At 33.7% G+C, this 67,475-nt stretch overlaps 7 protein-coding genes across 9 annotated transcripts; all 7 read right to left on the bottom strand.

Moving 5' to 3' along the window:
* Positions 1 to 12,432: 12,432 nt before the first annotated feature.
* Positions 12,433 to 13,792, bottom strand: LOC136040180 (poly [ADP-ribose] polymerase tankyrase-1-like). Its single transcript, XM_065724327.1, has one exon. The coding sequence runs from the start codon at positions 13,752 to 13,754 to the stop codon at positions 12,651 to 12,653; it is 1,104 nt and encodes a 367-aa protein (XP_065580399.1). The 5' UTR covers positions 13,755 to 13,792; the 3' UTR covers positions 12,433 to 12,650.
* Positions 13,793 to 18,621: 4,829 nt separating this feature from the next.
* On the bottom strand, positions 18,622 to 29,294 carry LOC136040316 (putative ankyrin repeat protein RF_0381). Its single transcript, XM_065724558.1, has 2 exons — positions 28,787 to 29,294; positions 18,622 to 19,316 (listed from the first exon to the last, which is right to left on the bottom strand). The coding sequence occupies exons 1-2, from the start codon at positions 29,292 to 29,294 to the stop codon at positions 18,622 to 18,624; spliced, it is 1,203 nt and encodes a 400-aa protein (XP_065580630.1).
* LOC136040246 (ankyrin-3-like) lies at positions 28,169 to 34,914 on the bottom strand. The gene has a single exon (XM_065724457.1). It carries the CDS (start codon positions 32,275 to 32,277, stop codon positions 29,320 to 29,322), a length of 2,958 nt encoding a protein of 985 aa, XP_065580529.1. The 5' UTR covers positions 32,278 to 34,914; the 3' UTR covers positions 28,169 to 29,319.
* On the bottom strand, positions 32,539 to 32,910 carry LOC136040315 (CARD- and ANK-domain containing inflammasome adapter protein-like). The gene has a single exon (XM_065724557.1). The coding sequence runs from the start codon at positions 32,908 to 32,910 to the stop codon at positions 32,539 to 32,541; it is 372 nt and encodes a 123-aa protein (XP_065580629.1).
* Positions 34,915 to 35,014: 100 nt separating the features above from the next.
* LOC136040313 (26S proteasome non-ATPase regulatory subunit 10-like) lies at positions 35,015 to 36,908 on the bottom strand. Its single transcript, XM_065724556.1, has 2 exons — positions 36,890 to 36,908; positions 35,015 to 36,632 (listed from the first exon to the last, which is right to left on the bottom strand). The coding sequence occupies exons 1-2, from the start codon at positions 36,906 to 36,908 to the stop codon at positions 35,800 to 35,802; spliced, it is 852 nt and encodes a 283-aa protein (XP_065580628.1). The 3' UTR covers positions 35,015 to 35,799.
* An 86-nt stretch (positions 36,909 to 36,994) lies between these two features.
* LOC136040312 (ankyrin-1-like) lies at positions 36,995 to 38,122 on the bottom strand. Its single transcript, XM_065724554.1, has one exon. It carries the CDS (start codon positions 38,120 to 38,122, stop codon positions 36,995 to 36,997), a length of 1,128 nt encoding a protein of 375 aa, XP_065580626.1.
* A 567-nt stretch (positions 38,123 to 38,689) lies between these two features.
* Positions 38,690 to 58,530, bottom strand: LOC136040243 (uncharacterized). 3 transcript variants are annotated; one of them, XM_065724449.1, is made up of 3 exons: positions 58,430 to 58,530; positions 44,371 to 44,623; positions 38,690 to 43,117 (listed from the first exon to the last, which is right to left on the bottom strand). In XM_065724449.1, the coding sequence occupies exon 3, from the start codon at positions 43,031 to 43,033 to the stop codon at positions 38,690 to 38,692; it is 4,344 nt and encodes a 1,447-aa protein (XP_065580521.1). In that variant the 5' UTR covers positions 43,034 to 43,117; positions 44,371 to 44,623; positions 58,430 to 58,530. The 3 variants fall into 3 exon arrangements, with proteins under 3 accessions (XP_065580521.1, XP_065580523.1, XP_065580524.1); XM_065724451.1 differs by having other exon boundaries at positions 44,032 to 44,623; positions 58,430 to 58,524; XM_065724452.1 differs by having other exon boundaries at positions 44,448 to 44,623; positions 58,430 to 58,524.
* Positions 58,531 to 67,475: the final 8,945 nt, after the last annotated feature.

Below are 67,475 nucleotides of genomic sequence, written 5' to 3'. Positions count from 1 at the left end.
ATAAATTGACTAATTCAGACTAATAAAATGACTAATTTATTGACTAATAAAATGGCAAACAGTGTGCTTAGTGGCAATCCAGCTAGGGTTAAGCGAAAACATAACATGCTCAAATGGGACAGAAGGAGTTTAACAAAAGGTAGTGGGATTCCACTGGAGGAAAAAAATGTTGATACCTCGAGCGGAATTTGGTGGAAGAGAAGTGGGCGGTAGATTCAGTGAGCTATGGAGCCTGAGCAGTGGAAGCAACAGGTCGCGGGACATTATCTCGTCTTATATCCTTTTTAATAGGGTTTTCAATGCTAATGTCTTTCAAAGAACTCGAACAATTTACAGCAATTGTTGCAATTCACACTTAAAGATTTAGCTTATTGAATCTTTTACAATTTAAAATAGTCTACATCCATATACATATCATGATCTATAAAATATAACAACCTATAGTATTAAAATAAATTGCATATAGCATATAATTTTCCTATAGCCAAATATATAGATTGTATAAGTTTGGTATGGAGACTCACTTGATTGGAAAATTAAAATATTAATTATTTTACCCCTATTAATATGGTACCCCTTTTAAGGGTCAAAAGAGATCGGAGGGCAATCGCCCCTCCTCTCATATCATTTTTTACCCCAAGACATTCCCTTAACCACTACTGGCATCGACTCAAAATTTCGTGAAAGCTCTTACACAGACAATAATCAAGCGGTCCAGAAAAACATCTCAAGGGACATATAGCCCCAGGGATGGGAGTCCTAGCTCATACGGTTGGCCTATCTTTCCAACGTATATTTAATAGAAAATCGGGATAAGTTGCACCTTTATAAAACAAGAATCACGTAAGAAATTTAAAATTTATGATTGGACATGCAAATCAGGGCCATGGTCCCTCCAGACCCTCCACCCCCTAAACTGCCAACATCTACAAATCCTAATTCAATTGAACCTAGTTAAAAAATTGAGTTTCAACATCGGTTTTTCATTTGGAACAATACTCCACTAGAGTACATCCAATAGAATAGCAACAAATAGTCATAAAAATAGGCGCTGTAATAAAAAAAAAGTCTTTACAGAAGCAAAGAGTTAATTACAACAAAGTTCAGTTGGTATGGAGTACATACAAAACAAACAAGCGATTGCTTACAGATAAGGGCTTAGTATATGAGCAAGTCCACTTGTCTTTTCCCAGCTTTCAATCTTTTATTCGAAGTGGGTTCCCAAGAATAAATATATCCTTTGGTAATATGTTTTCTCCAGGGGAACAAAATGTGTTGACAAATGGAATACTAGCATTATCTGTAATAGATGATGCAAAAAATCACAAAAACTTGAATTAAAAGCTTTCTGAAAGGTTAACCTATTGAGTCAATTGATTTATTCAGATGTCGATCTAACTGTGTCAATTTTGTCCGTTGGTTTTTTTGAGTCACAAAATTTGTTGGTTTAACGTTGTACGTTTACAAGAATACTCTTAAAACAAGAGTCAATAGATCATATGGCACTTGTGAAGAAGTCGGAACCTAAAGTTAGACTCGGTATTAGAGTTATCTACTTTGCTGTTCGCTTAGAAGCACTGAACTCGCCAAAGCACAGGAAATCTCCCCACCAACTCCCCCAAAGAGATCGAATCCGTTCTGGTTATGTCAATCACGTATTTAGAACTTGTACTTATTCTTCCCATCAAGTTTCATCCCAATCTCTCCACATGTTTTCCAAGACTTCGTGTTTCCAAGATTTCCACTTCCCCCCTCCACCCTCAATGTCCCCGAATTGAAAATGGAGCATCTGAGACAGGAGATCTTTCTAAATATCAAATTTCATGAAGATCCGATCACCCATTCGAAAGTTAAAAACACCTCATTTTTTTTAAAATTTTTCCGAATTATCCGTCCCTTCACTCCCCCCAGATGGTCGAATCAGGGATAGGTCGAATCAATGTCCCCGAATTGAAAATGGAGCATCTGTGACAGGAGATCTTTCTAAATATCAAATTTCATGAAGATCCGATCACCCATTCAAAAGTTAAAAACACCTCATTTTTTTTAAAATTTTTCCGAATTAACCGTCCCTTCACTCCCCCCAGATGGTCGAATCAGGGATAGGTCGAATCAATGTCCCCGAATTGAAAATGGAGCATCTGTGACAGGAGATCTTTCTAAATATCAAATTTCATGAAGATCCGATCACCCATTCGAAAGTTAAAAACACCTCATTTTTTTTAAATTTTTCCGAATTAACCGTCCCTTCACTCCCCCCAGATGGTCGAATCAGAGATAGGACTATTTCTTATTTAATCTGGTCCGGTCCCTGATACTCCTGCCAACTTTTAGCGACTGCTATATCGATCACGTATCTAGTTTCAGATCTTCTTCATGTAAAAATAGAAATTGTCTAAGATTTGAACCCAGAATCTCATCTCACTCAAAGCAAGAATCATACCGCTAGACCAACCAGACACACATAAGAATAAGAATCATTTTTTTTCCGAAAATAAAAATTCTTCTCAACCATCTCGTTTGCTTGCCCCCCCCAAATGGTCGAATCTGGCAAGCGATTATTTCTAATTTAACCTGGTCTGGTCCCTGATATGCCTGCCAGCTTTCATCGTCCTGGTTTATCTGGAAGTGCCCTAACTAGCAAAACCGGGACCGAAAGAAAGACAGACAGACAGACCGACGGACAGATATTGCAATCGATATATGTCACTTGGTAAATACCAAGTGCCATAAAAATAATAATTAATACCAAATCAGTCACTGATTTTGGTCAATCAACGTAATATTAATCAGTCACTCAGCTTATTATACTAAAAATATTATAGAATAAATGCAATCAGACTATTTAACACCCTAAAACCTAGCCAGTTTTAAATACAATTAAGAAGCACATAAGCAAACATATTGGTTTGGTTCTAGGCGATACTGGACAAGTGGTTTTAGTTTCTTTTTGTTTTGTATTTTTGAAGTGTAATCCCGTATCGATCGAAATGCAGGGTAATTGAATATTTTTTCCTTTTCCTTTTCTTTTCTTTTTCTTCTTTGTTTTCCTTTTCTTTTCTTTTTTCTTTTTGTCCTCTCCTTTTTCGATTTGTTGTTATTTGTATATGTATTAGGTTAGTTAGCCCAAACAAGTTTTGCTTCGGGCTATTTACTTGTTTTGTTGTGTTTATTTATATTAATAAGCCCATCTTTCTCTCTCTAGAACCCAGCTTCTTTTAAAATACACTTACGAAGCACAAAAGGGAACATGAAGAAAATCTAGACGTTTTTTCCACCCTTTGATTATGCACTAAACTGAAAATAATCATGATCAAACGAACTTCTTTTATTTAGTTTCCTAATTGATTTCTTTTGTAAACTAAGTAAGGGTTACCTATGATTGCTTCATTTTAAGGCTTGGCTTAGACACTTTTTAAGAGCAAGTAAAGGTTGAGTGTCAACAGATATTTTTCAGTATATGCAATGTCGACTGTTATTGAAAATGAATAAAAAAAAGTTGGGGTTCTTAAGCAAAAGCATATTGCAATATTCAAACTTAAGATGAAATCAACTCATAAATGAAATAAATTTTAAATGGGCAAAATTGCCATTAATGGACTAATCGAACCGTAAACGAACAGAATTTATAGTGAATCAATAAGCCAAACTTGAAAGCTCGAAAGCTTTACTGTCCCGTGGTGCAGTATATACTGCTGCTACTGACAGCGGCATAACTCCGACAGAGTTCTTTGTCAATGAAGATATAACTAGGCAAATTTTGCCTATTCAATTTAATAAGCGAATCATTTAAAAAAGTAAAGGATTGTGATATTAAAGTTATTCATGAACTAAACCAGACAAAGGATATTGATACAATAAAAGCAATTATGAATGCTCGTAATAGAGGGAACCAAACGTTAGTATTTGCTGCAATGGAAAGTAACTTTCCCGAAGTCCAACAGTTAAAGGAAATATTCCAAGAAGAAGTATCTGCTCAGAATGACAAAGCCTTGAGGCTTGTTTTACAAGGAAGCTACCAAAAAGCTTTATGCATTTTTAAAAGTATATTTGAAAAGAGAAAAGAAATTCTAGGGCCAGACAATCCTGGCACATTAGATATACAGTCAGAAATAACCGAAATGTTATGTAAACAAGGAGTGTACCAAGAAGCTTTTAATATGCTTGAAGATGTTGTTCAGATGCAAGGTGTAATGCTCGGCTCGGATAATAAGGATACTTTAAATACAAGAAGCTTCGTCACCTTGTTGCTGCATAAACAGGGAGAAAGCGAAAAGGCTTTGGATATTTGTCAGGAAGTGTATAAAAAACAAGAAGAAGCACTAGGGTTAAATCACTCATACACCTTAGCAACTATGTTTTATATGGCTTTAGCATTGATTAGTCTGGGAAAATATGAGGAAGCGTTAAATATCAACATTGCAGTTTTTGAAAAGTGGACAGATACACTAGGTGAAGATAGTCCTCTTATTGTTAGTGCCAAAAATAATATAGCAAGTGTACTATCTAACCGAGGTAGATTAGAAGAGTCCTTAAAAATCTATAAAGAGGCTTATGAAACGAATAAAATAATTTTCGGTGTTAATTAACCCGATAACTTGAGAACACTGAATAGCATTGCTGGAGTACTCTTCAAACAAAATAAGCAGCATCAAGCCTTGAGTATTTATCAAGAGGTTTTGAGCATCCAAAAACAAGTTTTACAACAGAATGATCCAGAAGTTTTAAATACTCTGCACAGTATCAGAAACATTTTATTTGCTCAAGGTAAGTGGATCGGAGCATAAAGAGCGAAGTATTTAGGAGGAATAAATACCTCGCTCTTTATGCTAAAGTATTTTTAGTAATTTCGACTATTTATTCTACGGCCTTTCTGATTCAAGGGTCATTCTTAAAGAATTGGGACAAAACTTAAGATTTAGTGTAAAGAGCCAGGTATTAACGAGGGGGCAAACCCCCTCATATACATAATAAAAATATAAGAATGTAAAACTTTGTTACGTACGTTAATTCTTAAGTTACGTATATTTTTTACTAACAAAATCACTCATTAAAAATTAAAAGTTCTAGTTGCCTTTTTAAGTAACCGAAAAATTTGAGGGCAACTACACCTCCTTCCCACCCCTTTTTACTCAAAATCGTCTGATCAAAACTGAGAGAAAGCCATACAGCCAAAAAAAGAATTAATGTGCAAATTTCATTTTAATAATTTATGTGCGGAGAGCCAAAATCAAACATGCCTTATTTCAAAAACGTCCAGAAATTAAATAAAAAACTAAAAAATTAAAACTAAAAAAATAAAACTAAAAAAATTAAACTAAAAAAATTAAAAAAATTAAAGAAATTAAATAAATTTTTTTTAACTGAAAGTAAGGAGCGACATTAAAACTTAAAACGAAGAGAAATTACTCCGTATATGAAATGGGTTGTCACCTCCGCAATCCCTCGCTCATAACGCTAAAGTTTGACTCTTTGCCACAATTCTAATTTTTTAAACAATTAAAAACTTCAGCGTAAAGAGCGAGGGATTGGAATATTTACTATGGGGAAAAGATCATAAGCGACCATCAAATTAAAAAAATTAAAATTTGCTCCATTCAATGTAAGCAGATCAAAGTTGAAATCACCCATACAAATAAAATCTAAACCTGTCCGAGACACCGCACGTGCAAGTTGATCAAACCCACGTTCAAATTCTTCCCAGCTAGCACTTGGTGGTTTATACACAACACTAATCAAAAATTTACTTCCCATATCTAAATCCAGACTAAAACTTTCGAATTTACCCTCTATCCAAACATCAATATCATTTCTAACATGGTATGTCAACGACTTAGAAATCAAACACGCAATTCCCCCACTATAAAGTGACGTCCGGTTTTTAATCTCCAAATTATAATCTGGAAACGAATACAATGAGACAGAGTGTTCCTGACTCAAAAAACTTTCACATATACCAATAAAACAAACTTTACCTTGAGAATCAGAGAGAAATTGCAACACATCCTCATAACACGGGGTTAGGTGGCAATTCCAGGCACATAAACTTGCAAACATTGAACATAAACACTGTTTCTCAACTGTTTAAATCTAACTTGGTTCATACAAAGCTCAATATCAGTTGCTATTTGCGCCGACAAAACCTGTTCAAATGTGCCAAAAAGTCTTTTGGTCCCAATCAGCAAGAAAATGTGCCAAAAAGTCTTTTGGTCCAACCAGGGAAAATGTTTCGAGGGGAAAATATTCAAAGCAGATTGTTTTATGACATCCATGTAAAAATTTGCCATAAAAGGAGAAAAAACAGTGCCCATGGGTAGGCCCTTGATCTGAACAAAAAAAAAATCTTCGGAACATAAAATACAAAGAAAACCTGTTGCAAAGTCGGACAAGCGTCATTATTATGTCAATTTCCAAGGTTTTATAATCTGACCAAGCAAAATTTTCCTCTAATTTTCTTTGTAAGGCCTGTTGACATTTATGGACATCGCATGAACTGTACATGGAAACTGCATCAAAAGTAGATAAGATTGTTTTTTCTGTTATACTTTGATTTTTTAACTTGTCAACAAGATCTATAGAATTTCTTATTTAAGATTTTTGTGTGATCAGAAGAGGCTTGAAAATTGTGGCTTAGAACTTTTCTACACCAGTAGCTGGAGAATCACAAAATGCTACCATAGGACATAACGGAGTATCCATCTTATGGACTTTAGGTAGATCATAAAATTTCGGGGCTGAACAAACTGTGGAATAGAATTTTCTGTACATTTGGGGGGCGATTGGTCTATTGTCTTTTAAAATTTCTAATTATTTTATCAACTGCTGTGTTTGTTTATCTACGGGATAAGTTTTATATCTTTTTAGGTCTTCTTATTCATTAAAAGCGTATTTATTTTATTTTGATAATCTGCAGAATCCATAGTCACAATTTGGTTTCCTTTGTCTGCTCTTGTTATTACTGTATTTTATCTCTTTTCAAATCTTAGAGGATTTTCGTTTCTTCCTTTGATTGAGTTGAAAGCGATAATAATGACTTATAATCAAGAATACTCTTTACTATTTCTCCTCTGAGTAGGTCTTGATTTTCAACCTCACCTTGAGAGCTAAAAATACCACACCCGTAATACTTTCTGGTATATTTATGTGTATCTGAGCCATTGTAAATTTAGGACCTTTTGATAGAATACTTAGCTCCTTGAGTTTAATAACCTTGGAGGATAGATTTTCCAAGGGAGGGTAAGGAAAAAATTTAGGAAGGAAAATCCGTGTTTGTTGAAAATATTGAAATTCGAGTTTTGAAAATTTTTCTGCTAAGCCAGTAGGCTATTCGTTAAATGGAAAACGTGTCGGAAAGACCTTTGTGAGATATTTAAAATTTGGTGAAAATCTGGTGAATATTTTGGGCTGCATAAAAATATGTGGTACAGATTGTGTCCTTTCAGTACCTCAAAGTACTAAAGATTTGCTTGTTTTTTAACACAATTTAAAAAATAAAAACAATATTGGTCGAATGCTCCCCGTAAGCTTGACGTAAATACGATATAAGACCAAACTGGCTATACATGACGCATCCCACGATGACCTCCCATGATGGGAGGATCCTCCCATGATGGTGCTCTGTGTCACCATTCAATTTAACCCATTACATGGAAAGGGTTTGTAATTTATGGCATGTGTGAGCACCTCGGTAGGCCCTGTTGAGTGTACATTTGAGTGGCCAACTTCCTCCTCCACCTATATTTGTGGCCCCGGGCAGGGGTACCCCCGTTTCTATTATGAACCCCCCAGGGAAAAGTTCCCCCCTTGGTTCGTACCTTCTATGGAGGCACCCTACATATCTGTAGAGCATTCCCCCATCACCACCTGGGGACACGCTGAGTGGTCTGGAGGACGCCCCTAAAGAGCAGTAGACTCATTAATCTTTTTTCTTTTTTTTTAGTAGAACATGTTTTTAGGAACTTCGCGCTACTTGTTTCACAAGAAGGTATTTTAGCTAAATTAAAATCTAACTCAAAACAGAGTTCGTGGACATATATTTTTTAAGTAGATATGCGGGCATACTACATTTTTCTGAAAGCATAGTCATACAAGGATTAACTAAAGAGCTAAGGAAAAAGAAACGAAACCTAACTGTTTAGAATTGGCTAAGTGGAAAGTTAAACAGCCAAGGCCGTATCCAGGAGAATAGTTAGGGGGCTCTGACCCCCCCCCACTCCAACTCATAAAATTGTAACAAAAAAAAATAAGTGAATTTTTGATGCATTAAAAAAATATAATCCCCTTCTGAATAAAACCTGGATACGGCCTTGTGCAAAACCATATGTATTTAAAGTGTTTTGAAAATTTTCTTTATTTTTTTTCGCAAGAAAAAAATCGAAAGAAAAAACTAAATTTCATCCCCTTCGTTTTGGAACGTCTTCGAGACTTTTTCTTATGGGGCTTATAAGGTTAAAAGGGAAGAAGCACAAAAAAAGTAAAAAAAAACTAGGGCCTAGAAACCTTACATAAATATGTTTTCATGATAGAATGCAAGAGGTAATAAATAACCGTGAAGTAGCTACGTAAACATTTCAAAACAGATCATTATTATGTCTTATGACGGTGAGGAAATACAGAGTTTATACAGAAAAAGAGCTTTATTAACACTATGCTACGCTTGCGCAACCACCGTGGTGAATGCATCGCTTTACATTTAAAATAAATTCAAACTAAATAATGGTTGAAGAAAAAAACATTTAGTTCGAAACAAATTTAAAAATATTGGGGACATGATATATATATATATATATATATATATCTATATATATAAAAATAAGTTGTCTGTCTGTCTGTGGATCAAGTGACGTCATGTTTCTGTGTTGACTGACGTCATGAAATTAGTTGTCGTCATTTTTGCTTTGACGGTGACGTCATTAACGGTATTTAAGACATTTGTTCACGGAAAAATGTTTAATTGTAAAATGACTGAAGAACCTACAATGGCAACAGCCGAGGAAGCTGCTCAAAGAGTTTATGCCAAAAAACTTGCTGCTGATAGAGAAAGTAAGAAAAGAAAGCGTGCCGGGGAATCACAAGAACAGCAAGAAAACAGGCTTGCGGCTAAAGAACGCAAAACCGCGCAGTTAGATGAAAATCCACCTGGACAGCGAGAGTCAAAACATATCAAAACTGAAAATGATAGCGATGATGATTGGGTTTGGGATTTTGACTTGGATAAGGTCATCAATGCCTACCAGATTTAAGTTAAAAAAACAAAGGTTCGTCGATATGTACTTCATAGTGACGCTGAAAAATAAAGAAGAAAAAGAAAACTGAAAAAAGAAAAAAGGTAAAAAACTAAAAAAAAACTAAAAAGAAAAAACACTCAAAAGAGAAATTACAGACCGGGACACAAATGACGACCGAGACAGAGGGAATATAAGTGACGACCGGGAACCTCAAAGAGAAATTACAGACTGGGACACCCGGACACAAATCACGACCGGGACACAGGGAATATAAATGACGACCGGGACACAGGGACACAACTACAACGGGGACGCCGGGGGCACAGGCGGGATATATAAATGACGACCGGGACACAGGGATTGTTCGAATAGAAATTACAGACCGGGACACCGGGACACAAATGACGACCGGGACACCGGGACACAGGGAATATAAATGACGACCGGGACACTCAAAGAGAAATTACAAACTGGGACACCGGGACACAAATGACGACCGGGACACAGGGAATATAAATGACGACCGGGACACAGGGACACGTCATTAGAATAATGAGGTATAGATCTGAATACGGATTGTTTTTCCCATGGACAATTATATGTTGCATGTTCAAGAGTCAGTAAACCTGACAATCTATTTATATGCACAGACACTGGGACAGCGAAGAATGTTGTATATTCGCATGTTTTACGTAGTTAAAAACATATATTTATATCTATCTCTATTCACAGGTGGGACACAGGGACACAACTACAATGGCGCGTAACTAATATGGCGCGTAACGACTTACGCGCGCGGGGGGGCTTGGGGGGGCGCGAAGCGCCCCACCAACTAGGTGTTGGGGTGGCGCGAAGCGCCACCCCAACAGCTAGTATATATATATATATATATATATATATATATATATATATATATATATATATATATATATATATATATATATATATAATAATAATAATAATAATAATAATAATAATAATAATTTATTTGTTACCCGCTTGTTTTGACAAATTAAGCGGAGTAAAAACATTAAGGAAAGAAAAACGAAATAACACAAACAATACAATTAATACAGTCTAATCAAAGGGTGGTAAGGGCCCAAGCGTTGACAGGCCTCAGCACCTAATCTAGCATAGAGTTTTTTATAAACGAAAATAATATCAGTGGCACAAATCTTTCTGATAATCTTCTGATTTCTATAAGAACGCGGCAGATACAATAAATATTTACAATAACGAAAATACATAACTCTTATGCCCTGCAAATCTTGATTATTAAACAACGGGCGCAAACCGGAAAGAAACAATATAGAATGATCGCAATATGTAGAATAAAAGTCTGGATAAAGCCTTTCGTGAAAATCTGCCTCGGTTCGGGACAATTTTCGCGTACCCTTTTTTAAGTTTACTTTTAATATCATTTAGCCCACAGGATCGAAAAGCCGATAAAGATGAACAAATACTAATACCAAGCCACCGAATCGAAGAAACGAGCTTAACTGAAAAATAACCACAATCAAGATCACTACTTTGATGCTTAGCATTAAAAACTAAATATTCACATTTTTCAGTATTAAGTTTGAGGCCGATTTCCTCAAAAGACTTAGAAACAAGCTGGGTCGACTTAATTAGGCTAGATTTAGTGCGGCTGATCAAAAGTAAATCATCTGCATATAAAATGTACGAAAGATTAGTTAGACCTAAAAAACATGATGGATTAATACGTGGCAAAACAGAATAAAGACAAGCATAAAAAGATAAGGGGATAAGACTCCTCCTTGCCTAAGACCAGAACGGATGGGGATATTACCAACGTAGGTGTCACCTAACTTGAGTCGAACATATGAATTAGCATACCAAAAACGAAGAGTTGATATAATAGACACATTTGCACCAAGTTGGATTAAAGAATACCAAAGTTGGCTATGACAAATTGAATCAAAGGCTTTTGAAACATCGAGTACACAAAAATGAACCTCAAAACCATTTTTATGCGCTTCAAGTAATAGCGAAACTATAGGACGATGAGCATGTTGGCATCCTATATACGGCTTAAAGCCAAACTGATTAGACATATAATCTACATTAGACAGGAGATCAGGGAGCAAAACATATTCAAATACTTTACTTAAAGTACAAGCAACCGTAATAGGCCTATACGAAGCGCAACTAGTTGGGTCCTTACAACGTTTAAAAATTGACGTAATGTTACCAACTAAAAAAGAATCAGGGACTAAAGAAGAGCATAAACACATCTGAAAAAGTAGCTGCAAGTGATAAACTAATTCCTCCGAATCGGTGTTGAGGTGAAAAGCACTAATCCCGTCTATATCATAAGATTTTGATTTAAGTCTCTCTACACTTCTTTTGACACGGTCAACACTAACGGGAGGTACATGACCTTGAATGATTTTGTTAGTATATATATGTTAGTATATATATGAATATATATATATATATATATATATATATATATATATATATATATATATATATATATATATATATATATATATATATATATATATATATATATATATATATATATATATATTATGAGGCTCGGCGGCTCCTCCACCGGGCCCCCGTCATATATATATATATATATATATACATATTTATATATATATATATATATATATATATATATATATATATATATATATATATATATATATATATATATATATATATGTATATATATACTGTATGAAATACGACTGTATGAAATATATTTTAGAAGAGCTTGTCAGATAACTGATGTGTTCGAAAAAGATAATAGAAATAGAGGAATCCTACTCAATAAGCAAAATTCCCCTCCCTCTTTTACCAGCAAAGAACTTAAAAAAACATGTTACATGAAATAAATCTCTATTCGAGACATTTCACATACGGTCAAAACACTACATTATAAACAAATTCGCACACTATAAGCAAAGCACTATATTATGAAAAATAAATCACAAATATAACCAGTTTACGAGGGTATTAAACAATATACAACAACGAATTATCAAGAATATAAATAAACAATAAACTACATAAGATGTATCTTCAAGTTATAAGCTATAGTGCAATAGTTTAAGTTTGAAAATTGAAAATTGAAAATTGAAAATCTTCCATTTTTTAGGAAGATTCTCACAATATCTCTGTCTCCATAATCAACACTGTAACGCAACAATGTTATCCCATTGGATTTGGGGCTATTAAATTGGATTTGGGGCCATCTCCTATAAGGCGCTAAACAGTTGGTATATAACATGTACTAGCAGCAATGTTGATATCTTTCTGCAGACACCGGAGAGTCTCTGATGCTTCTTTATTGTATTTCAATATTGTATTATATTCTAACTTCAATATTGTATTAATCAGCTCTAATTTCTTCAACATATCTAAAGTGTTCAGATGACTTGGATTCATTTCTTAAAACATTTTTAGCATTTCTATTAATTTACTCGCAACTTTTTTTTGTCCATTAGCCATAGCAATTACCAATAATTTATCCCCTTGATTATTACAAGCGTTTGTTATAGCTAAGACCTCATTAGGTTTTATTTCTTCAAGTCGGCTGATCGATTCAACATTACCATTTTTTATATCTCTAAACAGTTCTTCGATTAATTTCAGTAAATTAATAACTTTCTGATCCTTAGAAAGGTCAATAGGTAGTTTCCCATCTTTGTTCTCAATGTTATAAGTTGCACCATGATTTAATAAAGATTTTACAATTTCCAAGGAGCCGTTTTTAGCGGCAATATGAAGAGATGTAGTACCACTAACAGTAGTTTTAGCATTAATAAAGTCATTTAATTTGTCGCGACCGATATTCTCTAACAAAACATCAACAATTTCTTGGTTACATTTGGAAGTAGCAGCGTGCAAGGGTGTATTACCTTTATTAGTTGTTTGATTAACATTAGCTCCATTTCTTATCAAGGTATTGACAATATCTAAGTCTCCATAGTCAACAGCAAAATGCAACGTTGTTCTTCCATCAATATCTTTGTCATTGGGACCAACCCCATCTTTTAAAAGACGCTGAACAGTTTGTCTATCACCTTTACTAGCACCAATGTTGATATCTTTCGTCAAATAACGGAGAATCTCTGATGCTTCCTGACCATCAAGTTTTAATCTAGAATTAATTACTTCTAACTTTTTTAAAATATCTAAAGTATTCGGATGACTCGGTCCAAAAACAGATTTGATTCGATCAAAACATTCACTGTAGACTTTAAGGGCTCTGATCCACTTATATTGAACAAATAGAATGTTTCCAATGTCGTACTGAGTACCTAAGGTGTCTGGATGATTCTGTTCCATAACTGTTTTTTGAATGCTTAAAACCTCTTGATAAGTATTCATGGCTTGATGCAGCTTATTTTGTCTGAAGAGTACTCCAGCAATGCTATTTAGTGTTCTCAAGGTATCGGTATGATTAACACCGAGAAATATTTTCCTCTTTTCAAAAACCTCTTTATAGATTTTTAAGGACTCCTCTAATTTACCTTGGTTAGATAGTACCATTGCTATATTGTTTTCGGCACTTACAGTGATTGGATAATTTGCAACTTTTAATGCTGATTTAATTTAACCTTTTAATGCTGATTTTAAATATATAAGTTTCATCAAGTTTAGTCCTACTCATCATAAGTTACGAGCCTGAGAAAATTTGCCTTATTTTAGAAAATAGGGGAAAACACCATCCAAAAGTCATAGAATCTTATCGAAAATCACACGATTACATTCAGTGTATCAGTGAACCCAACCTTAGAAGTTTCATGCTCCTATCTACAAAAATGTGGAATTTTGAATTTTTTGCCAGAAGGCAGATCACGGATGCGTGTTTATTTGTTGTTTTTTTCAGGGTTGATCGTATCGACCCAGTAGTCCTAGAATATTGCAAGAGGGCTCACTCTAACTGAAATGAAAAGTTCTAGTGCCTGTTTTAGGTGACCAAAATATTGGAGGGCACCTTGGCCCCCTCCCACGCCAAATATTTTCCCAAAGTCGCCGGATAAAATACTGAGACAGCCATTTTATTCAGCATAGTCTAAAAACCTATAACTATGTCTTCGGAGACGACTTACTTCCCCACAGTCCCCGTGGGAGGGGGTACAAGTCACAAACTTTGACCAGTGCTTATATATAGTAATGGTTATTGGCACAGACGTTTTCAGGGGGATGTTTTAGTTGGGGGAGTTCTTGAGAAGAAGGGATCTTTCCCATGGAGGAATTTGTCATGGGGGAAGAAAATTTCCATAAAGGGAGCGCAGGATTTTCTAGCATTATTAAAAAAAAGAACAATGAAGAAATAAATATGAAGAGGTTTTGGATTGGGAAAAGTATGGAACAGCATTAAAACTTAAAACGAACAGCAATTATTACGCATATGAGGGTTCATCTCCTCTTAAATACCTCGCTCTTTACGCTAAAGTAGTTTTAGTAATTTTAACTATTTATTCTACAGCCTTGCTGATTCAGGGGTCACTCTTAAAGAATTGGGACAAAATTTAAAGTTTAGGGTAAAGAGAGAGGTATTAATGATGGGACAAACCCCCTCATATACATAATAAAATATACGAACATAGAAGTTCGTTACGTAAGTTAGTTCTTAAGTTACGCATATTTTCTACTAATAAAAACGTTCGTATAAAACTTCTAGATGCGTTTAGATTCTAGATGCATCTAGAACTATAAAAGTTCTAGATGCCTTTTTAAGTAACCAAAAAATTTAGGGGGCAACTAAGCCTCCTCCCCCACTCCTTTTATTTCTCAAAATCATTTGACCAAAACTATGAGAAAGCCATTTAGCCAACAAAAAATAAACATTCAAATTTCGTTTTAATTATTTATCTGTGGAGAGCCAAAACCAAAACATGCATTAATTTAAAAACGTTCATAGATTAAACAAAGAAACAAGTTTTTTTAAACTGAAAATAAGGAGCAACATTAAAACTTAAAACGAACAGAAATTACTTCGTATATGAAAGGGGCTGCTCCCTCCTCGAGGCCCTGCTCTTTACGCTAAAGTTTTTTACTGTTTTATAAAGTAGAATTGAGAGAAAGTGTCATAGAAAGTAATATTCATTACTAAACGCAGGTTTCATTTCTTCAGTATTGTCATATTGAATGGTGAAAATAAACAAGCGGAACTAATAAGTTAAATTTAACGCTGCTTTTCACTAGCGAAAAATTGTGCGTTAACAGTCCAAAGACAACTTTTAATCCCAAAGACAATTGCAGCATCAAAGGAAACCTACGTCTGTTAAAGCTGTTTCATACCATTAGCTCAATCCCGAATTCAGGAAAGGAGTTAAAAGGTTTGAAGAACTCCTAAGTAGGGCTTTTTGGAAAACTTTATTAAAAAAGAATGTCTAAAATTCCGCACAATGCAATCCTCTTCTACTGAAGTTTTTGACATCTTGCTGCAATTCAAAGCTTAGGATTGAAAGAAAACGGATACACAAAATAAAAGCCAATAAAAAAAAATAGAAATACAATTATTTGATGAACTATCTCCCTTCCCATTTTTCCTTGATTTTTTTAAATAAGCATCTTGTTTCAACCAAAGCTTTATGTACGATATTATCGATATTTCTACGATAGGTTTCTACGATATTTCCTTCTATACGGAATACCGAAGTCAGAAAAAAAAATAACAGATTGCGTTTATACCACTCTTTGCTTAGGCAGCGTTAGTGCACTGCCTATAATTGTTTCTCATCACCTACAAGGCTCAACTTTTTTGTGATTTTCTCACTTAATTTTACTCGTTTAAACCTTACAGGCGAACGGACTATAACTACAAAAATTTATAGACCTTCTCTATGAACCTTATAAATACGATGATTAAAGGGATTATGCATATCAGACTTTTCAATGTGTTCATATTCACTTGTAAAAGCAAGTTCCATATCTTCAGTGTTGCCACATTGAACGGTGAAAATAAACAAGTGGAACTAATAAGTTAGATTTAACCCTGCTTTTCACTAGCGGAAAATTGTGCGTTAATAGTGCGAAGACAACTTTTAATCCCAAAGACAATTACAGCTTCAAAGGAAACCTACGTCTCTTAAAGCTGTTTCATACCATTAGCTCAATCCCGAATTCAGGAAAGGAGTTAAAAGGTTTGAAGAACTCCTAAGTAACGTATTTTGAAAAACGTTATTAAAAAAAATGTCTAATATTCCGTACAATACAGTCCGCTTCTACTATAATTTTGACATCTTGCGGCAGTTCACAGCCTAGGATTGAACGAAAACTGAATACACAATAGGATACACAATATAAAAGCTAATAGAAAGACAAAATGTAATTATTTGATGAAATAAAACTTCCCTTCCTATTTCTCCATAATTTTTTAAAATGAATATCTTGTATCAACCAAAGCTTTATGTAAAATATAGCTCATACAATAATAATGTCAATAACAATGTTATAATGATGTCAATGTCATTATCAATGTCAATCAATCAATGAACAATGGACAATGTCAATAATGTATAGTAATGTTATAATTATTTCAGTAAACAATGTTGTTCTGCGCTTGCAACAGGGTGCAAGTTCTAGTGTCATATTTTTTAGGAAACCAAGTCCTGAAATTGAACTGTTTAAACTCAACATTTGCTAAAATTAAGAATAAAAATGCTAACAGAAACACATTATATATCCTTAATTTTGAATTTCCCTATAAATAGGGCTCATACAAGGCCAAACTTCACAAAAGAGTTACTTTGATAGAAGACAGTATTTTTGCCATTAATTAGTGTTAAACAACATATTGATAATTGCAAAAATCACAGGTTCAACTAAAGCGAAAAGCCAGGTCATTAGAATACAACGGGAAAATTGTAAATTTGGAAGAACCGGCAAAATAAAAATGGAAACGAAAGGTAAAAACAGTAAATATAAAAGAAAACAAAAAAGGAAAAACGAAACATCAAATATTCACATGTAATAAAAAAAAATTGCCAAACATATTTCTAAATGTAAATATTGTGCCTTAAAAACCGTTTGAAATTTTTACAGTGGGTCTTAATATTTATCCAATATTTTTTTTTAATGCGCGCTAACACCGTTTGATATTTTTGTAATGTGCCTTAGAAATCATTAAATGTTTTTATAATGCATCTTTAATATTTTTATAATGTGCCTTAAAAATAGTTTAATATTTTTAAATATGCCCTAGCCATCGTTTGATCTTTTTATAATGCGAGTTAACGATTGTTTAATATTTTTATATATTAAATTTTATTATATATTTAATATTTTATAAATATTTTATAAAATATTAAATATTTTATAAATATTTCATATTTATTATATATTATGTATATTATATTATATATATATATATATATATATATATATATATATATATATATATATATATATATATAATATATATATATATATATGTATATATATATATATATATATATATATATATACATATATATATATATATATATATATGTATATATATATATATATATATCTATATATATATATATATATATATATATATATATATATATATATATATATATATATATATATATATATATATATATATATATATATATATATATATATGCGCCTTAAAAATCGTTTGATTTTTTTTTCACCATAGCCACATGTTACGATTCCAATAGAATATTATTATGCAATAAAATCTATCGTTTTACCATTTTATCCTGATTCTCAATGTCAGCTTGATGTCTTAAAATTTTTTGCATAAAACAACTTTCTTATCTTTGACAAATCTTTGTTCTGTGTAAAGTAAGACGGCACTGGACCCTTAACGTTCTCTGTAAGCCCAATATTAGCACAAATAGCAACAGTTGTTTATTTAAAACACCGTAACAGTTTCAGCCCCTGCCTTTCTTGCTGTCATTTGCAGTGGTAAAATCTTTTCCCCACGTCAAAGTACATACACGTTTGATATTTGCCATTTGAACTACATAATATTTAATCTTCAAGCGCAAGGAGTTGTCCTGCCTTTTTTGGAATAGAGACTGAAATGACAACGATACAGAAAAAAAAAAATTTCAGTGGGGGGGGGGGGAAGGTACACAAATTGAAAAACACATCTAAAATCGGTTTATATTCATTTTTATTCCGTTTTTAAGCGTTTTGTTAAGTTTAAGTTTTGTAAGTATTCCTCTCTTTTGCAAGCATAGGAATGACCCTATTAACATAGATTCTATACTTTAGAAGATAATATTGAGTCTATGAGCATTTTACAGGTAATAAAACATGAAGTAGGCTTTTATTATTACTATCTTAAGTACTTAAATAGAAATTATCATTAACCATGGCTGGGCATAAGGTCTCTAGCAATATTATTCAGAGCTTAAAAAATTCAACTCCATTCTATGTTTACATTCTGTTATTTTTGAAATCTTTTTAGCATTTCTAGCAATTTACTTGCAACATTTTTTTGTCCATTAGCTATAGCAACTACCAATAATTTATTGCCTTGATTATTACAAGCATTTGTTATAGCTAAGACCTCATTAGGTTTTATTTCTTCAAGTCGGCTGATCGATTCAACATTACCATTTTTTATATCTCTAAACAGTTCTTCGATTATTTTCAGCAAATTAATAACTTTCTGGTCCTTAGAAAGGTCAATAGGTAGTTTCCCATCTTTGTTCTCAATGTTATAAGTTGCACCATGATTTAATAAAGATTTTACAATTTCCAAGGAGCCGTTTTTAGCGGCAATATGAAGAGATGTAGTACCACTAACAGTAGTTTTAGCATTAATGAAGTCATTTAATTTGTCGCGACCGATATTCTCTAACAAAACATCAACAATTTCTTTGTTACATTTGGAAGTAGCAGTGTGCAAGGGTGTATTACCTTTATTAGTTGTTTGATTAACATTAGCTCCATTTCTTATCAAGGTATTGACAATATCTAAGTCTCCATAGTCAACAGCAAAATGCAACGTTGTTCTTCCATCAATATCTTTGTCATTGGGACCAACCCCATCTTTTAAAAGACGCTGAACAGTTTGTCTATCACCTTTACTAGCACCAATGTTGATATCTTTCGTCAAATAACGGAGAATCTCTGATGCTTATGACCATCAAGTTTTAATCTAGAATTAATTACTTCTAACTTTTTTAAAATATCTAAAATATTCGGATGACTCGGTCGAAAAACAGATTTGATTCGATCAAAACATTCACTGTAGACTTTAAGGGCTCTGATCCACTTATATTGAGCAAATAGAATGTTTCCAATGTCGTACTGAGTACCTAAGGTGTCTGGATGATTCTGTTCCATAACTGTTTTTTGAATGCTTAAAACCTCTTGATAAGTATTCATGGCTTGATGCAGCTCATTTTGTCTGAAGAGTACTCCAGCAATGCTATTTAGTGTTCTCAAGGTATCGGTATGATTAACACCGAGAAATATTTTCCTCTTTTCAAAAACCTCTTTATAGATTTTTAAGGACTCCTCTAATTTACCTTGGTTAGATAGTACCATTGCTATATTGTTTTCGGCACTTACAGTGATTGGATAATTTGCACCTTTTAATGCTGATTTAATTTAACCTTTTAACGCTGATTTTAATGCTGATTTTAAATATATAAGTTTCATCAAGTTTAGTCCTACTCATCATAAGTTACGAGCCTGAGAAAATTTGCCTTATTTTAGAAAATAGGGGAAAACACCATCCAAAAGTCATAGAATCTTATCGAAAATCACACGATTACATTCAGCGTATCAGTGAACCCAACCTTAGAAGTTTCATGCTCCTATCTACAAAAATGTGGAATTTTGAATTTTTTGCCAGAAGGCAGATCACGGATGCGTGTTTATTTGTTTTTTTTTTCCAGGGTTGATCGTATCGACCCAGTAGTCCTAGAATATTGCAAGAGGGCTCACTCTAACTGAAATGAAAAGTTCTAGTGCCCGTTTTAGGTGACCATAATATTGGAGGACACCTTGGCCCCCTCCCACGCCAAATATTTTCCCAAAGTCGCCAGATAAAATACTGAGACAGCCATTTTATTCAGCATAGTCTAAATACCTATAACTATGTCTTCGGGGACGACTTACTTCCCCACAGTCCTCGTGGGAGGGGGTACAAGTCACAAACTTTGACCAGTGCTTATATATAGTAATGGTTATTGGCACAGACGTTTTCAGGGGGATGTTTTGGTTGGGGGAGTTCTTGAGAAGAAGGGATCTTTCCCATGGAGGAATTTCTCATGGGGGAAGAAAATTTCCATAAAGGGAGCGCAGGATTTTCTAGCATTATTAAAAAAAAGAACAATGAAGAAATAAATATGAAGAGGTTTTGGATTGGGGAAAGTATGGAACAGTATTAAAACTTAAAACGAACAGCAATTATTACGCATATGAGGGTTCATCTCCTCTTAAATACCTCGCTCTTTACGCTAAAGTAGTTTTAGTAATTTCAACTATTTATTCTGCAGCCTTGCTGATTCAGGGGTCACTCTTAAAGAATTGGGACAAAATTTAAAGTTTAGGGTAAAGAGAGAGGTATTGATGATGGGACAAACCCCCTCATATCTATATATATAAAAATAAGTTGTCTGTCTGTGTGTCTGTCTGTGGATCAGGTGACGTCATGTTTCTGTGTTGACTGACGTCGTGAAATTAGTTGTCGTCATTTTTGCTTTGACGGTGACGTCATTCAAGATATTTAAGACATATGTTCACGTAGAAATCTATTAATGTTTAAGTTTACAATGACTGATGAACTTGCCATGGCAAAAGCCGATGAAGATGCTCAAAGAGTCTATGCCAAAAAACTTGCTGCTGATAGAGAAAGTCAGAAAAGAAAGCGTGCCGAGGAAATACCAGAGCAACGCGAAAGCAGACTTGCTGCTAAAAGAGAAAGTGAAAAAAGAAGGCGTGCCGAGGAATCAAAAGAACAGCAAGGAAACAGGCTTGAGGCTGATAGAGAAAGAAAGAACAGAAAGCGTGCCGAGGAATCAAAAGAACAGCAAGGAAACAGGCTTGAGGCTGATAGAGAAAGAAAGAACAGAAAGCGTGCCGAGGAACTACCAGAGCAACGCGGAAGCAGACTTGCTGCTAAAATAGAAAGTGAAAAAAGAAGGCGTGCCGAGGAATTACAAGAACAGCAAGAAATCAGGCTTGCTGCTGATAGAGAAAGTAAGAAAAGAAAACGTGCCGAGGAATCACAAGAACAGCAAGAAATCAGGCTTGCTGCTGATAGAGAAAGTAAGAAAAGAAAGCGTGCCGAGGAATCAGAGCAACCTGAAAGTTATCACCTGGCATTCAGGTACAACCCAGTCGATGATTATAGCTTGAGTAGATGTGTTCAAATCGGGACAATGTCTAAAATTTGTCCCTATTGCAAGGCCTTGAAATTCAATGGTGAAACAATGGGAATGTGTTGTGCCTCAGGAAACGTTAAACTTCCTCTATTGGCTGCACCACCAGAGCCATTGAAGACTTTCCTTACTGGAACTACGTCAGAATCTAAGCGTTTTTGTCAAAAATCAGAAAATACAACTCATGTTTCCAAATGACGTCGTTTGGAGCCCAAATCGAAAATCCAGATCAATTTATGTCTACTTTCAAAGTAAAAGGGCAAATTTATCATAGAGCAGGGTCCCTTCTACCATTCTCAGGCGAGAATCATAAATTTTTACAATTGTACTTCATCAGTGATAGAAATTCTGAATTGAATGCACGTTGCGAAATTTCTCCCAACGTTGAAAGGACAATCGTTTCCCAATTGCAACATCTTTTCCACGAAAATAATAATTTAGTGCGTCTGTTCAAAACAGCCATCGATTTGATACCTACTGATACGCATAAAATTGTTATTTCCGCTGACAAAACGCCTCCTGGCCAACATGTGCGTAGATACAATGCTCCAACTATCGACGAAGTGGCAATTGTTATGGTCGGTGATCAGTTTTTACCTCGAGATATTATTCTTCATAAGCGAAACGCTCAGTTGTTAAGAATTGCTGAAACTCATCGATGCTACGATGCCCTACAATATCCTATCATTTTTTTGGGATGGAGTCGACGGCTATCACTTTAATATTAAATTGATGAATCCAGCCACTAACAAAGAAATGAATAATAAATGCAGTGCAATGCATTATTATTCCTATAGACTAATGATTCGGCAGGATGAAGAAAATTATATTTTAAAATGCCGTGAATTGTTTCACCAATTCGTCGTTGATATGTATGCTAAAATTGAATCAGAACGTTTGCTATACATCCGCCTGAATCAGACCAAGCTCCGCTCTGAACAATACATTCATTTGCGAGATGCAGTTATAAATGACGGTAATACCACAAACGTTGGAAGATTAACAATTTTACCTTCGTCATATGCTGGCAGTCCCCGTCATATGCATGAATATACTCAAGATGCTATTGCGTATGTTCGTCTCTATGGTCGTCCAGGTTTATTTATTACATTTACATGTAATCAATCTTGGGACGAGATACTGCAGCTTTTACTTCAAGGACAATCGGTGGTTCATAGGCATGACATTACGGCCCGTGTCTTCCGGCAAAAGTTGAAATCACTGATAAACTACATTGTAAAACTTGAAGTGTTTGGGTCAGTGCGATGCTGGATGTACTCAGTGGAATGGCAAAAACGAGGTTTGCCACACGCACATATACTAATCTGGCTACATAAAAAAATTACTTCGAACGAAATTGATGATGTGATTTCCGCTGAAATACCTGATAAAAATGTCGATAAGGGGTTACATGATATTATTGTAAAAAATATGATACATGGACCTTGCGGTGCACTGAACGAAAATTCACCATGCATGGCCAAAGGAAGGTGCACAAAGCAATATCCTCGACTTTTAGCATCAAACACAATTACTGGCAATGATGGTTACCCACAATATAGAAGAAGATCTACTGAAGATGGCGGTAAAGAGCAATAATAAAGAAGCGTAACGGTACCACCATCGAAGTAGATAACCAGTGGGTTGTTCCATATTCCCCATTATTATCAAAAACATTTAATGCACACATAAACGTTGAGTACTGTAACTCCGTAAAGGCAATCAAATACATATGTAAATACGTCAACAAAGGCAGTGACATGGCAGTTTTTGGCTTGCAGCCCGAAATCAAAGATTTCGATGAAATCGTACAATATCAGGCTGGAAGATACATAAGCAGTAATGAAGCTGTTTGGCTTGCCTGAAAAATTCTAATTTATGGGCACACGTAAAAACATTAAAATTAACTAAAAATATGCGTGTCCGATTGCAAAACGATGACTCTGGTCAAACATTTTCAGATCAATTGCTGGCAATGGGAAACGGAAAGCTCCCAGTAGACTCAATTTCAGGACGTATACAACTACCTGCTGATTTCTGTAATTTAGTGACGTCCAAAAATGAATTGATTGAAAAAGTATTTCTGAATATTCTAAAAAATTACAAAAATAATAAATGGCTAAGTGAAAGAGCGATTCTCGCACCCAAAAATATAGACGTCCACGAAATCAACAATATTGTTTTGACCAAGATTCGAGACCAGGCAGTCCTTTACAAGTCAGTCGACACAGTTTTGGAACCAAATGAAGCGGTTAATTATCCATCTGAATTTTTAAATTCCATAGATCCTTCAGGGTTTCCACCACACGTGCTACAACTAAAAATAGGCGTACCAATAATACTTTTAAGAAATATAAACCCACCAAAGCTTTGCAATGGCACTCGACTTGCCGTAAAAAAAACAATGGAAAACCTAATAGAGGCCACAATCTTGACAGGGCCTTTTGAGGGTGAGGCTGTTCTTATTCCTCGCATTCCCATGATTCCAACGGATCTGCCTTTTCAATTTAAAAGATTGCAATTCCCAATTCGATTAGCATTTGCAATCACCATTAACAAAGCTCAAGGTCAATCATTAGAAAAATGTGGTATAGATCTTAATACTGATTGTTTTTCCCATGGACAATTGTACGTTGCATGTTCGAGGGTCGGTAAGCCTGACAATCTATTTATATGCAGCGACAATTGGACAGCGAAGAATGTTGTATATTCGCAAGTTTTACGCAGTTAATTTGTATTTTGGAACCAAATGAAGCGGTTAATTATCCATCTGAATTTTTAAATTCCATAGATCCTTCAGGGTTTCCACCACACGTGCTACAACTAAAAATAGGCGTACCAATAATACTTTTAAGAAATATCAACCCACCAAAGCTTTGCAATGGCACGCGACTTGCCGTAAAAAAAAAACAATGGAAAACCTAATAGAGGCCACAATCTTGACAGGGCCTTATGAGGGTGAGGCTGTTCTTATTCCTCGCATTCCCATGATTCCAACGGATCTGCTTTTTCAATTTAAAAGATTGCAATTCCCAATTCGATTAGCATTTGCAACCACCATCAACAAAGCTCAAGGTCAATCACTAGAAAAATGCGGTATAGATCTTAATACAGATTGCTTTACCAATGTACAATTGTATGTTGCATCTTTGAGGGTCGGTAAACCTGACAATCTATTTATACGCACAGACAATGGGACAGGGAAGACTGTTGTATATTCACAAGTTTTACGTAGTTAATTTGTATTGTATCTATCTATCTATCTATCTATATAAAAACGAGTTGTGTGTATGCATGTTTGTTTGTTTGTAAAAAGAGCGTTTGCATATGACGTCATTATTAGTACATACGGCTTTGTATATGGACAGACAATGGGAAAGCCAAGAATGCTGTATATTCGCAATTTTTACGTAGTTTGAAACACATATATAAATCTATCTATATTCACAGGTGGGACACAGGGACACAACTACAATGGCGCGTAACTAATATGGCGCGTAACGACTTACGCGCGCGGGGGGGCTTGGGGGGGCGCGAAGCGCCCCACCAACTAGGTGTTGGGGTGGCGCGAAGCGCCACCCCAACAGCTAGTACATAATAAAATATACGAACATAGAAGTTCGTTACGTAAGTTAGTTCTTAAGTTACGCATATTTTCTACTAATAAAAACATTCGTATAAAACTTCTAGATGCGTTTAGATTCTAGATGCATCTAGAACTATAAAAATTCTAGATGCCTTTTTAAGTAACCAAAAAATTTAGGGGGCAACTAAGCCTCCTCCCCCACTCCTTTTATTTCTCAAAATCATTCGATCAAAACTATGAGAAAGCCATTTAGCCAAAAAAAATAAACATTCAAATTTCGTTTTAATTATTTATCTGTGGAGAGCCAAAACCAAAACATGCATTAATTTAAAAACGTTCATAGATTAAACAAAGAAACAAGTTTTTTTAAACTGAAAATAAGGAGCAACATTAAAACTTAAAACGAACAGAAATTACTTCGTATATGAAAGGGGCTGCTCCCTCCTCAAGGCCCTGCTCTTTACGCTAAAGTTTTTTACTGTTTTATAAAGTAGAATTGAGAGAAAGTGTCATAGAAAGTAATATTCATTACTAAACGCAGGTTTCATTTCTTCAGTATTGTCATATTGAATGGTGAAAATAAACAAGCGGAACTAATAAGTTAAATTTAACGCTGCTTTTCACTAGCGAAAAATTGTGCGTTAACAGTCCAAAGACAACTTTTAATCCCAAAGACAATTGCAGCATCAAAGGAAACCTATGTCTCTTAAAGCTGTTTCATACCATTAGCTCAATCCCGAATTCAGGAAAGGAGTTAAAAGGTTTGAAGAACTCCTAAGTAGGGCTTTTTGGGAAATTTTATTAAAAAAGAATGTCCAAAATTCCGCACAATGCAGTCCTCTTCTACTGAAGTTTTTGAAATCTTGCTGCAATTCAAAGCTTAGGATTGAAAGAAAACGGATACACAAAATAAAAGCCAATAATAAAATAGAAATACAATTATTTGATGAACTATCTCCCTTCCCATTTTTCCTTGATTTTTTTAAATAAGCATCTTGTTTCAACCAAAGCTTTATGTACGATATTATCGATATTTCTACGATAGGTTTCTACGATATTTCCTTCTATACGGAATACCGAAGTCAGAAAAAAAATAACAGAATGTGTTTATACCACTCTTTGCTTAGGCAGCGTTAGTGCACTGCCTATAATTGTTTCTCATCACCTACCAGGCTCAACTTTTTTGTGATTTTCTCACTTAATTTTACTCGTTTAAACCTTACAAGCGAATGGACTGTAACTACAAAAATTTATAGACCTTCTATATGAACCTTATAAATACGATTGAATGATTAAAGGGATTATGCATATCAGACTTTTCAATGTGTTCATATTCACTTGTAAAAGCAAGTTCCATTTCTTCAGTGTTGCCACATTGAACGGTGAAAATAAACAAGCGGAACTAATAAGTTAGATTTAACCCTGCTTTTCACTAGCGGAAAATTGTGCGTTAATAGTCCGAAGACAACTTTTAATCCCAAAGACAATTACAGCTTCAAAGGAAACCTACGTCTCTTAAAGCTGTTTCATACCATTAGCTCAATCCCGAATACAGGAAAGGAGTTAAAAGGTTTGAAGAACTCCTAAGTAACGTATTTTGGAAAACGTTATTAAAAAAAATGTCTAATATTCCGTACGATACAGTCCGCTTCTACTATAATTTTGACATCTTGCGGTAGTTCACAGCCTAGGATTGAACGAAAACTGAATACACAATACGATACACAATATAAAAGCTAATAGAAAGACAAAATGTAAAAATTTGATGAAATAAAACTTCCCTTCCTATTTCTCCATAATTTTTTAAAATGAATATCTTGTATCAACCAAAGCTTTATGTAAACTATAGCTCATACAATAATAATGTCAATAACAATGTTATAATGATGTCAATGTCATAATCAATGTCAATCAATCAATGAACAATGGACAATGTCAATAATGTATAGTAATGTTATAATTATTTCAGTAAACAATGTTGTTCTGCGCTTGCAACAGGGTGCAAGTTCTAGTGTCATATTTTTTAGGAAACCAAGTCCTGAAATTGAACTGTTTAAACTCAACATTTGCTAAAATTAAGAATAAAAATGCTAACAGAAACACATTATATATCCTTAATTTGGAATTTCCCTATAAAAAGGGCTCATACAAGGCCAAACTTCACAAAAGAGTTACTTTGATAGAAGACAGTATTTTTGCCATTAATTAGTGTTAAACAACATATTGATAATTGCAAAAATCACAGGTTCAACTAAAGCGAAAAGCCAGGTCATTAGAATACAACGGGAAAATTGTAAATTTGAAAGAACCGGCAAAATAAAAATGGAAAGGAAAGGTAAAAACAGTAAATATAAAAGAAAACAAAAAAGGAAAAACGAAACATCAAATATTCACATGTAATATAAAAAAATTGCCAAACATATTTCTAAATATAAATATTGTGCCTTAAAAACCGTTTGAAATTTTTACAGTGGGTCTTAATATTTATCCAATATTTTTTTTTAATGCGCGCTAACACCGTTTGATATTTTTGTAATGTGCCTTAGAAATCATTAAATGTTTTTATAATACATCTTTAATATTTTTATAATGTGCCTTAAAAATAGTTTAATATTTTTAAATATGCCCTAGCCATCGTTTGATCTCTTTACATTGCGAGTTAACGATTGTTTAATATTTTTATATATTATATTTTATTATATATTTAATATTTTATAAATATTTTATAAAATATTAAATATTTTATAAATATTTCATATTTATTATATATTATGTATATTATATATATATATATATATATATATATATATATATATATATATATATATATATATATATATATATATATATATATATATATATATATATATATATATATATATATATATATAAATATATGTATATATATATATATATATATATATATATATATATATATATATATATATATATATATATATATATATATATATATATATATATATATATATATATATATATATATATGCGCCTTAAAAATCGTTTGATTTTTTTTCACAAATAGCAACAGTTTTTTTATTTAAAAACACCGTAACAGCTTCAGCCCCTGCCTTTCTTGCTGTCATTTGCAGTGGTAAAATCTTTTCCCCACGTCAAAGTACATACACGTTTGATATTTGCCATTTGAACTACATAATATTTAATCTTCAAGCGCAAGGAGTTGTCCTGCCTTTTTTGGAATAGAGACTGAAATGACAACGATACAGAAAAAAAATTTTCGGTGGGGGGGGAAGGTACACAAATTGAAAAACACATCTGAAATCGGTTTATATTCATTTTTATTCCGTTTTTAAGCGTTTTGTTAAATTTAAGTTTTGTAAGTAATTCTCTTTTGCAAGCATAGGAATGACCCTATTAACATAGATTCTATACTTCAGAAGATAATATAGAGTCTATGAGCATTTTACAGGTAATAAAACATGAAGTAGGCTTTTATTATTACTATCTTAAGTACTTAAATAGAAATTATCATTAACCATGGCTTGGCATAAGGTCTCTAGCAATATTATTCAGAGCTTAAAAAATTCAACTCCATTCTATGTTTACATTCTGTTATTTTTGATATCTTTTTAGCATTTCTAGCAATTTACTTGCAACATTTTTTTGTCCATTAGCTATAGCAACTACCAATAATTTATTGCCTTGATTATTACAAGCATTGGTTATAGCTAAGACCTCATTAGGTTTTATTTCTTCAAGTCGGCTGATCGATTCAACATTACAATTTTTTATATCTCTAAACAGTTCTTCGATTAATTTCAGCAAACTAATAACTTTCTGGTCCTTAGAAAGGTCAATAGGCAGTTTCCCATCTTTGTTCTCAATGTTATAAGTTGCACCATGATTTAATAAAGATTTTACAATTTCCAAGGAGCCGTTTTTAGCGGCAATATGAAGAGATGTAGTACCACTAACAGTAGTTTTAGCATTAATGAAGTCATTTAATTTGTCGCGACCAATATTCTCTGACAAAACATCAACAATTTCTTTGTTACATTTGGAAGTAGCAGTGTGCAAGGGTGTATTACCTTTATTAGTTGTTTGATTAACATTAGCTCCATTGCTTATCAAGGTATTGCCCAATATCCAAGTCTCCATAGTCAACAGCAAAATGCAACGTTGTTCATCCATCAATATCTTTGTCATTGGGATCAACCCCATCTTTTAAAAGACGCTGAACAGTTTGTCTATCACCTTTACTAGCAGCAATGTTGATATCTTTCTGCAAATAACGAAGAATCTCTGATGCTTCCTGACCGTCAAGTTTCAATTTAAATTTAATTACTTCTAACTTCCTTAAAATATCTAAAGTATTCGGATGACTTGGTCCAAAAACAGCTTTGATTTGATCAAAACATTCACTGTAGACTTTAAGCGCTCTGATCAACTTAAATTGAGCAAATAGAATGTTTCCAATGTTGTACTGAGTACCTAAGGTTTCTGGATGATTCGGTTGCATAACTTCTTTTTGGATCCTTAAAACTTCTTGATAAGTATCCAAGGCTTGATGCTGTTTATTTTGTTTGAAAAGTACTCCAGCAATGCTATTTAATGTTCTCAAGGTATCGGGATGATTAACACCAAGAAATATTTTCCTCTTTTCAAAAACCTCTTTATAGATTTTTAAGGACTCTTCTAATTTACCTTGTTTAGATAGTACCATTGCTATATTGTTTTTGGCACTTACAGTGATTGGATAATTTGCACCTAGTGTATCTTTCCACTTTTCAAAAACTGCAATGTTGATATTTAGCGCTTCCTCATATTTTCCCAGACTATTCAATACTAAAGCCATACTAAACATAGTATTTAAGGTATCTGAGTGATTTAACCCTAGTGCCTCTTTTTGTTTCTTATAGACTTTTTCATAAATGTCCAAAGATTTTTTATTCTTCCCCTGTCTATGCAGCACTAAAGCGACGGCGCTTCTTGTACTTAAAGTATCCTTACTATCTGAACCCAGAATTTCAATTTGCTTCTGAAGAACACCTTCAAGTATATTTGATGCTTCTTCATACATTCCTTGTTTATATAGCACTTTGGCTATTTCTGTCTGAATATCTAATATACCAGGATTGTCTGGTCCTAGAATTTCTTTTCTTCTTTCCAATACACTTTTCAAAATCCTTAAGGCCTTTTGGTAGCTTCCTTTACAAAAGAGCTTTGAGGCTGTATTAATCTGAGCAGATACTTCTTCTTGGAATATTTCCTTTAACTGTTGGACTTCAGGAAAGTTACTTTGTATTGCAGCAGTTATTAATGTTTGGTTCTCTCTGTTACGAGCACTCATAATTGCTTTTATTGTATCAATATCCTTTATTTTGTTTAGGTCACGAATAACTTCAACATCATACTCTTTAACTTTTCTAAATGACTCACTTATTAAGTAGAAAAGTCTAGTTATATCATTATCTACACATAAATCTGATGGTGTTTTTTCACTGTCAGAAACATCATTATATACTGCACCATAGGACAACAAAACTTTTACAATTTTTTTATGAGAAAATTTTGCTGCATAATGTAAAGGTGTAGATTTCTTTCTACCAACCACACTGGGATTGGCTTTATTATGCAAAAGAAGCTTGACAATTCCTTCATAGCCTTTCCATGCAGCATAATGTAACGGTGTCCCACCGTCAATATTTCTTGCATCAACAATGGATCCTGATTTGATACATTTTTCAACTTCTGAAGACTTATTCTGTTTAACAGATTTAAATAACATTTCAGTTGATGTTAGTAAATCGATTGTGTCTTGGTTGGTACTCATTTCGATAGGTTTTCTATTAAGCTTATCAACCAGATTATAAATTGCACCATTTTTTAATAAGACTTCAATAACGTCCTTATGATCAAAGCCAGCAGCTATGTGCATGGGACTCGCACCATTATTATCTTTGGCGTTAATATTAGCACCTTTAGATATCAAATACTTTATAACCTCTAAATGACCCTTAATTGCAGCATAATGCAATAATGTTTGATTGGCTAAGCCAGTGTCATTAATATTAATTCCTTTACTACGGAAAAAATGCACGATATCTTTATGACCTTCTCTAGCTGCAATGTGTATAGGCTTTGAGCCAGATTTATTTAAAGCGTTGATGCTTGACCCTTCACCTACAAGATATCTTACAATTTCTAATCTATTTTCCTGTGAAGCAATATGCAAAACTGTAAAATCATCGGTACCTTTAGCATTTATATAAATTTTTCCATGTTGCAGCAATAATTTCACCACTTCCAAATGACCAAGTGCAACTGCTAATTCTAAGGGTGTTCTTCTCTTATTGTCCTTTATGTTAATTTTTGTTCCATTGCTTAGTAAGATTTCAACAACATTAGTATATCCATTTCCTGCGGCTTCATGTAATGGAGTACCTCCTTCGATATTTTGAACATTGACATTAGCATTGTTTGATATTAAAACTTCAGTCGCTTCTTCATGGCCGTATTGTGCTGTAAAATGTAATGGTGTTGACCCATCAGTAGTAATAGCATCAACAGTAGCTCCACAAGTTATTAGAAGATTTATTATCTCTGTGTGACCTCCTATAGCAGCAGAGTGTAATGGAGCAGTGGGATTATTTTCAGTACACCTAATGTTAATACAGGCCTTATTTTTTAACAACATCTCTACAATATCCTTAAAACCAGACAGGGCTGCCAATGAAAGGGCCATACAACCCTCTGTATTAACTTCAGCTCTATTTTCTATTAAAACTTTGACAATCTCCTTGTTATTATTCTTAATAGCAGAGATCAATGGTGTTATCTTGTTGCATTTAACGTTAACATTGGCCCCATTTGCAACCAGAATTTCAACTATTTCCTTGTGACCTCTTTTTACAGCGATATTTAATGGTGTGCATTCAGTTCTATCTGCAATAGCATTCATATTAACTTCAGCTTTATTTTTTATTAAAAGGTTAACTGCATCTTTGTGGCCCCCTAGGACAGCTGCATCTAATGGTGTAAGACCAAATTCTGCTTTAGCGTTTACTTCAGCTTTGTTTTCAATCAAGGAAACAATGTCATCTAAATTGCCATTGCTAGCAGCTACATGTAACGGTGTCATTTCATTATTAGATTTATCACTGACTTCAGCTTTTTTTTGTAAAAGAAGGTCAATGACATCGCTGGTGCTGCTCACAGCAGCTACATGAAGTGCTGTATTACCATTAATGTCCTGAGCTCTAACTTGAGCTTTATTTCTTAATAAGAGTTCAATAATATCTTTGTGACCATTCAGAGCAGCTACATGTAGTGGGGTTTCTTTTGTTTCGGTTTTATGATTAATTTCTGCTCCTTTGCTTATTAAAATCTCAGCAATTGCCTTTCACCCATTCATTGCTGCGTAGTGTAATGGCGTAGCATTATGTTTATCTTTAGCACAAAGTGTGGCCCCATACTCAAGGAGAGTTGCAACTATTTTTACTTGACAACTCAGTACTGCCAAATGTAGTGGTGTTAGACCATCCACAGTGGCAATATTAGCATTTGCATTATTTCTAAGTAAGGCTGATACAATTTTGTCATGTCCATCTTCTGCTGCATAGTGTAAAGGAGCCTTATTATAGCCTTTATCAACAGCATCAATGTTAGTTCTATACTCTATTAAAATATCAACTATATGTTCGTGACCATTTTCTGTGGCATAATGTAATGGTGTACAGCCTTCAATAACTGCAGCATTTACATCTGCTCCCATTTGTATTAAGGCCTTTACTACATCAAGGTGACCTTGATGTAGACCTTCAAGGTCAAATTTATAGACCTTCTATATGAACCTTATAAATACGATGATTAAAGGGATTATGCATATCAGACTTTTCAATGTGTTCATATTCACTTCTAAAAGCAAGTTCCATTTCTTCAGTGTTGCCACATTAAACGGTGAAAATAAACAAGCGGAACTAATAAGTTAGATTTAACCCTGCTTTTCACTAGCGGAAAATTGTGCGTTAATAGTCCGAAGACAACTTTTAATCCCAATGACAATTACAGCTTCAAAGGAAACCTACGTCTCTTAAAGCTGTTTCATACCATTAGCTCAATCCCGAATTCAGGAAAGGAGTTAAAAGGTTTGAAGAACTCCTAAGTAACGTATTTTGGAAAACGTTATTAAAAAAAATGTCTAATATTCCGTACAATACAGTCCGCTTCTACTATAATTTTGACATCTTGCGGCAGTTCACAGCCTAGGATTGAACGAAAACGGAATACAAAATAGGATACACAATATAAAAGCTAATAGAAAGACAAAATGTAATTATTTGATGAAATAAAACTTCCCTTCCTATTTCTCCTTAATTTTTTAAAATGAATATCTTGTATCAACCAAAGCTTTATGTAAAATATAGCTCATACAATAATAATGTCAATAACAATGTTATAATGATGTCAATGTCATAATCAATGTCAATCAATCAATGAACAATGGACAATGTCAATAATGTATAGTAATGTTTTAATTATTTCAGTAAACAATGTTGTTCTGCGCTTGCAACAGGGTGCAAGTTCTAGTGTCATATTTTTTAGGAAACCAAGTCCTGAAATTGAACTGTTTAAACTCAACATTTGCTAAAATTAAGAATAAAAATATAAGAATAGATACGCTGTTGTATAGAATGTCATTTTTTCACATTGGTGTCACGACTGAACGAGAAATATCATAAATAGGGCTTTGTCAGATATAAAACTCGTCCATAAGACAGAGAAGAAACATTAGATTAGAACAGATTAGAATCCTCTTCCCTTTATTTCCTGTAAAAAAAACAACAAAACATTGCATCAGACAGCTTTATTCAAGATAGTTCTCTTACGGTCATTATAAACAAATTAACACTTTATAAAAAAGTTAAACATAATAATGACAATAAAAAACTGACAATAACATACAATAAAAGTTTAAAAAAATGTAAACAATGTTACTTTAGACAATAAAATTAGACAATTTAGAAATTGTCTTTAAAACTTAGTGTAGAATATAGTGTAGTAATTATAGTGTTAAAATGCTAACAGAAACACATTATATATCCTTAATTTTGAATTTCCCTATAAATAGGGCTCATACAAGGCCAAACTTCACAAAAGAGTTACTTTGATAGAAGACAGTATTTTTGCCATTAATTAGTGTTAAACAACATATTGATAATTGCAAAAATCACAAGTTCAACTAAAGCGAAAAGCCAGGTCATTAGAATACAACGGGAAAATTGTAAATTTGGAAGAACCGGCAAGATAAAAATGGAAACGAAAGGTAAAAACAGTAAATATAAAAGAAAACAAAAAAGGAAAAACAAAACATCAAATATTCACATGTAATATAAAAAAATTGCCAAACATATTTCTAAATGTAAATATTGTGCCTTAAAAACCGTTTGAAATTTTTACAGTGGGTCTTAATATTTATCCAATATTTTTTTTTAATGCGCGCTAACACCGTTTGATATTTTTGTAATGTGCCTTAGAAATCATTAAATGTTTTTATAATGCATCATTACAATCTTTAATATTTTTATAATGTGCCTTAAAAATAGTTTAACATTTTTAAAATATGCCCTATCCATCGTTTGATCTCTTTATAATGCGAGTTAACGACTGTTTAATATTTTTATATATTATATTTTATTTTATATTTAATATTTTATAAATATTTCATATTTATTATATATTATGTATAATATTATATATATATATATACATATATGTATATATATATATATATATATATATATATATATATATATATATATATATATATATATATATATATATATATATATATATATATATATATATATATATCGCCTTAAAAATCGTTTGATTTTTTTCACCATAGCCACATGTTACGATTCCAATAGAATATTATTATGCAATAAAATCTGTCGTTTTACCATTTTATCCTGATTCTCAATGTCAGCTTGATGTCTTAAAATTTTTTACATAAAACAAATTTCTTATCTTTGACAAATCTTTGTTCTGTGTAAAGTAAGACGGCACTAGACCCTTAACGTTCTCTGTAAGCCCAATATTAGCACAAATAGCAACAGTTTTTTATTTAAAAACACCGTAACAGCTTCAGCCCCTGCCTTTCTTGCTGTCATTTGCAGTGGTAAAATCTTTTCCCCACGTCAAAGTACATACACGTTTGATATTTGCCATTTGAACTACATAATATTTAATCTTCAAGCGCAAGGAGTAGTCCTGCCTTTTTTGGAATAGAGACTTAAAAGACAACGATACAGAAAAAAAAATTTCGGTGGGGGGGGGGAAGGTACAAAAATTGAAAAACACATCTGAACTCGGTTTATATTCATTTTTATTCCGTTTTTAAGCGTTTTGTTAAGTTTAAGTTTTGTAAGTATTCCTCTCTTTTGCAAGCATAGGAATGACCCTATTAACATAGATTCTATACTTCAGAAGATAATATAGAGTCTATGAGCATTTTACAGGTAATAAAACATGAAGTGGGCTTTTATTATTACTATCTTAAGTACTTAAATAGAAATTATCATTAACCATGGCTGGGCATAAGGTCTCTAGCAATATTATTCAGAGCTTAAAAAATTCAACTCCATTCTATATTTACATTCTGTTATTTTTGAAATCTTTTTAGCATTTCTAGCAATTTACTTGCAACAATTTTTTGTCCATTAGCTATAGCAACTACCAATAATTTATTGCCTTGATTATTACAAGCATTTGTTATAGCTAAGACCTCATTAGGTTTTATTTCTTCAAGTCGGCTGATCGATTCAACATTACCATTTTTTATATCTCTAAACAGTTCTTCGATTAATTTCAGCAAACTAATAACTTTCTGGTCCTTAGAAAGGTCAATAGGTAGTTTCCCATCTTTGTTCTCAATGTTATAAGTTGCACCATGATTTAATAAAGATTTTACAATTTCCAAGGAGCCGTTTTTAGCGGCAATATGAAGAGATGTAGTACCACTAACAGTAGTTTTAGCATTAATGAAGTCATTTAATTTGTCGCGACCAATATTCTCTAACAAAACATCAACAATTTCTTTGTTACATTTGGAAGTAGCAGTGTGCAAGGGTGTATTACCTTTATTAGTTGTTTGATTAACATTAGCTCCATTTCTTATCAAGGTATTGACAATATCTAAGTCTCCATAGTCAACAGCAAAATGCAACGTTGTTCTTCCATCAATATCTTTGTCATTGGGATCAACCCCATCTTTTAAAAGACGCTGAACAGTTTGTCTATCACCTTTACTAGCAGCAATGTTGATATCTTTCTGCAAATAACGAAGAATCTCTGATGCTTCCTGACCGTCAAGTTTCAATTTAAATTTAATTACTGTTAACTTCCTTAAAATATCTAAAGTATTCGGATGACTTGGTCCAAAAACAGCTTTGATTTGATCAAAACATTCACTGTAGACTTTAAGGCTCTGATCAACTTAAATTGAGCAAATAGAATGTTTCCAATGTTGTACTGAGTACCTAAGGTTTCTGGATGATTCGGTTGCATAACTTCTTTTTGGATCCTTAAAACTTCTTGATAAGTATCCAAGGCTTGATGCTGTTTATTTTGTTTGAAAAGTACTCCAGCAATGCTATTTAATGTTCTCAAGGTATCCGTATGATTAACACCGAGAATTATTTTTTTCTTTTCAAAAACTTCTTTATATATTTTTAAGGACTCTTCTAATTTACCTTGTTTAGTTAATACCATTGCTATATTGTTTTTGGCACTAACAGTGATTGGATTGTTTTCACCAAGTGTATCTTTCCGCTTTTCAAAAACTGCAATGTTGATATTTAGCGCTTCCTCATATTTTCCCAGACATTCAATACTAAAGCCATATGAAACATAGTATTTAAGGTATCTGAGTGATTTAACCCTAGTGCCTCTTTTTGTTTCTTATAGACTTTTTCAAAAATATCCAAAGATTTTTCATTTTTCCCCTGTCTATGCAGCACTAAAGCGACGGCGCTTCTTGTACTTAAAGTATCCTTACTATCTGAACCCAGAATTTCAATTTGCTTCTGAAGAACACCTTCAAGTATATTTGATGCTTCTTCATACATTCCTTGTTTATATAGCACTTTGGCTATTTCTGTCTGAATATCTAATATACCAGGATTGTCTGGTCCTAGAATTTCTTTTCTTCTTTCCAATACACTTTTCAAAATCCTTAAGGCCTTTTGGTAGCTTCCTTTACAAAAGAGCTTTGAGGCTGTATTAATCTGAGCAGATACTTCTTCTTGGAATATTTCCTTTAACTGTTGGACTTCAGGAAAGTTACTTTGTATTGCAGCAGTTATTAATGTTTGGTTCTCTCTGTTACGAGCACTCATAATTGCTTTTATTGTATCAATATCCTTTATTTTGTTTAGGTCACGAATAACTTCAACATCATACTCTTTAACTTTTCTAAATGACTCACTTATTAAGTAGAAAAGTCTAGTTATATCATTATCTACACATAAATCTGATGGTGTTTTTTCACTGTCAGAAACATCATTATATACTGCACCATAGGACAACAAAACTTTTACAATTTTTATATGAGAAAATTTTGCTGCATAATGTAAAGGTGTAGATTTCTTTCTACCAACCACGCTGGGATTGGCTTTATTATGCAAAAGAAGCTTGACAATTCCTTCATAGCCTTTCCATGCAGCATAATGTAATGGTGTCCCACCGTCAATATTTCTTGCATCAACAATGGATCCTGATTTGATACATTTTTCAACTTCTGAAGACTTATTCTGTTTAACAGATTTAAATAACATTTCAGTTGATGTTAGTAAATCGATTGTGTCTTGGTTGGTACTCATTTCGATAGGTTTTCTATTAAGCTTATCAACCAGATTATAAATTGCACCATTTTTTAATAAGACTTCAATAACGTCTTTATGATCAAAGCCAGCAGCTATGTGCATGGGACTCGCACCATTATTATCTTTGGCGTTAATATTAGCACCTTTAGATATCAAATACTTTATAACCTCTAAATGACCGTTAATTGCAGCATAATGCAATAATGTTTGATTGGCTAAGCCAGTGTCATTAATATTAATTCCTTTACAAAGAAAAAAATGCACGATATCTTTATGACCCTCTCTAGCTGCAATATGTATAGACTTTGAGCCAGAAATATTTTTAGCATTGATATTTGAACCTTTACTTACAAGATATCTGACAATCTCTAATCTATTTTCCTGTGAAGCAATATGCAAAACAGTAAAATCATCGGGGCCTTTAGCATTTATGTCAATTTTTTCATTTTGCAGTAATAATTTCACCACTTCCAAATGACCATGTGCAACTGCTAATTCTAAGGGTGTTCTTCTCTTATTGTCCTTTATGTTAATTTTCGCTCCGCTGCTTAGTAAGATTTCAACAACATTAGTATACCATTTCCTGCGGCTTCATGTAATGGAGTACCTCCTTCGATATTTTGAACATTGACATTAGCATTGTTTGATATTAAAACTTCAGTCGCTTCTTCATGGCCGATGTGCTGTAAAATGTAATGGTGTTGACCCATCAGTAGTAATAGCATCAACAGTAGCTCCACAAGTTATTAGAAGATTTATTATCTCTGTGTGACCTCCTATAGCAGCAGAGTGTAATGGAGCAGTGGGATTATTTTCAGTACACCTAATGTTAATACAGGCCTTATTTTTTAACAACATCTCTACAGTATCCTTAAAACCAGACAGGGCTGCCAATGAAAGGGCCATACAACCCTCTGTATTAACTTCAGCTCTATTTTCTATTAAAACTTTGACAATCTCCTTATTATTATTCTTAATAGCAGAGATCAATGGTGTTATCTTGTTGCATTTAACGTTAACATTGGCCCCATTTGCAACCAGAATTTCAACTATTTCCTTGTGACCTCTTTCTACAGCAATAGTTAAAGGTGTGTATTCACTTCTATCTGTAATAGTATTCATATTAACTTCAGCTTTATTTTTTATTAAAAGGTTAACTGCATCTTTGTGGCCCCCTAGGACAGCTGCATATAATGGTGTAAGACCAAATTCTGCTTTAGCGTTTACTTCAGCCTTGTTTTCAATCAAGGAAACAATGCCATCTAAATTGCCATTGCTAGCAGCTACATGTAACGGTGTCATTTCATTATTAGATTTATCACTGACTTCAGCTTTTTTTTGTAAAAGAAGGTCAATGACATCTCTGGTGCTGCTCACAGCAGCTACATGAAGTGCTGTATTACCATTAATGTCCTGAGCTCTAACTTGAGCTTTATTTCTTAATAAGAGTTCAATAATATCTTTGTGACCATTCAGAGCAGCTATATGTAGTGGGGTTTCTTTTGTTTCGGTTTTATGATTAATTTCTGCTCCTTTGCTTATTAAAATCTCAGCAATTGCCTTGCACCCACTCATTGCTGCGTAGTGTAATGGCGTAGAATTATGTTTATCTTTAGCACAAAGTGTGGCCCCATACTCAAGGAGAGTTGCAACTATTTTTACTTGACAACTCAGTACTGCCAAATGTAGTGGTGTTAGACCATCCACAGTGGCAATATTAGCATTTGCATTATTTCTTAGTAAGGCTGATACAATTTTGTCATGTCCATCTTCTGCTGCATAGTGTAAAGGAGCCTTATTATAGCCTTTATCAACAGCATCAATGTTAGTTCTATACTCTATTAAAATATCAACTATATGTTCGTGACCATTTTCTGTGGCATAATGTAATGGTGTACAACCTTCAATATTTGCAGCATTTACATCTGCTCCCATTTGTATTAAGGCCTTTACTACATCAATGTGACCGTTTAATGCTGCTAAATGTAACGGTGTTGCATCTCTGTCGGTTCTGGCATTAACGTCTGCCCTATTTTGAAGGAAAAAATTCACTAGCTCAAAATGACCTCTTTGTGCAGACCAGTGCAATGACGTGAAGCCACCCTGAATCTCGTTAATGTCAACACTCGCTTCTTTTTCTAGCAAAATCTTAGCAACATCAATATAATCGTTTCCTACTGCATAGTGTAAAGGTGGATTACCACTATAATCTTTGATATTAGTACTAGCATTATTTTTCAGTAGAACTTCAACAACATCTTTGTGACCATTTTTAGCTGAAACATGTAGTGCAGTTTTGCCATAGTTATCTGGATTGTCAACTGATAAACCTATTTTTCTTATGAGAAGTTCAACAATATTTTTCTTTCCATGTACAGCAGCAACATGAAGAGCACTTTGTCCATCCACATCTTTGATGTGGACATCTATATTTTGACCAGAGATAAACTTTATAGCCTCAAGACTGGGTCCTTGAGCAGCAAAATGTAGTGCTGTCAATGAATTAGTACTTCTACCATTGATATCTGCTCCTTTTCTGAGACAGCTTTTTAAGTCTTTAAGATTTCCTATTTTCAATGCAGCAAACATAGCTTGCTGATTAGATATTATAGTAAGGCTCTGATCATATTTATTTTTCAGTTTGGGAGGATTGTGCTTTACCGACTTGCCAAATGTTATGTTAGTTTTTCTTACATTTTCTCTAATAAGATTTTTAGCGTTTGAAATAACTGCTACTGAGGGATCAGATGACAAAATATCAACTATATCATTATGATGGGCCAAGTGATTTCTCAAACATTTTCCAGTTAACAAAGGAGTGTTTTCATCTAAAAAAAATAAACTGTTTTCCATATGTTTCACTGATTTAGTTAACATAGACAGTATATCGAGAACAAGCATTTCTACAACTACTTGCAACTTTTTATTCTTTCTGTAGGAAGGAAGCTTTTCTGTTAAGCTAGGAAATAATGCGTTACTTCTTAAAATACCTTCTAGTTCAGACAACTTATGTTCAAGCAAGCTATTATATTTTTCGACTGTTACATTATAACCCTTCCTTTGTTTACATTTTTTAACAAATACACCTTTATCATTCAACCTATCTCTTAGTTTTTCAAGCCATGTAAGGTCACTTTGTCCAAATTCGACTGTAGAAAAAATCTGATAAATCAAATATTTTAGTTCACTTATGTTATCTTCTGGTGTTCTTGACCGAACACTAAGATAAATTTCCCTGAATAGTTCGGAAATGCCTTTCAGATTTTGAGACTCTAATTGGAAAGGAATATTCTCTAGTATTTTATTTGCGGAAAACTTCATTCCTCTAATAACATTATGGTCAATCTTAATTGTGTTCAAAATGGAAAATAGGCTCTTTAAACGTATAATTGCCATAGATGGGTCAGTGCTGATATTCTTTGATTTATTTTCCACCAAATTTCGAATGCTATCAATTTGATCAAATAGCCGTTTTTCATGATCCGTCTTGTTACTTATAGTGTTCCTAAATTTTTGAATGAGTTTTTCGAGCTTGTCATGTTCTATCGACTTAAAACACTCTGTAAATAGTTCATCTGTTTCATCAAATTCAACTCTAGTAAAAATTCTTGCAACTTCTTTTATGTCTTCCAGGCTTTCACTTTCTTTAATTTTAACTAGCAACGTTCTGATCAATTGTATTTTTTTGCTTTGAAAAATGTCAGTAATTACATCATTGATTCTTTTAAGATCATTTTGAACCCCAACAAAAAAGTTGACATTAGGATTATCCTCAATCTCTATTCTCTTTGAGAGTGAGTATGCATGTGATAAGCAATTACGTAAATCAATGACGATTTTTCTTGTGTCCCTTGGTAATGACAGAAGAAGAAGTTCACATGTAGTCTCAGATAATTTTGGAGATTCTAGAGTGTTTTTTAAATGTTCACCCGTAAATTGTAAGGCCCTTGCAATAATCAATTTCCCTTCCTTTTGGTTAAGATCAGCAGATAATGTTAATTTTATGTAATCACTTATTTTCTTTAAGGAATGAGTATCTCTAATTTGTTTATAATCGCTATACAGTTCTCCGAATTGAGGACAGTTGCTAAGGATCCCTGCGACAACTCGCTCACGATTTATGTTTGGGAGTTTAACAAGTGTTTCTATGTCCACAGATGCCAGATGATCTTTTTCCTCTTTAAGCTTCTCAGCAAAATTTTCTAGGTGGTTAAGCATTTTGTTTTTATTTAAAGTGACATTGAGGAATAAATTGATTTCATGTCGTTTTATGTGAGATGCAACAAAACCGATTAAACAAAATTCTATTTCTTCCCAAGGCAGTCTTTCGTAGGTACATTTCAACTGTCGCTTTAATATTTGAATATTCTGAGCAATAAACTTTGCTACAAATAAAAACTTTTCATCTATTTCTTCTCTTTGATAGTATTCAGCTGTTAACAAGATAATATTTTGAAGTACTAATTCAATCCGCTCTCTTGTGTTATTTAGACTACTCTCGACACTCTTATCTTGTTCAGAAAAACTAGATAAAAAACGGAGGTCTATTAACTTATTTTCAACAAAAGTTTCTATCTCTTCTGACAACAAAACATTTTGAAGTCTTAATTCCTCGTAAGCTCGTGAAAGAATTTCATCTAATTCACTCAAATGAACAGCAAAGTAATTTCCAGGCCATTTTTCAATGAGTGTGTCAAGAAGTTTCACATTACAAGATCGTATAGCATAATAGAAGGCATTATGGCACGTTTCATCCTTATCACTTGGTACTATTGCAGCTTCTCTTGCGCCAAGAGAGAAGCTACTGAGAATTTTACCATTACTGCTAAGTAGATATTCTAAAATATTCACCTTATTATGTTCACAAGCCAAAATAACTAAATTGGTACTCCCAAAAGGGTTGTTAAAACTGAGTAGCTCCCTTGTTTTTTCCAGGTTTCCTTCCCGAACCGCATTAATTAAACAGTAATTTATATCTTCATTGATCATCATAGTTACTTTCAGCTTTGACATCAGTTATTCACTGTTATCTAATTTGTTAGGAATACTGTCCTTGAACTGAACTTTCTTTGAAATATGGATTTCGTCTGTTATCCTCTAGAAAGAAAGAAAAAACAACTGCATTATATACAAACACATCTAATACCACACATATTGCAATACTTTAATATTGCACACAACAATGGATGAACTAAAAGGAAGGCTGATTGTTTAGAGTTACCTAAAATTTAAATTATAGCTTAGGAATTTTGTTTCAAAATAAAAACCAAAGTAATCAACATTTCATCAACTAACGAGCAACAGAATTGTAATGACAAGCAAAATAGCTGGATTTAATAAAATATTTTTCAGACTATGTCTTCATAGGATAATTAACGAGCAATGTTGGTGCTATATATTGTTTATTTGTTTCTTCTATTTAAAAATAAATAACGAAAAGAAGCAATAATAAAGTGTAAGATGATTAGATACATAAGCAATGTAAAAAGAGAAATTAAAAACGAGCGGAAATTACTATGACTGAATAAGTAGAACCTAAAATGCACAGAAATTGAAAAAAAAAACTTAATAGTTAAACCTACAAAATTAACTTTAATAAAAATTAAATTAACTTAAAGACAAACTAATAGTTACACTAATTACTTAAACTTAAAAAGAAGAGATAAAACTATGATTAAAATAATATTACCTATAAAGAACCAAAAAAAGACAAGTGAGAATAGAGTTGCCGTCCAATCCAACTTACACAAGGCTATTGTGTTAATATTGTTTCTCTGAGAAACAAAATATACTCGTATCAACTTTACTTTTCATTGTAAAACTAAATGATTATCAAAACTCCTGTTTTATAGGTCATTTTTGGAACCCTGTCGATTCTATTACGTAAAAATAACGGGAAATAGATTTTCCCCTGTTTTCCTTTCATATGAAATCGCAGTTTTTGTTGCGCCAAGAGAGAAGCTACTCGGAATTTTACCATTACTGCAAAGTAGGTATTCTAAAATATTCACCTTATTATGTTCACAAGCTAAAATAACTAAATTGGTACTCTCCAAAGGGTTATGAAAACTGAGTAGCTCCCTCGTTCTTTCTAGGTTTCCTTCCCGAACCGCACCAAGTAAACAGTAATTTATATCTTCATTGATCATTATAATTACTTTCGTCTTTGACTTCCGTTGTTCACTGGTAACTAGTTTGTTAGGAATACTCTCCTTGAACTGAACGTTCTATACGTTCTGAACGAATACTGAACTTAACAAATACGGCAATATAGCGGTTTCTCTTATGAATAAAAAGGAATTACGGTAAATGTTACCATTACTACTAAGTAGATGTTCTAAAATGTTCACCTTATTATGTTCACAAGCTAAAATAATTTTATTGCTACTCTCAACAGAGCTATTATCATTGATTAACTCCCTCGTACTTTTTAGGTCTCCTTGACCAGCAGCTTCAATGAAACGGTAGTTTATATCCAGATTGCTAAGCATTGTTACTTTAGTCCGTGACTTAAGCTTTCAGAATATTTGCTTCCATTAATTTAATAAGAATGCTGTCCTTGAATTGAATCTTCTTTTCACAATTAATGCCGTATGATATCCTCTAGAAAGAAAAAAACAGTGCATAATATATGAACACATTGAAATACCACAATAATTCCAATGCATACATTTAATGCATGCAATTTTGCATTAAATCATGGTTTGCTAATGCATTTTATCAAATCATTTTGCATTTAAAAAAAGCCATATCTTTCATTGCTGTTTTGAAATCAGCAATTGCACTCCCAGCCAAAGGCAGTGAATCAAGTAACGCCAACCATTGATCAACATGCGAAAAAGTTCTTAAGGGTTTAACATTTAAAATGTAGACTGATTATTCCAAATTTTCCAAATAGAAAATTTATCACTGTTTAAATAGCTAGTGAACAACGAAATCTGTCATTTAAAATCATTTAGCTTTTCAAATCAGCCATAAATCTTCTGGCTGATTTAAAATGGCGAATAATTATTGAAAATTTACATAAAATTAAAGTTATAACCATTATTAACTTTACACTCTTAGCTCGAAAAATTAAATACAATTTTGATAATGTTGCAACAACTAATGAGTAACAGGATTGTATCAATAAATAAAGATACATAAATTAAATTAAAAGATACTCTCCATTTCAAGGACACCATGGGTACCCCGGTTGTCAAAAATGTGTATCTACAACATTCCATGAAAGGCAAAGCACTCTAAATAGAGCTCTTCAGGGGATGTTAAGAGAGGGATTAGGATTAATTAACAGATACTCCTTGCATCCAAGTCATAAAAAGAACGAAGTTGAACTTTTTCAAGAATAACTAACGCTTATGTGAAAATCGCAAATTAAAGGGTTTACAGATTCAGATATAGAGAGTGCTAAATGATTTCTCTGTTGTATATTTTTTTTTCTTTCAATTGTGATGTCAATTTGTAGAAATTCCAATAGTAATTATATTGAATAAAGCCAGAGACAATATTAAGATAATCTTATGCATAGTAAGAAATTAAAATAGAATTTCTTTAGTATGTTTTTGTTTCATTATTAAAAAAATTGAACACTGGAGAAATAATAATTATTATTATCAGTAATAGGCTTTGGCAATACAGAACGACGAGAAACAGATTAAGAAGCTTACTGAAAAATGTATTTTTTTTTTAATCATAAATTGAGGTTAGCAACATATGAAACGTTGGTAAAAACTTCGTATTAATGTAGATAACAGACCAATTTTAGAATCAGCAACATTTTATTTGCTATCAAAACAGCAAGATGATGAATTTAGTACCTATAAATTCAGCACTATTTCATTTTTATTAGATGAATATTCAACGTAGTATAACAGAATTCAAGAGCAGTTAGTGAAGTTTCTAAGTCAATGGACCGGTAACTTGCTTTAAACATGAAGTTATCATTTTTTTAGTATAAATATAATTCGTTTTCATTTTGATACATTAGTGACTGTACTGATGATGATTGCCGACTTTGATATCGAAATATTTAGAGCCTTTCTTTATATTTTAGTTTCACTGTTCTCTGTTTTTTTTTCTTTCTCTGTTTTTCCTTACTTTCACTCTTTTTCCGCGTCACTGTCGTCTACTTGCTCCGCTAATACGTCCAGCGTGCTGAAAAGTATGCGGGTTGGTTACAGAAAAATTTCACCAAATTTCTGGTTTTGCTTTCCTCCTTCGCAAGAAGGATACAAAGAAAATTTGCTAAGGATATTTTAAGTATTGTAAGTATTTGCTATGTCTGCTTTGGTGGTATCGGACCCACACAGTCGTTTCTAAGTTTGACACCGTTGATATGCCCTCGCGACTGAAACAATTATCTACAGATATATCTCATAAAACTCAGCAAATGATTGGTGTTTTTGACCCTCTTTGGCCATTTTTTGAATTGAGGTAATTTATATATGTAGTAGAACCGTATGTTTTTGATTGTTTTTTCCTGTTTTTCTTTTTTCGTATATTTACTCCACAGTTTTATGTATTTTTTGGGTTATAAATAAATTAATATTATTATTATTATTACTGTCCAATAAAAGGACATGTCCGAATTTATAATTATTATTTATTTCGTCATAGAAAAGGCAGTGTGGCCATGAAAAAAATAATAACATGATTACTTGCATTTTCAAATAAATGGAAAATACTAAAAAAAATCAAGTGAAACTTAAAACGTAAACAAATTGCTGCATACAAGAGTTTGGACCCCACCCAATTGTAAACCTTCCAAAGTCTAGTGTTCTTTACACTTTATTAAAAACAAGATATATTAATTTGAATCAAGAATTAACGAGATTTCAAGGAATAAATATCTATCATTTGCTAAATATTCAATTCAGTTTCTTTAATTTCTTCCGGTTTAATTATGCTAAATGTTTGATTTCTTGTTTATGCAATAATTTTGAAAAATGAAGCCTTTTGTGAAAAAGACAAATGTTTTTCAATGAACGCAAATGACACAGTTTTTTTAAGGATTTGCACTTAGGAAAAGGGTAGTAACCATAATCTTGTTAATACTTATTTCTGTTCGTTTTAGAATTGATTCGAGCAATCGTTTAAATTTTTCTTCGTTTTAGGATCTAATTATTAATTTATATCATAACCTGGTACTTTAATCTTTGATGTAATTATTTATTTTATTTTCTATTTGCTTTGGGTTCGAATTAATCTCTGGCAGTATTTATGGTCGGCTGAAGTTTGAATTCTTGAAAAACTTCAATAGTGAATGGCTTAAGCTTTAAACGACTCAAATCTCACTTCTTTTTCAATTTCTTTTTAAAAAATTGATCAAATTTAAAAGCTTAGCATTTACTTATATATACTTTATTTCCATTTCTTTCTTCAGCAACGAAGATGACCTAGCAAAGATTTTGCAAAATATTTGCTTTCTCTTTTTTTGTGACTGTTTTTCAACTTGTCAAAAATCATCCATGTTTTGGCTTTTTAATTTTGTTCTTGCGTATATTTTGTTTTCATAATTCATGTATCTATTGAAAATTAATTTACTTTAAAAGGTTATTTTTGTCCTTCTCTTTTTTGAGCGTCAAAAATGACTTGACGAAAGATTTTTCCCAAAATATTTGCTGGTCCTTTAGTGTTTTTTTCTTCTTTATTTTTTTCGTCTTCCACTGGATGTATAGCAGCTGAGGTCTTAAATTATAAGTCTGTTAAACAAAAAAAAAACAAGTATAAAAACAAGAATGAAGTCAAAAGTAAATACGTAACCTTACAACAGCAAGCTAACTTATAAAGCTTTTCAGAGTCTTTCACGAGCTGTGATATTAGTAAATTTCAGTGTACCATTAAAATTATCTTAAAAGGCAAGGCATAAAAATAAATATTATCTTCAGAATAGTTAAGTCATTAAACAGCATACAAAGATATTTTACTGATTTGTCAGGTATTATCTTGGTTCCACCTATTATTAATCGAAATAAAGAACAAATGAGCCAAATTATAAACTCTGGAAATCTGGTTATTTCTCTTTATCAAACAGTTCGTGGTAACGAACTGTAGTAAGGAGCGACCCGGCTCAATAGTAACCAAAACTCTAAAAAATGGAATTTTGATACCAATAGCTACATCAAAAGAATTGCATTTTAATGCTGGTTTTAGATATATAAGTTTCATCAAGTTTAGTCTTACCCATCAAAAGTTACGAGCCTGAGAAAATTTGCGTTATTTTAGAAAATAGGGGGAAACGCCCCCTAAAAGTCATAGAATCTTAACGAAAATCACACCATCAGATTCAGCGTATCGGAGAGCCCTAATGTAGAAGTTTCGAGCTCCTATCTACAAAAATGTGGAATTTTGTATTTTTTGCCAGAAGGCAGATCACGGATGCGTGTTTATTTGTTTTTTTTTTTTTTTTTTTTTTTTTTTTCTTTTTTTCCCAGGGGTGATCGTATCGACCCAGTTGTCCTAGAATGTTGTAAGAGGGCTCATTCTAACGGAAATGAAAAGTTCTAGTGCCCTTTTTAAGTAACCAAAAAAATTGGAGGGCACATAGGCCCCCTCCCACGCTAATTATTTTCCCAAAGTCAACGGATCAAAATTCTGAGATAACCATTTTATTCAGCGTAGTCGAAAAACCTTATAACTATGTCTTTGGGGACGACTTACTCCCCCGCAGTCCCCGTGGGAGGGGCAACAAGTTACAAACTTTGACCTGTGCTTACATATAGTAATGGTTATTGGGAAGTATACAGGCGTTTTCAGGAGGATTTTTTTGGTTTGGGGGAGGGGTTGAGAAGAGGGGGATATGCTGGGGGAACTTTCCTTCGAGAATTTGTAATGGGAGAAGAAAATTTCCATGAAGGGAGAGCAGGATTTTCTAGCATTATTTAAAAAAAAAAACAATTAGAAAATAAAAGTGAAAAAGCTTTTTCAGCTGGAAGTAAGGAGCAGCAATAAAACTTAAAACAAACAGAAATTATTACCCATATGAGGGTCTCACCTCCTTCTAATACCTCGCTCTTTACGCTAAAGTATTTCCAGTAATTTCAACTACTTATTCTACGGCTTTTGTGATTCAGTGGGTCATTCTTAATGAATTGGGATAAAATTTAAGCTTTAGTGTAAAGAGCGAGGTACTGACGATGGGGCGAATCCCCTCATATATGTAATAAAAACATGAGAATACAAAAGTTATTTACGTAAGCTAATTTATAAGTTACGTAAATCTTTTACCAATAAAAAAATTCGTAAAAAATTAAAAGTTCTAGTTGCCTTTTTAATTAACCAAAAAATCGGGGGGCAACTAGGCTTCGTCCCCCGCTCTTTTTTTCTCAAAATCATTCGATCAAAATTATGAGAAAGCCATTGAGCCAAAAAAAAAATATGCAAATTTCGTTTTGATTATTCCTCTGCGGAGAGCCAAAATCAAAACATGCATTTGATTCAAAAACGTTCAGAAATCAAATAAAAAAAACAAGTTTTTTAACTGAAAGTAAGGAGCGACATTAAAACTTAAAACGCACAGAAATTACTTCGTATATGAAAGAGGCTGCTTCCTCATCAACGCCCCGCTCTTTACGCTAAAGTTTTTTACTGTTTTAAAAAGAAGAATTGAGAGAAAGAGTCAAACTTTAGCATAAAGAGCGGGGCGTTGATAAGGAAGCAGCCTCTTTCATATACGAAGTAATTTCTGTGCGTTTTAAGTTTTAATGTCGCTCCTTACTTTCAGTTAAAAAAACTTGTTTTTTTTATTTAATACATAATAATGGAGCATCTTAAGTTATGTTACAAATTCCTAAGTGAATCTGTAGTCCTAATACTTTCAAGATTGGCTCACTTCAATTTTGTCAACAAAAGCACTATATAGTATCCTTTTCAGACCAAAAATGAAAGTCAATCATTGGACTGAGGTCATCGTGCAGAAGTGATGCTAAATTCAACGGAAAAGGAAATCAAAGAACAATACAAAAATGTATTATTTTCATGCTGTTAATAATGTCCTTAAATGGTTCACTTTTACTGTACCGAAAGTCCTATATTTTTTGTGTTAGTATAGTCTTTAAATGGTTCACTTTTACTGTACCAAAACTTCTATATTCCTTGTGTTTTCAGTAAATCACTAGTTTTCTATAATCCTACAATCATAGGAATATATCAAAGAAGAACAGGCGTTGTTAAAAAAAATATTTATTTGTATTGTGGTGTTAAGAGAGTGTTAAATTTTCTTTCTTGAATTCCTGCTAAATTTGATTTTTCACATTATGTATACCTCAACACAATGAAATACTATTCAAAAACTCTACTTACTCCCGTTACCCGTTTGAAGTTCTCGATTATCGATTCCTTAGAGAGGTGGAGATTCAATGAGTATTTTTAATGGTATATAATCATTAGCCCTAGAGTAGGACATAAATAATAATTGCCTTAGAAATAATACCAGAAATTCAAAAAAATTAAACACCAAAATTGAAAACAAAACAAAATTCAAACACCCAATTAAAATAATGAGACAATTGCTTCCTGAAAAATTCCGTTTTAACTCCTCTCCAGCCTATCGGCTTGTTGAAATTCTGGGCACTTATGAAGAGGATGGTCAAAGACTGGGGTCCCCTTGAGTGGTCAGAGAAAGGGTTGGATTTGAGAAGCAGTTTGACAAAGGTTGGGGACTCTCTGCAGCGGGACACTCAGTAGAAAGGTCAAAAGAGGCATTTCAAAGAAATAAATGTTTCATTGTTTTAAGATTTAGTGTGTTGAATCTTCTTAGTGTCTTTTTAGTGTGATTTGGTGAGTTTTTTGGGTTATATATGAAGCCGAAAAGTAATGTTGTGAGTTAGAAATATGTGTGCTCCAATTAAAAAAAAAAAACAGATTTAAGGGGAATATCAAGAATCGAGCTTGGTCTGGATTAACAAAATAAATTCTTTTGAATTGTATTTGGGTATTCATAAAATCGAAATGTAATGTTGAGAGTGAAAAAGATGTCTTTTTAAAGAAATAGCTATTTAATTTATTTTGTAATGATTTAGTGTATTTTTTTTTAATTCAGTGTTTTGAATATTGATTTTTTTCAAAGTTTGATGTTTCATTTTTTGTTTAATATAATTTTAGTTTTAATTTTTTCTCGTTCATGTTCTTGTATAGTTTGTAAGGGAAGAATGATTGAATTCTTGTTCTAGTGCTGTTGATGGTTTACCATTATATATACTCATTGAATCGCTGCCTCTTTAAGAACTCTATAATTAAGGACTATAAATGGGTACCGAACACTTTATATAATTTACATGCTTTGTTCTTTAATTCATAATGCTTGGCCTTGGGGCATAAATAGTCGAAAATAATGTTGGAAGTAAAAAAGATGTGTTCCCCAATTTTTAGTGCAGGATCTCGGAGGAAAAAAAATACCAATTTTTTCTGAATTAATAAAATAAAGCCTTTTGAATAGTATTGTGGTATAAATAAATATGAAAAGTAATTTTGGGAGTGTAAAGATGTGTAATCCAACTTGAAAAAGCGGATTTAGGAAGAATATCAAGAAACGAATTTATTCTGAATTAATATCATAAACCTTTTTGAATGTTATTTATGAATTATTAGTATGTTCTGAACTAGACACTATACAATGTCTCAGTACACCCCATATCTCTCAATTGAGTGTTTACATATGCCTCCCATCTCTCAATAGAGTGTGCTAGTGTGTCCTCTATCTGTTAACGAAGTGTCTCAGTATGCCCCCTATCTCTGAATGCAAAGTCAATAAATCCACTATGCTCTAATGCAATGTGTATATTTCCCATATAATCCAATACACTGTATCAAAATGCTCCAATACAATGTATCAAGAATATTAATATGATTTAATCTAGTGAGTTGAGGACTCTGCTATGGCGCAATGCAATGTTCTGAACACTTCCCTTTTTTTCTAACGATATCGTGAGGATTCCACTAGTTTCCCTTAAAATGTCACGAGGACTCCACTATTTCCCTATGAAAAATCGTAAAGACAAAACTGGCTAATTTTGACAAAACATAAAAATGCGAAGAAGTAAAAAACCGAGGACAATAACAATTAGTGACAAAACTAAAAACTAACATTAACAGCCAGTGATCCCTTGGTAGATGACAAAAAACTTTTCACTGTTCAATAATATGTTCCAAAATTGAGTGACAAACTGGGAAGAATCCTTAAGAATCTTAACTTTAATGTCACATTTAAAAATATAAATACAATACAGAGATTTTTCGACTGCGACAAAAATAAAACCAGCCCCATTCTGGGTAGCGGTGTTTACAGAATTCCCTGTTCTTGTGGTTATTTTTATGTTAGTAGATACCAACAGCAATTAGTGGAGAGGCTATTGGAAGGCAGGTCGTTAATCAAATTGAAATGGGGTTACGCCAAAGGCCGGAGACTTTTGATTCCACCTTGGCTCAACGTGTCTATGACATCCTAAAACATTTCATTGTGTTTGATAATACCTCCATTATTATTCCTGTTGAAGGGCTCATCCAAGATTTCAGGAAGGCAGTTGAAATAAAGAAGCACATTCACGTAGAAGTCGCCCTCAATAGAGATACTGGAGATACTTTTCTAAGCTCCATTCATGATGAAATAATTAACTCCGATCGTTTTTATATCCATCCACAAAATTATGTTTCGCAATCAAATTGAATCCTTTATAATACCCATCCTGGCAAGCTATCAGCCTTTAAATGTACTTTATGTAAGATGAAACTGCGAAATGTCATTTAGTCTTGTATTTTATTCAATTACCCATTTACTTTTATTGTGAAAGGGTCATCTTATTTTAGTTCTGTGTTTGTTTTAAGGTTTGTATCTCTTATACATACAACCAAGGACGTCCCGACGGTAAAGACCCTGAAAATGTAAAATCTCTTTTCAAAGCAGCATAAGGTAATCCCAAATAAGTCACTATTGGCGAAGACTGGAAAATAACACCATTGCCACAATCGAAAGTCGCCCTGACATTATCCTCTAAGCAATTTACAACAAGAAATTGACATTTTTCAAAACTGATAGAAAGGCCCAAATATTCTAAATAAATAATTAAAATATTAAAATTAGAAACAAGACTAGACTTGGATCGGCTTAGAAGGATAATGTCCTCAGCATATGCAACGTAAGTCACATTTCAAGATAATGAAACAAAAGAGCGAGGAAGAAAATTAAGGGCATTAGCTTAACATGAATTGAATATAAAAGGAGAAATTATTCCTCCTTGTCTAACTCCTCTACCCACTTGAATTAATTTGGACTGAGCTAAAGACGAACTCAGACAAATACGGATCTTTAATCCAGAATACCAGGAGGGAAGGACTCGAATGACAGCTAGGGGCAATCCGGCAAGGATTAAAGCGAGCAGTGAAGATGCATCAGAATTGTTATCAAAGGCTCCTTTAATATCAACCAAGAGGGTGTATAGTGGTTGATTAGAAATTCCCGCTTCTTCAATAACTTTGCTGAAAGATGCATGGGTGTGGTCACATCACAAACGTCTCTTGAAACCAAATTGATTAGAACCAATGTCCAGAATTTCAAAAGGATCCTTCAAACACAACTCAAACACTTTCCCAATCGTAGAACCCCTAGTAATTGACCTCAAGGAACTACAAGATGACAAGTCTTTCTTCCCGCTCTTAGGAATAGACGTAACTATGCCAATATAGAATGACAATGATACTAAACAAGTAGTAAGTAAAAGGTTGAAAAATGCCAGTAGAGTAATAAGAAAAGAAGAAAAGTAAGTTTCAGGTGATCAGAAAATACGCCATCATGATCCATAGTCGACTGCGCCTTAAACGTTTTGATAGCTTTACGTAACATATTCTCATATATCCTGTACTCAGTTGAACAATTCTTCAACCTTTCATCTAATTGCGACGCAACACTATTAGAATCATGAGAAGTCAATAACTTAGAAAAATACTTTTCCCACTCTTTTAGCGATGGTGTGGAATTAATAAATATCAGGCGTGTTAGTCCGCCTATTGACTCGGGGAGTTTTCCAAAGGAGATTCTTGTCCTTTTCGTTATCAATGTATGAAGAAGCGTCTTCCATGATCAGTTTATTATGAAGGCGGAACTCCGCTTGGAATTCGGCCTTTCTCTTTTTCATTAGCAAAAAAGCTAGATGTGAGTCTTTAGGTTTACCTAGCGCCTACCATTCCCCATACGCTTGTTTTGCCGCTTTATTAGAATTTACCCAAAAAGGATTGAGGCTCCAAAAAGGTTTTTGCGCGCCCAATCTTATCTTATTAGTAAGAGAAGCTGCTGCAGCACCGTACTTTAAGGAATGGATTAATTCAAAATAAATACAATTAATAGTCAAAGATAGATTACTGTTCATCGCGTCCAAACTATCAGGAATACCAACTTTATCAATTAAAGTCTCAACTCTTTCTTGGTAAAGCGGTTTAAAATTTGGATTGCAATCAACCCGATCAAAAATTTAGGAAGCTTATTACCTGAAATACGAACTGGGGAAGGACGAGAAGGCAAAGGGGGTAAAAGGAACTGAAGCAGCATGTGGTCACAAACGGGGAAATCTTCGATTACACAGGCAAAGGATCACTTGGGTTAGAAGAAAAAACACGATCAAAATTAATTGTACTACCACTTCAATGAATATAAGCAAAATTCTGGGACTTCAGGAAAACAGAAAAATTAGGAAGGCAAGATGATAAAATTGCACCCCGTTCATTCGCTATATTTGAGTCACAGTTACCTTTAGATCAGAACTGAACTTCGATGCATCTTGACAAGGTACCAATGCTATAACACTATCCTTAGTTGCTTGAACATAGTGAATATTTGCACACCCTGTCTTGCGGCAGACAGGATCCTTCAGTAGGAGAGCGGGTGTTTTTTTTTTTATAATTATGGTCTTTAATGGAACAGTCTTTAGTGGGAGAAGTGGCCATTCTTGGAGGGCCACAGTGGGGGGATTGAGATCAAGATCATTACCAGGCGTTATTTTTTTCTCCAAATTAGATTCAATACACTCGAAAGAAGACAGAGTTTTTTCAAGCTTCGTAAACAAGTTTATCAAGCCGGACACTGATGTCAGGCTTTAATACTGGAGATTTTTTGAAGCTCCGTGGGACGATTACAGGCCATAGCATCAATATATATAATCAATATATATTATATATAATCAATATATAAATCAAGTTCTACTATAACACGCATTATGTCCGAGGCGGTAGTCTTTTCAGCTGCTTTCCTCTCCTTTCTTGCAATCTACCAGCTTTACGACAGAGACTTGCGAGCAGCATTTTTGCTACATTCAACTCTTCTAAGCGATAGAATCCTGCCATTGCACGACTTGAAATAGATATTTCATCAACGCTTATTCTGGCTTTCAGTGAATCAAACAGTTCGTGGTAACGAACTGTAGTAAGGAGCGACCCGGCTCAATAGTAACCAAAACTCTAAAAAATTGAACTTTGATATCAATAGCTACATCAAAAGAATCGCATTTTAATGCTGATTTTAAATATATAAGTTTCATCAAGTTTAGTCTTACCTATCAAAAGTTACGAGCCTGAGAAAATTTGCCTTATTTAGGAAAATAGGGGGAAACACCCTCTAATAGTGGTAGGATCTGAACGAAAATGACACCATCAGATTCAGCGTATCAGAGAACCCTACTGTAGAAGTTTCAAGCTCCTACCTACAAAAATGTGGAATTTTGTATTTTTTGCCAGAGGACAAATCACGGGTGCGTGTTTATTTGTTTGTTTTTTTTTTGTTTTTTTTTTCTTTTCCCCAGGGGTCATCGTATCGACCGAGTGGTCCTAGAATGTCGCAAGAGAGCTCATTCTAACGGAAATGAAAAGTTCTAGTGCCCTTTTTAAGTGACCAAAAAAATTGGTGGGCATCTAGGCCCCCTCCCACGCTCATTTTTTTCCCAAAGTCAACGGATCAAAATTTTGAGATAGCCATTTTGTTCAGCATAGTCGAAAATCATAATAACTATGTCTTTGGGGATGACTTACTCCCCCACAGTCCCTGGGGGAGGGGCTGCAAGTTACAAACTTTGACCAGTGTTTACATATAGTATACAGACGTTTTTAGGGGGATTTTATTTTGTTTGGGGGTGGGGCAGAGGGGGGTGGGCTATGTTGGAGGATCTTTCCTTGGAGGAATCTGTCATGGGGGAAGAAAAATTCAATGACAAGGGCGCAGGATTCTCTAGCATTACTATAAGAAAACAATGAAAAATAAACATGAAAACGTTTTTTCAAATGAAAGGAAGAAGTAGCATTGAAACTTAAAACGAACAGAGATTATTACGCATATGAGGGGTTCTAAAAATACTTTAGCATAAAGAGCGAGGTATTTAGGAGGAGATAAATACCTTGCTCTTTATGCTAAAATATTTTTAGTAATTTCAACTATTTATTCTACGTCCTTTCTGATTCAGGGGTCATTCTTAAAGAATTGGGACAAAACTTACGATTTAGTGAAAAGAGCGAGGTATTAACGAGGGTACAAACCCCCTCGTATACATAATAAAAATAAAAGGTTATGAAAGTTTGTTACGTAAGTTAATTCTTAAGTTACGTATATTTTTTACTAATAAAAACGTTCATTAAAAATTAAAAGTTCTAGTTGCCTTTTTAAGTAACAGAAAAATTGGAGGGCAACTAGGCCTCCTTCTCCACCCCTTATTTCTCAAAATCGTCTGATCAAAACTAAGAGAAAGCCATTTAGCCAAAAAAAGAATTAATATACAAATTTCATTTTAATAATTTATGTGCGGAGAGCCAAAACCAAACATGCATTAATTCAAAAACGTTCAGAAATTAAATAAAAAAAAACTAATTTTTTTAGCTGAGAGTAAGGAGCGACATTAAAACTTAAAACGAACAGAAATTACTCCGTATATGAAATGAGTTGTCCCCTCCACAATCCCTCGCTCTTTACGCTAAAGTTTGACTCTTTGCCACAATTCTACTTTTTAAGACAATTAAAAGCTTTAGCGTAAAGAGCGAGGGAGGGGACAACTCATTTCATATACGGAGTAATTTCTGTTCGTTTTAAGTTTTAATGTCGCTCCTTACTTTCAGCTAAAAAAATTAGTTTTTTTTTATTTAATCAAGAGCAAAGAATAATATCGAATTATATGCAAAATTCTTGTCTCTGACACAAACGTCTTATCAAAATCGCATGCATTGAGCGGCTGACTTGTGACGTCACAAGCCGGGGGCAAAAGCTCCAGGGATGTAATTCGGCCAAAAATTAAATATGAGAGTGAAAAGGAATTTACACCATCCAGGGAGTAACCCCCTGAACAACGGCTTAGGATGCAATCATGCCGAAAAATTAAGGTTGAAAAAAAGAGTGTTCACGCTATTCAGATAGCAACCTACCTAAAAAGAGTATTGAATGCAAGCCTGTCGAATAAGGTAAGGTTGAGAGTGTTAAAGGAGTTTATGCCAGAAAAGCAGCCCGGGATACTGCTGCAAAGTAAGCTTAAGAGTACAATGGGAGTTTACACCATGCAGAGAGTAACCCTCTGGAAAGTTGCCTTGGAAGCAATCTTGCCAAGAAAGGAAGGTTGAGTTTGAAAAATAGTTTACACCATGCACAAAGTAACCCCCTGAAAAGAAGCCCTGGGTACTAATGAAAAAATATGGTTAAGAGTGAAAAATAATTTTACGCCATACAGAAAGTAAACACCTGATAAGTAACCCGGAATGGATTGTTGCCGAAAAAGTAAGATTGAGAGTTAAAAAGGATATTACGCCTGGTATAGAATAGCCTCCTGAAAAGTAGACTGGGATCCAATTTTCCTCGTAATTCCCTCGTAATTATACAATTTTGCTCGTAAGTATCGATCTTGCTATAGCCAAAACGGCTAGTATTGACATAGCAACAAGCTAGGAAAAACTTTTTTGTACAAGCATATTCATTAATAGACAAACTTATTATTAGAGCTCTTTATTATTAAAACAGTAGTATGTATGCTTCAAAATGATTTGTCTAAGGATTAATTTTACAAACTCATAAACAAATACGTTTCAGGAGACTATGTTCACTTATGTTAAAATTCGAATTGGCTCTTAGGTTAATGGTTAGAAGATATAAGATTTTGTTTACACACAATAAAAACTAAGCGTCATGATTGTTCCTAGCAGAAAGGTTGGGATCTAAAAAAACGGCTAGTATAGTGACACTAGCAACTAGTAAAGCTATAATTTCTTTGCTTGGGCAGTAAACTTCTATCAGTATTGCTGCACCAAAAAAATAACATTTCCAAAAAAATAAAATAACCAAAAAAAGGTAACACTTGTGTCTGACTATAGTTTTCTAAGGAAGGAGCAATTTTCATGTGCATGTCGCTTGATCCTTTTCTTTTATATTAAAACCCAAATAGGAAAAATTGAACTTACAGTTTGACTAGTTAATGTTGCCGGATACTTCCTTCTAAAATACAAATTGCTGGACGAAAGAACTTCTACTAGATTACAGGAAAGAGAGCAAAAATAAAACTGTTTATTTTCTGAAGTAATTTCAGTGCAAGATTGTAAGTGATAAGCATATTTTTGGATAAAAGATAACACTGTTTATTTTATTTTGCGTGAATTTGTTAATACTTTTAAAGCAAGATTGTAAATGATAAACATTTACTTATTTTGTGAATTTTAAATGAAACAGCAGGCACTTGACACTAACAGTTTGACTATAGAGCCCTTTCTAATTTTTCTCAAATATGAATCTCTATTAATTTATTACTGATGGCTACTTTTTGTACCGAGCCATTTCTTATTTCAATGCAATATTTTTTTTTTTTGGTTGCTGATAATACTTATACGATTCACTTTTGAGTCAACTACTAACATTTTTTATGCGAGCCATTGTTATATAGTCTCCTACAAGTGGATCCAAGACCATTGACAATTGATAGAGGCTTTTTTAAAATTTGTTATCCTTACATTTTTCCTGTAGTGCTGTTCTCCTGTAGTGCTGCAGACCTTCAAAAAATCAAATACTGTGAAATTATATTTAAATACAGCTGTTGCAAAATTGTATATAAAATTTACTATTTATGAAGCTTTTGTCTTCTATGGCTTACCTCTTCTTATATAGTTCTTTATGGCTTATCTTCCTTTTTTATGGTTGATTGGTCCAGAATACTAAATATTTAAAGGTTCCTCGAATTGAAAGCCATTCAGGGCTTATAAATAGAAGAAAACAAGACATAATCAAAAGTTTCTTCCCTTACATAGTGAAGTAGGTTGGTGAAGGTCGTTCAATACCTTAAACGATCATCCTATCTCGTCCATTAGATTTTTTTTTTTAATTTGCGTGACTAAACTAATCAGAATTTATTGGACCATATCATAATTTGTAAAGCATAGATAAGAGATGCAATAAAAAACCCAGAAAACTAACACTTAATATCCCAAAAATCTTGTAAAAAAACATTCAATGTCTCCAGTTTTATTTCAGACATAAGTATTCAGATTTATTAAAACTTACAATATAAAAAAGCGTAAATTTGTTTTTTTTTCTTGAATTGAGTAGAATTTTTTTTAAGTTCAATAATTGACATTCCCATAAAATATTCTAGTATAAATGCTTGCAAATCATTAAAAATCAGCTTAAAAAAGTATTATTGAATGAATTTATAGCTTTTCGAGCTTTCTGTTGTGCTAATTGCTTTGATGGTTAATCTTTGCAGAGACAGCAGGTATATTGTTTATGCTGTATATGGATTGTATAGACAGCGTTTTGCTTAACAATTAGTAAGAGATTTTAGATTTCGTATGTTATAACATGGAATTTTTTAATGGTTTTCTATGGATGTAAAAATTATTATGAGATTTCAGGTTTTCAGGCAATGAAAATCGGACAAATTACAAAGCATAAGAAGACACTAAAACTTCTACTATATTCTCTGACTGTTTTCTAGTTTGGAAGGGAGGGCTTTTCGTCTAAATGTGAATTTTAATACCAAGACGCTCCTGCTGTCATTGAGCTATCACTTAAATTCAGAATTAGTTCTAAGGGAGAGATGAAAGGGAATTAAATGTAGAAATTGATGTATAATTACCACGCCCCTAACAAGGATTTCTGTTTTGCATCAAAAATCCGGAATTGATATGCACTTACTTATGATTCCATGGAACAATTGTGGCCTACGGTGTTCCATTCTCATTCAAACCTCCATCTCATGTTCCCATTAGCTCCCTAGGGTGCTCATTAGATCAAATTAAATTAAAAAAACTAGTTTTTTAGCTGAAAGTAAGGAGCGACATTAAAACTTAAAACGAACAGAAATTACTCCGTATATGAAATGGGTTGTCCCCTCTGCAATCCCTCGCTTTTTACGCTAAAGTTTTTAATTGTTTTAAAAAGTAGAACTATGGCAAAGAGTCAAACTTTAGCGTTTAGAGCTGGGGATGGCGGAGGGGACAACCCATTTCATATACGGAGTACTTTCTGTTCGTTTGAAGTTTTAATGTTGCTCCTTACTTTTAGCTAAAAAAACTAGTTTTTTTTAATTTAATTTCTGAACGTTTTTGAATTAATGCATGTTCGATTTTGGCTCTCCGCACATAAATTATTAAAATGAAAATTTGCATATTAATTATTTTTTTGGCTAAATGGCTTTCTCTTAGTTTTAATCAGACGATTTTGAGAAATAAGGGGTGGGGAAGGAACCCTGTTGCCCTCCAGTTTTTTGGTTACTTAATAGGGCAACTAGAACTTTTAGTTTTTAATGAACGTTTTTATTAGTAAAAAGTATACGTAACATAAGAATTAACTTACGTAACAAACTTTTATATTCTTATATTTTTAATATGTAAATGAGGTGGTTTGTCCCCTCGTTAATACCTCGCTCTTTACACTAAATCTTAAGTTTTGTCCCAATTCTTTAAGAATAACCCCTGAATCAGAAAGGCCGTAGAATAAATAGTTTAAATTATTAAAAATACTTTAGCATAAAGAACGAGGTATTTATCTTCTCCTAAATACCTCGCTCTTCATGCTAGGTATTCTTAGAGCCCCTTATATGCGTAATAATCTCTGCTCGTTTTAAGTTTTAATGCTACTCCTTACTTTCAATTGAAAAAAACTTTTTCATATTTATTTTTTCATTGTTTTTTTTGTACAGTAAGGCTAGAAAATCCCGCGCCCTTTTCATTGGATTTCTCTTCCCCCATGGCACATTATTTCAAGGAAAGATCATTGCCACCTCCCCTTAACCCCACCCACAAACCAAACAAATCCCACTGAAAATGTCTGTACACTTCCCAATAACCATTACTGTATGTAAACAATGGTCAAAATTTGAAACTTGCAGCCCCTCCCCCAGGGACTGTGGGGGAGTAAGTCATCCCCAAAGACATAGTTCTGATGATTTTCGACTATGCAGAACAAAATGGCTATCTCAAAATTTTGATGCGTTGACTTTGGGAAAAAATGAGCGTGGGAGAGGGCCTAGGTGCCCTCCAATTTTTTGGTCACTTAAAAAGGGCACTAGAACTTTTCATTTCTGTTGGAATGAGCCTTCTTGTGACATTCTAGGACTACTTGGTCGATACAATGACCCCTGAAAATAAAAGAAGAAAACAAATAAACACGCACCCGTCATCTGTCTTCTGGCAAAAAATACGAAATTCCACATTTTTGTAGATAGGAGCTTGAAATTTTTGCTATAGGGTTCTCTGATAAGCTAAATACGTGAATCGTTAAGATTCTATGAATTTTAGGGGATGTTTCCCCCTATTTTCCAAAATAAGGCAAATTTTCTCAGGCTCGTAACTTTTGATGACAAAGACTAAATTTGATGAAATTTATATATTTAAAATCAGCACGAAATTCCAATTCTTTTGATGTATCTTTTAGCATAAAAATTCCCTTTTTCAGAGTTTCGTTACTATTGAGCCGGGTCGCTCCTTACTACAGTTCGTTACCACGAACTGTTTGAAAATGATACCGAAAGTCCTTTTTTATTGCTCAAAAGTGATTGGAGACCAGCCAGTCATGGGGGGACGGGGATAAGTTTTCATGGAGGTATTTTCCGATTAAGGACTTTCCGCAGGTTGTATTTTTGAAGTTGGGGGGGCACTTTCCATGGGAGGGGGTATTTGCAGCGTGAGGTATTTTCCGGGGAGTTTTTATGAGTGGGGGTGTTTTCTAAGGGGAAATATTTTTGGGAGGACAAACCCTGGCCACAGTTTAGAGCAGTGGTTCCCTGCTAATTTTGGGCCATACCCTACCTAGGTGTTTCAAAAATGTTTACAATTCGTTATTGAAAATTTTTCGTGTATTGCCTGAAAGATTCTTAATAGGCTATATCAGATAAATTTTTTCGAGTTGAACTCCGGGCATACTTTATACTAATAAAAAATACTGTCAGAATATAACATCTTATTGACAATGTATGATGTCATTGCAGTACTATCACGTATCTTTTTTGCTTTTTAAATGCATATGAATGTGACTTCATTCGCATAAAATGTTTTTTTCTAAATTAAGGCTCTGAATAATATCCAGGTTAATGAAGTCCTTCCTGTTGCCCACCATAAATTGCTATGTCCGACCGGTGGGACCTGCGCCCAACGTTAGAGATGACAGGTTTAGAAGAATCAATTTAAAAACTTTTTTGAGAAAACACGTTTTTCAAAGAAAAATAAAGAATTCTAATACACCGAACATGAGTTGAAATAAAGTAAAATATTCTTCCCTGCCTTAAATCTCCATCAATTAAATCAAATCACCACATATCTCCATCAATAAATGAATGAAATTAGAAACGAATAGGAATTATAATAAATAACGAGTCAAACTAAAAACGTCTAGAAATCAACACGAGCATAACACAGCCATCAAGCCTTCTGAAGACTAGGACATAATTTAAACTTTCCTGAAAGAATAGTATTTTAAATGTTTTCAGCTTAACTCCTTGAGTTTAATAACCTTGGAGGATAGATTTTCCAAGGGAGGGTAAGGAAAAAATTTAGGAAGGAAAATCCGTGTTTGTTGAAAATATTGAAATTCGAGTTTTGAAAATTTTTCTGCTAAGCCAGTAGGCTATTCGTTAAATGGAAAACGTGTCGGAAAGACATGGGATCCTCCCATGATGGTGCTCTGTGTCACCATTCAATTTAACCCATTACATGGAAAGGGTTTGTAATTTATGGCATGTGTGAGCACCTCGGTAGGCCCTGTTGAGTGTACATTTGAGTGGCCAACTTCCTCCTCCACCTATATTTGTGGCCCCGGGCAGGGGTACCCCCGTTTCTATTATGAACCCCCCAGGGAAAAGTTCCCCCCTTTGTTCGTACCTTCTATGGAGGCACCCTACATATCTGTAAAGCATTCCCCCATCACCACCTGGGGACACGCTGAGTGGTCTGGAGGACGCCCCTAAAGAGCAGTAGACTCATTAATCTTTTTTCTTTTTTTTTAGTAGAACATGTTTTTAGGAACTTCGCGCTACTTGTTTCACAAGAAGGTATTTTAGCTAAATTAAAATCTAACTCAAAACAGAGTTCGTGGACATATATTTTTTAAGTAGATATGCGGGCATACTACATTTTTCTGAAACCATAGTCATACAAGGATTAACTAAAGAGCTAAGGAAAAAGAAACGAAACCTAACTGTTTAGAATTGGCTAAGTGGAAAGTTAAACAGCCAAGGCCGTATCCAGGAGAATGGTTAGGGGGCTCTGACCCCCCCCCCCACTCCAACTCATAAAATTGTAACAAAAAAATATAAGTGAATTTTTGATGCATTAAAAAAATATAACCCCCTTCTGAATAAAACCTGGATACGGCCTTGTGCAAAACCATATGTATTTAAAGTGTTTTGAAAATTTTCTTTATTTTTTTTTCGCAAGAAAAAAATCGAAAGAAAAAACTAAATTTCATCCCCTTCGTTTTGGAACGTCTTCGGGACTTTTTCTTATGGGGCTTATAAGGTTAAAAGGGAAGAAGCACAAAAAAAGTAAAAAAAAACTAGGGCCTAGAAACCTTACATAAATATGTTTTCATGATAGAATGCAAGAGGTAATAAATAACCGTGAAGTAGCTACGTAAACATTTCAAAACAGATCATTATTATGTCTTATGAAGGTGAGGAAATACAGAGTTTATACAGAAAAAGAGCTTTATTAACACTATGCTACGCTTGCACAACCACCGTGGTGAATGCATCGCTTTACATTTAAAATAAATTCAAACTAAATAATAGTTGAACAAAAAAACATTTAGTTCGAAACAAATTTAAAAATATTGGGGACATGATATATATATATATATATATATATATATATATATATATATATATATATATATATATATATCTATCTATATATATAAAAATAAGTTGTCTGTCTGTCTGTGGATCTGTGGATCAGGTGACGTCATGTTTCGGCTGACGTCATGAAATTAGTTGCCGTCATTTTTGCTTTGAAGGTGACGTCATTCAAGTTATATAAGACATATGTTCGCGTAGAAATCTATTAATGTTTAAGTTTACAATGACTGATGCTCAAAGAGTCTATGGGCACACGTAAAAACATTAAAATTAACTACAAATATGCGTGTCCGATTGCAAAACGATGACTCTGGTCAAACATTTTCAGATCAATTGCTGGCAATGGGAAACGGAAAGCTCCCAGTAGACTCAATTTCAGGACGTATACAACTACCTGCTGATTTCTGTAATTTAGTGACGTCCAAAAATTAATTGATTGAAAAAGTATTTCCGAATATTCTAAAAAATTATAAAAATAATAAATGGCTAAGTGAAAGAGCGATTCTCGCACCCAAAAATATAGACGTCTACGAAATCAACAATATTGTTTTGACCAAGATTCAAGACCAGGCAGTCCTTTACAAGTCAGTCGACACAGTTTTGGAACCAAATGAAGCGGTTAATTATCCATCTGAATTTTTAAATTCCATAGATCTTTCAGGGTTTCCACCACACGTGCTACAACTAAAAATAGGCGTACCAATAATACTTTTAAGAAATATAAACCCACCAAAGCTTTGCAATGGCACTCGACTTGCCGTAAAAAAAACAATGGAAAACCTAATAGAGGCCACAATCCTGACAGGGCCTTTTGAGGGTGAGGCTGTTCTTATTCCTCGCATTCCCATGATTCCAACGGATCTGCCTTTTCAATTTAAAAGATTGCAATTCCCAATTCGATTAGCATTTGCAATCACCATTAACAAAGCTCAAGGTCAATCATTAAAAAAATGTGGTATTGATCTTAATACTGATTGTTTTTCCCATGGACAATTGTACGTTGCATGTTCGAGGGTCGGTAAACCTGACAATCTATTTATATGCAGCGAGAATTGGACAGCGAAGAATGTTGTATATTCGCAAGTTTTACGCAGTTAATTTGTATTTCGGAACCAAATGAAGCGGTTAATTATCCATCTGAATTTTTAAATTCCATAGATCCTTCAGGGTTTCCACCACACGTGCTACAACTAAAAATAGGCGTACCAATAATACTTTTAAGAAATATCAACCCACCAAAGCTTTGCAATGGCACGCGACTTGCCGTAAAAAAAACAATGGAAAACCTAATAGAGGCCACAATCTTGACAGGGCCTTATGAGGGTGAGGCTGTTCTTATTCCTCGCATTCCCATGATTCCAACGGATCTGCTTTTTCAATTTAAAAGATTGCAACACAGACAATGGGACAGCGAAGACTGTTGTATATTCACAAGTTTTACGTAGTTAATTTGTATTGTATCTATCTATCTATCTATCTATATAAAAACGAGTTGTGTGTATGCATGTTTGTTTGTTTGTAAAAAGAGCGTTTGCATATGACGTCATTATTAGTACATACGGCTTTGTATATGGACAGACAATGGGAAAGCCAAGAATGTTGTATATTCGCAATTTTTACGTAGTTTGAAACACATATATAAATCTATCTATATTCACAGGTGGGACACAGGGACACAACTACAATGGCGCGTAACTAATATGGCGCGTAACGACTTACGCGCGCGGGGGGGCTTGGGGGGGCGCGAAGCTCCCCACCAACTAGGTGTTGGGGTGGCGCGAAGCGCCACCCCAACAGCTAGTATATATATAAAAATAAGTTGTCTGTCTGTCTGTGGATCAGGTGACGTCATGTTTCTGTGTTGACTGACGTCATGAAATTAGTTGTCGTCATTTTTGCTTTGACGGGGACGTCATTAACGGTATTTAAGACATTTGTTCACGGAAAAATGTTTAATTGTAAAATGACTGAAGAACCTACAATGGCAACAGCCGAGGAAGCTGCTCAAAGAGTTTATGCCAAAAAACTTGCTGCTGATAGAGAAAGTAAGAAAAGAAAGCGTTCCGAGGAATCACAAGAACAGCAAGAAAACAGGCTTGCGGCTAAAGAACGCAAAACCGCGCAGTTAGATGAAAATCCACCTGGACAGCGAGAGTCAAAACATATCAAAACTGAAAATGATAGCGATGATGATTGGGTTTGGGATTTTGACTTGGATAAGGTCATCAATGCCTACCAGATTTAAGTTAAAAAAACAAAGGTTCGTCGATATGTACTTCATAGTGACGCTGAAAAATAAAGAAGAAAAAGAAAACTGAAAAAAGAAAAAAGGTAAAAAACTAAAAAAAAACTAAAAAGAAAAAACACTCAAAGAGAAATTACAGACCGGGACACAAATGACGACCGAGACAGAGGGAATATAAGTGACGACCGGGAACCTCAAAAAGAAATTACAGACTGGGACACCCGGACACAAATCACGACCGGGACACAGGGAATATAAATGACGACCGGGACACTGGGACACAACTACAACGGGGACGCCGGGGGCACAGGCGGGATATATAAATGACGACCGGGACACAGGGATTGTTCGAATAGAAATTACAGACCGGGACACCGGGACACAAATGACGACCGGGACACCGGGACACAGGGAATATAAATGACGACCGGGACACTCAAAGAGAAATTGCAAACTGGGACACCGGGACACAAATGACGACCGGGACACAGGGAATATAAATGACGACCGGGACACAGGGACACGTCATTAGAATAATGAGGTATAGATCTGAATACGGATTGTTTTTCCCATGGACAATTATATGTTGCATGTTCAAGAGTCAGTAAACCTGACAATCTATTTATATGCACAGACAATGGGACAGCGAAGAATGTTGTATATTCGCATGTTTTACGTAGTTAAAAACATATATTTATATCTATCTCTATTCACAGGTGGGTAAGGGCCCAAGCGTTGACAGGCCTCAACACCTAATCTAGCATAGAGTTTCTTATAAACGAAAATAATATCAGTGGCACAAATCTTTCTGATAATCTTCTGATTTCTATAAGAACGCGGCAGATACAATAAATATTTACAATAACGAAAATACATAACTCTTATGCCCTGCAAATCTTGATTATTAAACAACGGGCGCAAA

Source organism: Artemia franciscana, chromosome 20 (assembly GCF_032884065.1).
Source record: "Artemia franciscana chromosome 20, ASM3288406v1, whole genome shotgun sequence".
In the NCBI taxonomy this organism is placed as follows: domain Eukaryota; kingdom Metazoa; phylum Arthropoda; class Branchiopoda; order Anostraca; family Artemiidae; genus Artemia; species Artemia franciscana.
The sequence above is the reverse complement of the archived record's forward strand: the minus strand, read 5'-3'. Positions and strand labels throughout refer to the sequence as shown.

Coding starts and splice junctions, on each gene's coding strand:
- LOC136040315 (XM_065724557.1), bottom strand. CDS start 32,910: ATGGGAGCAGATGTAAATGCTGCAGTTATTGAAGGCTGTACACCATTA.
- LOC136040243 (XM_065724449.1), bottom strand. CDS start 43,033: ATGTCAAAGCTGAAAGTAACTATGATGATCAATGAAGATATAAATTAC.
- LOC136040312 (XM_065724554.1), bottom strand. CDS start 38,122: ATGCACATAGCTGCTGGCTTTGATCATAAAGACGTTATTGAAGTCTTA.
- LOC136040316 (XM_065724558.1), bottom strand. CDS start 29,294: ATGGAGACTTGGATATTGGGCAATACCTTGATAAGCAATGGAGCTAAT. Junction 19,317..28,786: donor TGGACAAAAAAATGTTGCAA/GTAAATTGCTAG, acceptor GATGGTCATAAG/CATCAGAGATTCTCCGTTAT.
- LOC136040246 (XM_065724457.1), bottom strand. CDS start 32,277: ATGACACCGTTACATGTAGCTGCTAGCAATGGCAATTTAGATGACATT.
- LOC136040180 (XM_065724327.1), bottom strand. CDS start 13,754: ATGGTACTATCTAACCAAGGTAAATTAGAGGAGTCCTTAAAAATCTAT.